The following is a 72,089-nucleotide window of genomic DNA, read 5'->3' as shown; positions in this document are numbered from 1 at the left end:
TAAATGTCGATCTAGAAATAAAAGCCAGGTGTGAATGACTAGTTTCCTGCACCCCTTAATCAGTGTCTGGATGCCCCCGCTTCACAATATCTAAAGCAGAACCCCCATTCACCTGCGCTCCGGCGTCATGACGTCACCTTGCCCTAGTAACGTGACGTCACATGACCTCACAGCGTCATTTTGATGCCGCGTTGCCATGGCGACGCAGGAAGGAAGCCGCCGGAGCCTAGGTAAGTGAAGGTTTACAGAGGCCCTGCAGCTCCCCCGGCACTTAATTTAAGTGCCTTCGGGAAGCGCGCGGGGCCTCTGTAAACCCCACGCCCCCCAGACGGCAGTCTTGCGCCCCGCGTGGGGGTCGCGCCCCCCAGTTTGCGCACCGCTGTTCTAGAAATCCAATCGGATAAGGCTCTTTCTGCACGCTTTTGCACAACTCCCAGCTACTAGAATATCCCCCTGTGTCTATCCAAGAGGAGGTTTTAGTGTACTGACAAAAAACATCCCAAAATAAATTGTAATTAAGGCTGCGAGGTGTCACTGTATATAGAACATACATCCAGTAGCACTCTCATTGTAAAAGACTCATCTCTATCCCCCCACAAATAAGCAGGGGGACCCATTCAAAGCCCATAATGTGTATGTCTGAAGCATTAAAGCAAAGTGCAGTGCTGTACCAAAGTAGTAGTTTAGTTTAGACTGCCCTTGAATGGAGTTGAACACTTCCCCAGTGCTGGAATTAGACATAAAAGGTCTATGCAGCAACATAGAGTAGTTGTGTTTAGACGCATGGCTCTATTTTTTGGAGCAGAGCCGCAGCATATATACTGTAAGAACAGTTTCTTACTTCTGACGCGGTATGTTAGACTTATGGCACTTCAGATATGGAGGATTGTTTTGGGCAAATAAAAGGTTAAAAAAAAGTATCAGAGAAATGCAACTTGTGACGCATCTCATTTTAATCTGTGCACCATGTAACTGCCCCCAACTCATCCTACTCACTCTCCCCAAGGTGCAAATTGGGGCAGAGACGCAGAATGTGATACATCTGATTATAATCTGTGCACCATGTAACTCCCCCCAACTCCTTCTACTGACTCTCCCCAAGGTGCAAGCTGGGGCAGAGACGCAGACTGTGATACATCTCATTATAATCTGTGTGCCATGTAACTCCTCCCCAACTCCTCCTACTGACTCTCCCCAAGGTGCATGCTGGGGCAGAGACGCAGACTGTGATACATCTCATTATAATCTGTGATACTTTATCTTGCCATGAAGTCAATGCATTTGAACCCAGTGATACAGTATGTTGATCCCACTGCTGTCAGTGGCACTGTCCATATGTGTACTTGTGTCACCCAATGTATGTAATACAATGTATCACAGTAGCTGTGATTTTTATGACTGCTACTCAAGTTAACCACTTCTCAACCACTTGAAATTAAATGTCAACAGTAGCTGATTTCTCTATTATGACATCACGAGACAGCATCATTGAGCCTCCTAGGAGATGCCAGCAGCCGTGTTCTGTAATGACATCATGGAATCGCCTTAGAGACTGAGATAAATACACAAATGTAAACTTGTTTGTGCGTGACTTGAATTAGTTCCCGAAGGAAACCGTTAGTTTTGTGGACATCTCAGAGATAGGAAAAGAGTGGCGCTGTACAGAGAGACTAATTATCTCCACCTTAACTCTGTATCATGGCAGGTAGGAAGCAACGTGACCTTTACATACCCAAAAAGAAATGGATAATATCTATATTTCTGAACTGTTTACTTTCACAATGTTTTATGGGGTACAGAACAGATAACATGACTCCTATCAATGGATGGGAGAAAGAAGACGGATGGGGTGGGGGGCGGGGGGGAGGGACGGAGGTAGACAACACCCAGGGGGGTTAGGTACCTGGCCTTAATTGGATAATATTTTTTTTTATAAATGTCAAAACTGATTTATTATAGATACATACACACATATTTGTTTTATTGTATTTACTTTTATATCTGGCTTGTAATTCAAAATCTTAAATGATTTGAACAGTAATGTATAGAAAAGAACACATGTACTGTATACATAAATGTCAAAGCGGCAAACGTCTATGGGATCTATGGGATAGTAAAAAAAGACACAGGAACCTTAGTGTATACAGTAGGATTAGTTATGTATAAGGCATGCTTTTTCCTTGCCCTAAGTTTAGGTCAATAACTATTGGACCAATTCTACACCGTGGGGTGTAATGTTCGACTACTTTCAGCCATATCCTTAAATTATTGTCTACAGCAGTGTTTTTCAACCACGGATCCTAGGAACCCTAGGATTCCCCGGGCATCCCTAAAGGGTTCGCTGTAATTTTTAGGTCATTTTAAAATTGTACTTAATACAGAAGAATTTACAGTACAATGCATCTTATCTCAAACGCGCTATTGGAGAGGGTTGGGGTTCCTTACAATGCATCTGATCTCAGACACGCTATTAGAGAGGGTTGGGGCTCCTTACAATGCATCTGATCTCAGAAGCGCTATTAGAGAGGATTGGGGTTCCTCACACTTCATCTGATCTCAGACGCACTATTAGATAGGGTTGGGGTATATTACAATGCATCTCATCTTAGACTCGTTGTTAGAGAGGGTTGGGGTCCCTCAGAATTTCACATATGGTTCCTTAACCAAAAAAAGGTTGGAAACCACTACTCTACAGTAATACAAAGGCCCCAAAAAAGACAAAGCCACAAAACGAGGGCAGAATCTGCCACTTGATTTACAGATATAGCTGACCTGAGTGCTCCTCCAGATACCTCAATATACCAGACGTCTCAGAATACCACACCATAATATTACCACAAAATACTACAGTAGGAACAGGCAATTTTTATGTTTTTATTTTTATTTTTAAAGATCCAGTTCCGAAAGCTATGGTACTGTACATCTATATTTGTCATTGTGTTCATAGGTGGACATGAAAGCAGGTGATGGACTGCACAAGTTTTATATGCCAGTTGCCACTTTGTGTTGAAAACTACCTAGAAATAGTTTTCTGTCTGTGTTACATCCCAACACATCATATATGTATATGTATATGTATAAATATATATCTATATATATATTTATAGATTAAACCCCATATATTGAGCTAAAATGTACGGGTGCTCTGGTGTTTCAATACATAGCAATGCTATAGAAGGCAATCATGGAGCTTGCTTAAAAATGTATTTAAATATTGAAACTTCTGACCACTATTGATCAGAGTAGTGGTATGTAACATTGATAATCAAATAAATGTGTTTTCCCAGCAAGCCATTATCCCTGTTAGTGCTTGCTATTCATAACAAAACAAAGACCACCAAAAACTTTATTCAAAACCAGAACCAAAACCCCAAATATTTTAAAGGCAAAATAAAAATACCAAGCCAAGTGAGCATCTCTATGTATTTCATATGTATTTGATATCAAGAATATCTTTTAGCAGGTCTGTTAAAGCAGTCCTAACCCCCCAAAGTCAGGCTTTCAGGATATCCCAGCTTCAGCGGAGGTGGCTCAATCCGTCCCTGCTTCAGCACAGCTCGCTCAATCAGTCCCTGCTTCAGCACAGGTGACTCAATCAGAGGCTGATTGAGTGATTGGGCCACCTGTGCTAAAGCTGGAATATCCTGAAAAGTTGACCTATTGTGGGGGGTTTGATGACTGGAGTTGAGTCCCCGTGTGTTAAAGAAATGTGCCTTGATTGTGCTTTTCTGGCCCTTCACTTTTACCTTTCTTCCTTACAGATCAGTTTTTAAATTCCTCTGCTGTGAACCCTCCACCGACCTGCAGTGCTCCTGCAGTCACCACTGCTTACCCTTCATGGAGCAACAGCTTCCACCCAGTAGGGAGGAATACAGAAGTCTACAGACATGGGGCCCAAGGCATGATTTTGCAACAAGGGTCTGCAGGAACACCAATGTATCTACAGCAGATCCCACAGGCAACACGCGCTTACCCTCGTGTATCGGACATGAACGGAGGATTCTACCACACTGCTACAGGAGGATACACAGGATTTGCAGGACAGGTTAGGGGAGAAGCCACAACGCAGCCTGTTACTTTCCGTCCCAACACACATTTGGAAAGACGTGCTACAATAGGGAATTGTATAATGGCCACCCAGTATGCACAACTTCAGCAGCCACCATTCATACCCCTTAGAGGAATGCAGACCTTACAAGGTGAGATATGGAGAATCTTTACTAATCATTGTTCAAAATCTTCTCCTTGACCGATACCATTACCTGTTATAAAGATCTTTAATTACGGTCATTCGCCACTGTAGTGTTACAAATATATAGAACTCTACAGTATGTAGTCCTCGCCAATACTGAAGGGATTAAGCATGTGTTTGCTTTTCTTCCTTTGTGTTATTATGTACAATGTGTTGGTATTTATGATAATTGATTATTTCTCCTTTTTGATTTTGTTACAGTGTGTCAGACCTCGCTTGGAGCCCAACATGTTTCCCAGGCCAGTTTAATTACACAAGGAGCAGTTCAGCTTGCTGCTAATGAAAAAAGTGAACCACCTCTAATGTACCCAACTCAACCAGCTCGGAAGCTGAGCCACCTCTCAAAGTTACATATTGATGTGCAAAGCAACAAAGAGTTATATGTGCCAGTGTGGAAAAGGGGTGGGTTAAAAGATATGGCGAAGAGATCTTCAGAGGTGAAGGCCCCCTCACATATTGCTCAGAAGGTTCGTAATAACGTGCTGAGTTCAGTGAAGACTGAGTGTCCGTCAAAGTCTGAGGGGGTACCAAAGTGCTCCACAGTGGAAACAAAGAAGAAAAAGATCCTTTATTCAGCTGCAAAGGATCAAGTCCCTCAAACTGCACTGCAAAAGAAGGTAAAACCAATGTCAAAGCCAGTAAATCATTCTTCTGCTCCTATACCAGGGAAGTCACCCCATGGCCCACAATCTGGTGACGAGGCTGTTCTGTTAAAAAAGATGAAACGTGTTTGTCTCTCAGGTGCCCACATTTCCAATAAGGTATCTGAAAAGATGCAGCAAAGCCGCGAAGGTACAATGGATGCAAAGACACCTGCTGTTACTCATATTAATCCTAAACTGAAGACACCTCAGGAGATGGGGATCAAACGTAAAAATGCAAAGACTCCTGCAGTTACTCATAGTCCTGAGCGGAAGACACCTCAGGAGATGGGGATCAAACGTAAATATGCAAAAACTCCTGCAGTTACTCATAGTCCTGAGCGGAAGACACCTCAGGAGATGGGGATCAAACGTAAATATGCAAAAACTCCTGCAGTTACTCATAGTCCTGAGCGGAAGACACCTCAGGAGATGGGGATCAAACTTAAAAATGCAAAGACTCCTGCAGTTACTCATAGTCCTGAGCGGAAGACACCTCAAGAGATGGGGATCAAACGTAAACAGAACAGCAATATTAAGCAGCTAGTGAAGAAAACAAAGAACCAGACCAGCGTTTTCAGTTTTGAGCAAGCGCTGGCTTGTGGTACTGATAATAACCCCAAAGCTCTCAAAAGAAAAAGTGCTAATCAGCCTGGAGTGAATTCAGAAGTTCTTGGGAAGGGCAAGAAGTCATTGGAACCTTCTGAACAAGGAAAGGTGAAAGCCCATCACAGCAACATCAGCCTCCAAATGATTAACTCTGTTCAAGTATTTCACCCATTGGGTAAAAAAGCAGGTCCCACAGGTCCAGGGGCACCCGCAGAATCCATTACACTTGGAAATAAGCTTGGACCAATGCAAGGACGCCAAAGCCAGACTTCTGCTTCTCATGTTCAGTGGTCTCTTACTGATGCGATTAAAAGGTTCATGGCCAAAAAACAGGACAGTATTTCTGGAATTAAAGGTGTCGGTATTAATGCCAGGCCTAGGCTATTTAAAATACATGAGTACACAAGACCTGACATTAAAACCAGTGAAATCAAACAACATGGGGAAACCAAAGCTTCAGTTATAGAGAATCCCAAACACTTCCCAGTGATATCCATAGAACAGGAAGCTGCAGTAAGATGCATTGAAAAGGTGAGCCAAACCACTATCCCCATTCCAGCTCCTGGCATTAAAACCAGTGAAATCAAACAACGTGGGGAAAACAAAGCTTCAGTTATAGAGAATCCCAAACACTTCCCAGTGATATCCATAGAACGGAAAGCTGCAGTGACATGCATTAAAAAGGTCAGCCAAACCACTATCCCCATTCAAGCTCCTTTCAACCAGAAGCACCAGCTTTCTAACCTGCAGCTTCCTATCAATGTACCCAGCAGAGTGGACAACTTCACTCCATCCTTCTGTCAACAGCCTCTCCAAGAGCTTGAGGTTTCCATACCTATTCCACCAGAACAGAGAGAGGAGAGAGAGGCTATGAAAAGGAAATCACAACTGGAGAGGGAGTAAGCCTGTCAACATACCTCCAAGGGGAGGCTACAGTGCTTTGTTCAGAGGCAGAAGGATCATAACATCTCTAAACGTTACGGATACCCACCATCCAGACTTATTTCCCCCATGAGATACTTAAGCCCTAAAAAAACAAAAAAAAACCCTGACTAATCTGTAACTGGTGCCAAGCTCTGTGACTATCTGTAAATAAGATTTATATTTATAAGTCAGTTTGTAACATATTTTACTAAGAATATATTTAAAACTCTTCAATAAAATGTATCTATTTTCAATTGAACTCTTTATTTACTAAAGAAACTATTTACAAATGCCAAGGGTTATTGAAATTCTGCAAATTAACTTTAGATTACCCTCTTGATGATACGAGAGAGAGAGAGAGAGAGAGAGAGAGAGAGAGAGAGAGAGAGAGAGAGAGAGAGAGAGAAGTAAGTCGGACCCCACTTATGAGAGAGAAACAGATAAATATTTAACTATATGCTTTGTCATGTTGTATGTTGTATGTATGTATGTATGTATGTACTGTATGTCTTTATTTATATAGCGCCATTTATGTAGAAAGCGCTTCACCGCAGTAATACACGTGACAATCATATAAATAATACAAATAACAGATCATGGGAATAAGTGCTTCAGACATAAAAGTAACATTTAGGAAAAGGAGTCCCTGCTCTGAAGAGCTTACAATCTAATTGGTAGGTAGAACATACAGAGACAGTAGGACGGCGTTCTGGTAAGTGCGTCTGCAATGGGCCAAGCTTTTTGTATGCGGTCTATAGTATCAGCCTCGGAGCTACTCACATGCTTCTTTAAGCAGATGTGTTAGAATGTGGGTCTTAAAGGTGGATAGAGAAGGTGCTAGTCGGGTATTGATGGGAAGGGCACTCCAGAGGTGAGGGCAGTCAGTGAGAAAGGTTTAAGGCGAGAGAGGGCTTTAGATACAAAAGGGGTAGATAGAAGACATCATTGGGCGGATCGCAAGAGTCGGGATGGTGCATAGCGAGAAATTAGAGCTGAGCTGTAAGGAGGGGCAGAAGAGTGTAAAGCTTTAAAAGTGAGGAGGAGAATTGAGTGTGAGATACGGGATTTGATAGGAAGCCAGGAGAGGGATTTCAGCAGGGGAGACGCTGAGACAGATTTAGGAAAGAGTAGAGTGATTCTGGCAGCAGCGTTTAGGATAGATTGTAGGGGAGACAGGTGAGAGGCAGTAAGACCGGACAGCAGAAGGTTCCAGTATTTGAGATGGTAGAGAATGAGGGTCTGTGTCAGAGTTTTAGCTGTCGAGCAACAGTGGAAGGGTGTATCTTGCGGAAGAAAAACCGACAGGTTTAGCTACCTTTTGAATGTGAGAGAGGAGTCTGTGACCCCCAGGGCAGCGTGCTTGGGCTACTGCATGTATAGTAGTTCTTCCAACAGTAATGTGGAAGGTGGTAGTAGGGCCAGGTTTGGCATGAAATATAAGGAGTTCTGTTTTTGACATGTTAAATTTAAGTCGGCGGAGGATCATGTTGCATTGGGCTTCTCTTCCTTGTGTTTATACTGTACAATGTCACATACCCAGTAGCACTCCTTAAGACAAATATATATGGTGAGGTGGGTCTGGGGTTGAGTTTACATGGGTTTGTGTGCGCAGATTTAAATTGTTTGGAGGTCTGTGACTCCTCCCCGTTTCCAAACTTACTCTGCCCACCTTTAAAGCAGCAGTCCAAGCTGTCGTTTAAAAAAAAAAAATCCCTTTGATATGTGCATCAATACAATCCACACATTGATAAGTAATTAGCTAAGTTGCGATTGATCGGTGAAGATTCGGCTCGGGGGTTGACTAAATGGTTGCCAGTGCAGCAGAAGAGGACCAAAAATGCAAAGTTCTCTGGGGTGATCATGTGACCAGGCAGTCACTGGATACAATTGAGTTTTGCACAGCTAGGGAGAGGGCAGTGTTCAAAAAAAGGGGGGGGGGGGTTGCCAGAGCCTGTTTCAAAATAGGAAGGGGATGTGACTTTGTAAATGGTTGCTATAGAAACAAAAAATGATTGTTACATTATGATACATTAAAATTTTAATTCAGAGTTGTTTAAAAAAAAGTACTACTACTAGTAGCATTATACTAAAAAATAATACAGATGCACAGTAATACCCTCTATAGATATACCAAGAATTGTTAAGTGTGAATGTGTGTGTGAGTTTATGACATGTGGAAGGAAGGTGGAGGGGTGAGAGTCATGGCGAGGGGAGGGGGGTGAAGGAGAGACATGGTGAGGGGAGGGGGGTGAAAGAGACATGGCGAGGGGAGGAGGGTGAAAGAGAGACATAGGTAGGGGGTGATATAGAGACATGGGAATGGGTTTAAAAGAGAGACATGGGGAGGGGTGAAAGAGACATGGGGAGGGGTGAAAGAGACATGGGGAGTGGGTGAAAGAGACATGGGGAGTGGGTGAAAGAGTCATGGGGAGCGGCGGTGAAGAGACATGGGAACAGGGGTAAAGAGACATGGGGAGCAGGGGTGAAGAGACATGGGAGCAGGGGTGAAGAGACATTGGGAGGGGAGGGTGAACGAGACATGGGGAGGTGATCGAGAGACATTTAGAGGGGGGGTGATAGAGAGACATTTGGAGGGGGGGGATGATAGAGAAACACGGGGAGGGGGTGCAAGAGACATAGAGAGGGGGTGGGGCGTGAAAAAGAGACATGGGGAGAGGGGTGAAAGAGACATGGGGAGGGAGGCGATAGAGAGACATGGGGGGATGAAAGAGACATGGGGAGGGGGGGTGAAAGAAAGCCATGGGGAGGGTGGGTCCATGATCCTCAGTTGCTGGAAGAGTGGGCCCGGGTGAGTAGTTTTTTCTTCTTCACAGGTCCGGGAGATGTTGATCAGACGGCTTCTTAGGGTCAAATAAGACATGACAGACCTTATATAAGGCCTGTGACATCACATTTGACTGACAAATGATATATCCACCAATCTAATTGGTGGATGTACCATGTGATGGCTTCCATTTTATTTTTTGGCAGAAATGACATCATCTTAAGTGATTGGATAATAAAGGAACTATTGGATCTCAATATAAATGTAGAAAATATGCAGGGCCAAAGCTATGACAATGCTGCAAATATGCGGGGAAAGCATAATGGAGTTCAAAGACATGTTGAACATGAACCCACGTGCGTTTTATGTACCATGTAGTTCTCATTATTTGAACCTAGTGGTTAACAACACTGCCAAACCCAATATAGGTGCCATTTAATTTTTGGGCTTAATTCAACCGTTGTATAATTTCTTCCCCAGGTCCACCAACAGATAAATCATTCTTTTAAAATCCTTACCCAATTTAACACTAAAGAGAGTCTGTGAAACACGTTGAGAGTCTCGTATTGATGCAGTTAGACCAATTCGATACCACCTGGGAGCGCTCTATGTTGCATTAGTGTATATTAAAGAAGATGTGACATTTAAAAGTGAACATCATGGCCCCCAGAGTAGAGCTGTTGCGTACACTCTCGCAAAATGTATTTGTGACTATAAATTCATATGTTGTGTAATATTTTGGTATGACATATTAAGTACAATCAATCCAGTGAACAAGCAGTCTATAAACTATGACAAAAACAAGTCCAAAGACCAAATCTGGGGCTCCAAAAAACAATCCCAACAGTAGATTTTGGGCCCTGTTTGTTTAAATCAAAAACACTACAGTAATGTCCAAGCCTTTGTCTCATAAATAGAGAGGTATCCTTACCAACTCCACTTATAAATGGTGTAAATGATCAGTCTAGGGGTTTACAGTATATACATGTAGAAAAGATGGCGCCTAGCTGGTTCTGCTCTGTTATTGAGCTATCACAAATCAGCTGTAAATGTTCACATGGAATGGCACCTAGTTAACTTTTTAAATCAATAACTGTAGACTTGCTAGTCGGCCAATATCATAGACTCTATCCTCAATAATAACAAAGTTCATTACAAGCGACTCTACGGAAAAACTCTTCGCCAGGCCATTTTGGATGACACCAAAGGAGATTATGAAACCAAAGGGTGCATCAGTTCAATCCTGCTCCTGTGGGTTGCTGCAGGGCACCTTTTGGTGTGTTGTTCGCTAGGGAGATAGTACAAAGTGAAAAATGTGCGATGCACAACCGGAACGAAAAAATAAATGAACTGGAGAGAGTGTACAGTAACTACACAATTTGCTTTTAATAACTCATCTAATCAAATGACCGGCAACAAAAGCGCGCGCACACAGAGGTTTTCAAACATCTCTATGGAGCTTGGTCCCACCCCCCGTTCGTGTCACGTGTCACTCACGCGCGGCGCGCTCACGGGACGATCGTGCACCACTCCCCAGCTGCGACACAACACCCGTAACAATGCCCACCTGTCTCCTGCGCTCTGCGTCCAATCACAGCTCCCGCGGGGCCACACCTCCGTTCCGCCTCTCACTTTCATTGCTCCAGTCCTCCTATTTAATCTCTGCTTGCTCAGTTACACATTGCTGAGCATAGAACATAGTAGCCTTGTGTTCCTACATTCCTGCTTTGCCTTGCCTTGTGCCTTGCCTCTCTTGCTTTCAGTTTGACCTCATGTGTACCGACACGGCTAGACTCTTGGACGCTCTCTGTATAACGACCCCAGCTTGCCCTCGACTACCTGCATCTCTCCATCCCTGACCACGGATATAGGACATTCTTTTAACCCACCAGCTCCAACCCTCGACCTCGGCACAACGGACATCTACCGTTACTGGCTCCTCCCCATGACCGCGGCAAGTATCTGGACTACCCTCTCTCTCCAACCCCGACCCGGCTACGCTGACAATCCAGGCGTGCCTCCACTGCTGTGGGTGCGCAGTTTCTACTTTCCCACCTCAGTACCGGGGGTCCGCCTTGTTCGTGGTGAGTGCAAGGGTCACAATTAGAGAGGGTTGGGGTTCCTTACAATGCATCTGATCTCAGACGCGCTATTAGAGAGGGTTGGGGCTCCTTTGAATGCATCTGATCTCAGACGCGCTATTAGAGAAAGTTGGGATTCCTTACAATGCAGATTTCAGACGCGCTGTTAGAGAGGGTTGGGGCTCCTTACAATGTATTTGATCAATGCATTGTAAGGAACCCCAACCCTCTCTAGTGTGTATTTGTGAACTGTAAGGTGCTTGACTAATACACTGGAAGAATATCATTGTTTTCGATTAAAAATATCAAAGAATGTGTTACTTTAACGAGCGCTTTCTCTTTTTTTGAATCTCCAATATACTATTTGCCAAGTGGGACTGATGAAATCACCAAAAACTACTGTAGCAGGTCCCCTTTGGTTGTCAATACGTTACTTTGAAGTGGAAGGGAGAGACCTACTGAGGCCAATATACTAAGCATCGCAAACTGAGCGGGGGGAGGGGTGGAGGGTTTCGGCGCATGTCAAACTTCAATTGCACTCGTGTACTAAGTTCAAATTTCTCCATCTGCGCCCAGCCCCAAAATACTGTTTAGCGCACAGAAATGGATTGCACTTGGTGTATAAAAGTCAATGGTACATACTAATATCTATATAAATATATACAGTGTTCGACAAATCACCCAAAAATCTACTCGCCCAACCAAAAAATCTACTCCCTAGTCCCGCCCCCAACCCCGCCCCTAGTCCCGCCCCCAACCCCGCCCCCAACCCCGCTTTAAAATAAAACATATGAATAAAATCCATTTAAATGACAAATATATTTATTGTATTACATTATACTACAATTAGCCCTTGTTACGTGTGTGTGTGTGTGTCTGTGTGTGTCTGTGTAAATGTCGATCTAGAAATAAAAGCCAGGTGTGAATGACTAGTTTCCTGCACCCCTTAATCAGTGTCTGGATGCCCCCGCTTCACAATATCTAAAGCAGAACCCCAATTCACCTGCGCTCCGGCGTCATGACGTCACGTTGCCCTAGTAACGTGACGTCACATGACCTCACAGCGTCATTTTGATGCCGCGTTGCCATGGCGACGCAGGAAGGAAGCCGCCGGAGCCTAGGTAAGTGAAGGTTTACAGAGGCCCTGCAGCTCCCCCGGCACTTAATTTAAGTGCCTTCGGGAAGCGCGCGGGGCCTCTGTAAACCCCACGCCCCCCAGACGGCAGTCTTGCGCCCCGCGTGGGGGTCGCGCCCCCCAGTTTGCGCACCGCTGTTCTAGAAATCCAATCGGATAAGGCTCTTTCTGCACGCTTTTGCACAACTCCCAGCTACTAGAATATCCCCCTGTGTCTATCCAAGAGGAGGTTTTAGTGTACTGACAAAAAACATCCCAAAATAAATTGTAATTAAGGCTGCGAGGTGTCACTGTATATAGAACATAGATCCAGTAGCACTCTCATTGTAAAAGACTCATCTCTATCCCCCCACAAATAAGCAGGGGGACCCATTCAAAGCCCATAATGTGTATGTCTGAAGCATTAAAGCAAAGTGCAGTGCTGTACCAAAGTAGTAGTTTAGTTTAGACTGCCCTTGAATGGAGTTGAACACTTCCCCAGTGCTGGAATTAGACATAAAAGGTCTATGCAGCAACATAGAGTAGTTGTGTTTAGACGCATGGCTCTATTTTTTGGAGCAGAGCCGCAGCATATATACTGTAAGAACAGTTTCTTACTTCTGACGCGGTATGTTAGATTTATGGCACTTCAGATATGGAGGATTGTTTTGGGCAAATAAAAGGTTAAAAAAAAGTATCAGAGAAATGCAACTTGTGACGCATCTCATTTTAATCTGTGCACCATGTAACTGCCCCCAACTCATCCTACTCACTCTCCCCAAGGTGCAAATTGGGGCAGAGACGCAGAATGTGATACATCTGATTATAATCTGTGCACCATGTAACTCCCCCCAACTCCTTCTACTGACTCTCCCCAAGGTGCATGCTGGGGCAGAGACGCAGACTGTGATACATCTCATTATAATCTGTGATACTTTATCTTGCCATGAAGTCAATGCATTTGAACCCAGTGATACAGTATGTTGATCCCACTGCTGTCAATGGCACTGTCCATATGTGTACTTGTGTCACCCAATGTATGTAATACAATGTATCAAAGTACAGTAGCTGTGATTTTTATGACTGCTACTCAAGTTAACCACTTCTCAACCACTTGAAATTAAATGTCAACAGTAGCTGATTTCTCTATTATGACATCACGAGACAGTATCATTGAGCCTCCTAGGAGATGCCAGCAGCAGTGTTCTGTAATGACATCATGGAATCGCCTTAGAGACTGAGATAAATACACAAATGTAAACTTGTTTGTGCGTGACTTGAATTAGTTCCCGAAGGAAACCGTTAGTTTTGTGGACATCTCAGAGATAGGAAAAGAGTGGCGCTGTACAGAGAGACTAATTATCTCCACCTTAACTCTGTATCATGGCAGGTAGGAAGCAACGTGACCTTTACATACCCAAAAAGAAATGGATAATATCTATATTTCTGAACTGTTTACTTTCACAATGTTTTATGGGGTACAGAACAGATAACATGACTCCTATCAATGGATGGGAGAAAGAAGACGGATGGGGTGGGGGGCGGGGGGGAGGGACGGAGGTAGACAACACCCAGGGGGGTTAGGTACCTGGCCTTAATTGGATAATATTTTTTTTTATAAATGTCAAAACTGATTTATTATAGATACATACACACATATTTGTTTTATTGTATTTACTTTTATATCTGGCTTGTAATTCAAAATCTTAAATGATTTGAACAGTAATGTATAGAAAAGAACACATGTACTGTATACATAAATGTCAAAGCGGCAAACGTCTATGGGATCTATGGGATAGTAAAAAAAGACACAGGAACCTTAGTGTATACAGTAGGATTAGTTACTGTATGTATAAGGCATGCTTTTTCCTTGCCCTAAGTTTAGGTCAATAACTATTGGACCAATTCTACACCGTGGGGTGTAATGTTCGACTACTTTCAGCCATATCCTTAAATTATTGTCTACAGCAGTGTTTTTCAACCACGGATCCTAGGAACCCTAGGATTCCCCGGGCATCCCTAAAGGGTTCGCTGTAATTTTTAGGTCATTTTAAAATTGTACTTAATACAGAAGAATTTACAGTACAATGCATCTTATCTCAAACGCGCTATTGGAGAGGGTTGGGGTTCCTTACAATGCATCTGATCTCAGACGCGCTATTAGAGAGGGTTGGGGCTCCTTACAATGCATCTGATCTCAGAAGCGCTATTAGAGAGGATTGGGGTTCCTCACACTTCATCTGATCTCAGACGCACTATTAGATAGGGTTGGGGTATATTACAATGCATCTCATCTTAGACTCGTTGTTAGAGAGGGTTGGGGTCCCTCAGAATTTCACATATGGTTCCTTAACCAAAAAAAGGTTGGAAACCACTACTCTACAGTAATACAAAGGCCCCAAAAAAGACAAAGCCACAAAACGAGGGCAGAATCTGCCACTTGATTTACAGATATAGCTGACCTGAGTGCTCCTCCAGATACCTCAATATACCAGACGTCTCAGAATACCACACCATAATATTACCACAAAATACTACAGTAGGAACAGGCAATTTTTATGTTTTTATTTTTATTTTTAAAGATCCAGTTCCGAAAGCTATGGTACATCTATATTTGTCATTGTGTTCATAGGTGGACATGAAAGCAGGTGATGGACTGCACAAGTTTTATATGCCAGTTGCCACTTTGTGTTGAAAACTACCTAGAAATAGTTTTCTGTCTGTGTTACATCCCAACACATCATATATGTATATGTATATGTATAAATATATATCTATATATATATTTATAGATTAAACCCCATATATTGAGCTAAAATGTACGGGTGCTCTGGTGTTTCAATACATAGCAATGCTATAGAAGGCAATCATGGAGCTTGCTTAAAAATGTATTTAAATATTGAAACTTCTGACCACTATTGATCAGAGTAGTGGTATGTAACATTGATAATCAAATAAATGTGTTTTCCCAGCAAGCCATTATCCCTGTTAGTGCTTGCTATTCATAACAAAACAAAGACCACCAAAAACTTTATTCAAAACCAGAACCAAAACCCCAAATATTTTAAAGGCAAAATAAAAATACCAAGCCAAGTGAGCATCTCTATGTATTTCATATGTATTTGATATCAAGAATATCTTTTAGCAGGTCTGTTAAAGCAGTCCTAACCCCCCAAAGTCAGGCTTTCAGGATATCCCAGCTTCAGCGGAGGTGGCTCAATCCGTCCCTGCTTCAGCACAGCTCGCTCAATCAGTCCCTGCTTCAGCACAGGTGACTCAATCAGAGGCTGATTGAGTGATTGGGCCACCTGTGCTAAAGCTGGAATATCCTGAAAAGTTGACCTATTGTGGGGGGTTTGATGACTGGAGTTGAGTCCCCGTGTGTTAAAGAAATGTGCCTTGATTGTGCTTTTCTGGCCCTTCACTTTTACCTTTCTTCCTTACAGATCAGTTTTTAAATTCCTCTGCTGTGAACCCTCCACCGACCTGCAGTGCTCCTGCAGTCACCACTGCTTACCCTTCATGGAGCAACAGCTTCCACCCAGTAGGGAGGAATACAGAAGTCTACAGACATGGGGCCCAAGGCATGATTTTGCAACAAGGGTTTGCAGGAACACCAATGTATCTACAGCAGATCCCACAGGCAACACGCGCTTACCCTCGTGTATCGGACATGAACGGAGGATTCTACCACACTGCTACAGGAGGATACACAGGATTTGCAGGACAGGTTAGGGGAGAAGCCACAACGCAGCCTGTTACTTTCCGTTCCAACACACATTTGGAAAGACGTGCTACAATAGGGCCTTGTATAATGGCCACCCAGTATGCACAACTTCAGCAGCCACCATTCATACCCCTTAGAGGAATGCAGACCTTACAAGGTGAGATATGGAGAATCTTTACTAATCATTGTTCAAAATCTTCTCCTTGACCGATACCATTACCTGTTATAAAGATCTTTAATTACGGTCATTCGCCACTGTAGTGTTACAAATATATAGAACTCTACAGTATGTAGTCCTCGCCAATACTGAAGGGATTAAGCATGTGTTTGCTTTTCTTCCTTTGTGTTATTATGTACAATGTGTTGGTATTTATGATAATTGATTATTTCTCCTTTTTGATTTTGTTACAGTGTGTCAGACCTCGCTTGGAGCCCAACATATTTCCCAGGCCAGTTTAATTACACAAGGAGCAGTTCAGCTTGCTGCTAATGAAAAAAGTGAACCACCTCTAATGTACCCAACTCAACCAGCTCGGAAGCTGAGCCACCTCTCAAAGTTACATATTGATGTGCAAAGCAACAAAGAGTTATATGTGCCAGTGTGGAAAAGGGGTGGGTTAAAAGATATGGCGAAGAGATCTTCAGAGGTGAAGGACCCCTCACATATTAGTAGTAATAACAATAAAAACTTACATATAAGGGTAAGTACATCCAGTATTAAGGTGCAGAGGAAACAGTCCTGGTGGTGTCCTGGGCATAAAGAGATGGTGCAGAGGCTTACAAGGTAGACCCACGTGCTGGGGCTGCCTGGCTCAGCACCATATAGTTCTTACTTCCGGGTTGCAGCTTCTCGCAGGACCCGTGAATAGTAGCCCACTTCAAATGCCGGTTTCCCAGAGAAACTCACTCCGGCGTGCCGAAGGGTCTCTGGTTGTTGATGGGACAGCTGGGGGTAGGTACACCTGTGGGCTGACTTCTAGCTATACCAGGGAAGTCACCCCATGGCCCACAATCTGGTGACGAGGCTGTTCTGTTAAAAAAGATGAAACGTGTTTGTCTCTCAGGTGCCCACATTTCCAATAAGGTATCTGAAAAGATGCAGCAAAGCCGTGAAGGTACAATGGATGCAAAGACACCTGCTGTTACTCATATTAATCCTAAACTGAAGAAAACTCAGGAGATAGGGATCAAACGTAAAGATGCAAAGACTCCTGCAGTTACTCATAGTCCTGAGCGGAAGACACCTCAGGAGATGGGGATCAAACGTAAATATGCAAAAACTCCTGCAGTTACTCATAGTCCTGAGCGGAAGACACCTCAGGAGATGGGGATCAAACTTAAAAATGCAAAGACTCCTGCAGTTACTCATTGTCCTGAGCGGAAGACACCTCAGGAGATCGGGATCAAACGTAAATATGCAAAAACACCTGCTGTTACTCATAGTCCTGAGCGGAAGACACCTCAGGAGATGGGGATCAAATGTAAAGATGCAAAGTCTCCTGCAGTTACTCATAGTCCTGAGCGGAAGACACCTCAAGAGATGGGGATCAAACGTAAACAGAACAGCAATATTAAGCAGCTAGTGAAGAAAACAAAGAACCAGACCAGCGTTTTCAGTTTTGAGCAAGCGCTGGCTTGTGGTACTGATAATAACCCCAAAGCTCTCAAAAGAAAAAGTGCTAATCAGCCTGGAGTGAATTCAGAAGTTCTTGGGAAGGGCAAGAAGTCATTGGAACCTTCTGAACAAGGAAAGGTGAAAGCCCATCACAGCAACCTCAGCCTCCAAATGATTAACTCTGTTCAAGTATTTCACCCATTGGGTAAAAAAACAGGTCCCACAGGTCCAGGGGCACCCGCAGGATCCATTACACTTGGAAATAAGCTTGGACCAATGCAAGGACGCCAAAGCCAGACTTCTGCTTCTCATGTTCAGTGGTCTCTTACTGATGCGATTAAAAGGTTCATGGCCAAAAAACAGGACAGTATTTCTGGAATTAAAGGTGTCGGTATTAATGCCAGGCCTAGGCTATTTAAAATACATGAGTACACAAGACCTGACATTAAAACCAGTGAAATCAAACAACATGGGGAAAACAAAGCTTCAGTTATAGAGAATCCCAAACACTTCCCAGTGATATCCATAGAACAGGAAGCTGCAGTAAGATGCATTGAAAAGGTGAGCCAAACCACTATCCCCATTCCAGCTCCTGGCATTAAAACCAGTGAAATCAAACAACGTGGGGAAAACAAAGCTTCAGTTATAGAGAATCCCAAACACTTCCCAGTGATATCCATAGAACGGAAAGCTGCAGTGACATGCATTAAAAAGGTCAGCCAAACCACTATCCCCATTCAAGCTCCTTTCAACCAGAAGCACCAGCTTTCTAACCTGCAGCTTCCTATCAATGTACCCAGCAGAGTGGACAACTTCACTCCATCCTTCTGTCAACAGCCTCTCCAAGAGCTTGAGGTTTCCATACCTATTCCACCAGAACAGAGAGAGGAGAGAGAGGCTATGAAAAGGAAATCACAACTGGAGAGGGAGTAAGCCTGTCAACATACCTCCAAGGGGAGGCTACAGTGCTTTGTTCAGAGGCAGAAGGATCATAACATCTCTAAACATTACGGATACCCACCATCCAGACTTATTTCCCCCATGAGATACTTAAGCCCTAAAAAAACAAAAAAAAACCCTGACTAATCTGTAACTGATGCCAAGCTCTGTGACTATCTGTAAATAAGATTTATATTTATAAGTCAGTTTGTAACATATTTTACTAAGAATATATTTAAAACTCTTCAATAAAATGTATCTATTTTCAATTGAACTCTTTATTTACTAAAGAAACTATTTACAAATGCCAAGGGTTATTGAAATTCTGCAAATTAACTTTAGATTACCCTCTTGATGATACGAGAGAGAGAGAGAGAGAGAGAGAGAGAGAGAGAGAGAGAGAGAGAGAGAGAGAGAGAGAGAGAGAGATAAGTAAGTCGGACCCCACTTATGAGAGAGAAACAGAAAAATATTTAACTATATGCTTTGTCATGTTGTATGTTGTATGTATGTAATGTATGTCTTTATTTATATAGCGCCATTTATGTAGAAAGCGCTTCACCGCAGTAATACACGTGACAATCATATAAATAATACAAATAACAGATCATGGGAATAAGTGCTTCAGACATAAAAGTAACATTTAGGAAAAGGAGTCCCTGCTCTGAAGAGCTTACAATCTAATTGGTAGGTAGAACATACAGAGACAGCAGGACGGCGTTCTGGTAAGTGCGTCTGCAATGGGCCAAGCTTTTTGTATGCGGTCTATAGTATCAGCCTCGGAGCTACTCACATGCTTCTTTAAGCAGATGTGTTAGAATGTGGGTCTTAAAGGTGGATAGAGAAGGTGCTAGTCGGGTATTGATGGGAAGGGCACTCCAGAGGTGAGGGCAGTCAGTGAGAAAGGTTTAAGGCGAGAGAGGGCTTTAGATACAAAAGGGGTAGATAGAAGACATCATTGGGCGGATCGCAAGAGTCGGGATGGTGCATAGCGAGAAATTAGAGCTGAGCTGTATGGAGAGGCAGAAGAGTGTAAAGCTTTAAAAGTGAGGAGGAGAATTGAGTGTGAGATACGGGATTTGATAGGAAGCCAGGAGAGGGATTTCAGCAGGGGAGACGCTGAGACAGATTTAGGAAAGAGTAGAGTGATTCTGGCAGCAGCGTTTAGGATAGATTGTAGGGGAGACAGGTGAGAGGCAGTAAGACCGGACAGCAGAAGGTTCCAGTATTTGAGATGGTAGAGAATGAGGGTCTGTGTCAGAGTTTTAGCTGTCGAGCAACAGTGGAAGGGCGTATCTTGCGGAAGAAAAAACGACAGGTTTAGCTACCTTTTGAATGTGAGAGAGGAGTCTGTGACCCCCAGGGCAGCGTGCTTGGGCTACTGCATGTATAGTAGTTCTTCCAACAGTAATGTGGAAGGTGGTAGTAGGGCCAGGTTTGGCATGAAATATAAGGAGTTCTGTTTTTGACATGTTAAATTTAAGTCGGCGGAGGATCATGTTGCATTGGGCTTCTCTTCCTTGTGTTTATACTGTACAATGTCACATACCCAGTAGCACTCCTTAAGACAAATATATATGGTGAGGTGGGTCTGGGGTTGAGTTTACATGGGTTTGTGTGCGCAGATTTAAATTGTTTGGAGGTCTGTGACTCCTCCCCGTTTCCAAACTTACTCTGCCCACCTTTAAAGCAGCAGTCCAAGCTGTCGTTTAAAAAAAAAAAATCCCTTTGATATGTGCATCAATACAATCCACACATTGATAAGTAATTAGCTAAGTTGCGATTGATCGGTGAAGATTCGGCTCGGGGGTTGACTAAATGGTTGCCAGTGCAGCAGAAGAGGACCAAAAATGCAAAGCTCTCTGGGGTGATCATGTGACCAGGCAGTCACTGGATACAATTGAGTTTTGCACAGCTAGGGAGAGGGCAGTGTTCAAAAAAAGGGGGGGGGGTTGCCAGAGCCTGTTTCAAAATAGGAAGGGGATGTGACTTTGTAAATGGTTGCTATAGAAACAAAAAATGATTGTTACATTATGATACATTAAAATTTTAATTCAGAGTTGTTTAAAAAAAGTACTACTACTAGTAGCATTATACTAAAAAATAATACAGATGCACAGTAATACCCTCTATAGATATACCAAGAATTGTTAAGTGTGAGTGTGTGTGTGAGTTTATGACATGTGGAAGGAAGGTGGAGGGGTGAGAGTCATGGCGAGGGGAGGGGGGTGAAGGAGAGACATGGTGAGGGGAGGGGGGTGAAAGAGACATGGCGAGGGGAGGAGGGTGAAAGAGAGACATAGGTAGGGGGTGATATAGAGACATGGGAATGGGTTTAAAAGAGAGACATGGGGAGGGGTGAAAGAGACATGGGGAGTGGGTGAAAGAGACATGGGGAGTGGGTGAAAGAGTCATGGGGAGCGGCGGTGAAGAGACATGGGAACAGGGGTAAAGAGACATGGGGAGCAGGGGTGAAGAGACATGGGAGCAGGGGTGAAGAGACATTGGGAGGGGAGGGTGAAAGAGACATGGGGAGGTGATCGAGAGACATTTAGAGGGGGGGTGATAGAGAGACATTTGGAGGGGGGGGATGATAGAGAAACACGGGGAGGGGGTGCAAGAGACATAGAGAGGGGGGTGAAAGAGAGCCATGGGGTGGGGCGTGAAAAAGAGACATGGGGAGAGGGGTGAAAGAGACATGGGGAGGGAGGCGATAGAGAGACATGGGGGGATGAAAGAGACATGGGGAGGGGGGGTGAAAGAAAGCCATGGGGAGGGTGGGTCCATGATCCTCAGTTGCTGGAAGAGTGGGCCCGGGTGAGTAGTTTTTTCTTCTTCACAGGTCCGGGAGATGTTGATCAGACGGCTTCTTAGGGTCAAATAAGACATGTCAGACCTTATATAAGGCCTGTGACATCACATTTGACTGAAAAATGATATATCCACCAATCTAATTGGTGGATGTACCATGTGATGGCTTCCATTTTATTTTTTGGCAGAAATGACATCATCTTAAGTGATTGGATAATAAAGGAACTATTGGATCTCAATATAAATGTAGAAAATATGCAGGGCCAAAGCTATGACAATGCTGCAAATATGCGGGGAAAGCATAATGGAGTTCAAAGACATGTTGAACATGAACCCACGTGCGTTTTATGTACCATGTAGTTCTCATTATTTGAACCTAGTGGTTAACAACACTGCCAAACCCAATATAGGTGCCATTTAATTTTTGGGCTTAATTCAACCGTTGTATAATTTCTTCCCCAGGTCCACCAACAGATAAATCATTCTTTTAAAATCCTTACCCAATTTAACACTAAAGAGAGTCTGTGAAACATGTTGGGAGCCTCGTATTGATGCAGTTAGACCAATTCGATACCACCTGGGAGCGCTCTATGTTGCAGTAGTGTATATTAAAGAAGATGTGACATTTAAAAGTGAACATCATGGCCCCCAGAGTTGAGCTGTTGCGTACACTCTCGCAAAATGTATTTGTGACTATAAATTCATATGTTGTGTAATATTTTGGTATGACATATTAAGTACAATCAATCCAGTGAACAAGCAGTCTATAAACTATGACAAAAACAAGTCCAAAGACCAAATCTGGGGCTCCAAAAAACAATCCCAACAGTAGATTTTGGGCCCTGTTTGTTTAAATCAAAAACACTACAGTAATGTCCAAGCCTTTGTCTCATAAATAGAGAGGTATCCTTACCAACTCCACTTATAAATGGTGTAAATGATCAGTCTAGGGGTTTACAGTATATACATGTAGAAAAGATGGCGCCTAGCTGGTTCTGCTCTGTTATTGAGCTATCACAAATCAGCTGTAAATGTTCACATGGAATGGCACCTAGTTAACTTTTTAAATCAATAACTGTAGACTTGCTAGTCGGCCAATATCATAGACTCTATCCTCAATAATAACAAAGTTCATTACAAGCGACTCTACGGAAAAACTCTTCGCCAGGCCATTTTGGATGACACCAAAGGAGATTATGAAACCAAAGGGTGCATCAGTTCAATCCTGCTCCTGTGGGTTGCTGCAGGGCACCTTTTGGTGTGTTGTTCGCTAGGGAGATAGTACAAAGTGAAAAATGTGCGATGCACAACCGGAACGAAAAAATAAATGAACTGGAGAGAGTGTACAGTAACTACACAATTTGCTTTTAATAACTCATCTAATCAAATGACCGGCAACAAAAGCGCGCGCACACAGAGGTTTTCAAACATCTCTATGGAGCTTGGTCCCACCCCCCGTTCGTGTCACGTGTCACTCACGCGCGGCGCGCTCACGGGACGATCGTGCACCACTCCCCAGCTGCGACACAACACCCGTAACAATGCCCACCTGTCTCCTGCGCTCTGCGTCCAATCACAGCTCCCGCGGGGGCCACACCTCCGTTCCGCCTCTCACTTTCATTGCTCCAGTCCTCCTATTTAATCTCTGCTTGCTCAGTTACACATTGCTGAGCATAGACCATAGTAGCCTTGTGTTCCTACATTCCTGCTTTGCCTTGCGCCTTGCCTCTCTTGCTTTCAGTTTGACCTCATGTGTACCGACCCGGCTAGACTCTTGGACGCTCTCTGTATAACGACCCCAGCTTGCCCTCGACTACCTGCATCTCTCCATCCCTGACCACGGATATAGGACATTCTTTTAACCCACCAGCTCCAACCCTCGACCTCGGCACAACGGACATCTACCGTTACTGGCTCCTCCCCATGACCGCGGCAAGTATCTGGACTACCCTCTCTCTCCAACCCCGACCCGGCTACGCTGACAATCCAGGCGTGCCTCCACTGCTGTGGGTGCGCAGTTTCTACTTTCCCACCTCAGTACCGGGGGTCCGCCTTGTTCGTGGTGAGTGCAAGGGTCACAATTAGAGAGGGTTGGGGTTCCTTACAATGCATCTGATCTCAGACGCGCTATTAGAGAGGGTTGGGGCTCCTTTGAATGCATCTGATCTCAGACGCGCTATTAGAGAAAGTTGGGATTCCTTACAATGCAGATTTCAGACGCGCTGTTAGAGAGGGTTGGGGCTCCTTACAATGTATTTGATCAATGCATTGTAAGGAACCCCAACCCTCTCTAGTGTGTATTTGTGAACTGTAAGGTGCTTGACTAATACACTGGAAGAATATCATTGTTTTCGATTAAAAATATCAAAGAATGTGTTACTTTAACGAGCGCTTTCTCTTTTTTTGAATCTCCAATATACTATTTGCCAAGTGGGACTGATGAAATCACCAAAAACTACTGTAGCAGGTCCCCTTTGGTTGTCAATACGTTACTTTGAAGTGGAAGGGAGAGACCTACTGAGGCCAATATACTAAGCATCGCAAACTGAGCGGGGGGAGGGGTGGAGGGTTTCGGCGCATGTCAAACTTCAATTGCACTCGTGTACTAAGTTCAAATTTCTCCATCTGCGCCCAGCCCCAAAATACTGTTTAGCGCACAGAAATGGATTGCACTTGGTGTATAAAAGTCAATGGTACATACTAATATCTATATAAATATATACAGTGTTCGACAAATCACCCAAAAATCTACTCGCCCAACCAAAAAATCTACTCGCCACCTAGTCCCGCCCCCAACCCCGCCCCTAGTCCCGCCCCCAACCCCGCCCCCAACCCCGCTTTAAAATAAAACATATGAATAAAATCCATTTAAATGACAAATATATTTATTGTATTACATTATACTACAATTAGCCCTTGTTACGTGTGTGTGTGTGTGTGTGTGTGTCTGTGTAAATGTCGATCTAGAAATAAAAGCCAGGTGTGAATGACTAGTTTCCTGCACCCCTTAATCAGTGTCTGGATGCCCCCGCTTCACAATATCTAAAGCAGAACCCCCATTCACCTGCGCTCCGGCGTCATGACGTCACGTTGCCCTAGTAACGTGACGTCACATGACCTCACAGCGTCATTTTGATGCCGCGTTGCCATGGCGACGCAGGAAGGAAGCCGCCGGAGCCTAGGTAAGTGAAGGTTTACAGAGGCCCTGCAGCTCCCCCGGCACTTAATTTAAGTGCCTTCGGGAAGCGCGCGGGGCCTCTGTAAACCCCACGCCCCCCAGACGGCAGTCTTGCGCCCCGCGTGGGGGTCGCGCCCCCCAGTTTGCGCACCGCTGTTCTAGAAATCCAATCGGATAAGGCTCTTTCTGCACGCTTTTGCACAACTCCCAGCTACTAGAATATCCCCCTGTGTCTATCCAAGAGGAGGTTTTAGTGTACTGACAAAAAACATCCCAAAATAAATTGTAATTAAGGCTGCGAGGTGTCACTGTATATAGAACATAGATCCAGTAGCACTCTCATTGTAAAAGACTCATCTCTATCCCCCCACAAATAAGCAGGGGGACCCATTCAAAGCCCATAATGTGTATGTCTGAAGCATTAAAGCAAAGTGCAGTGTTGTACCAAAGTAGTAGTTTAGTTTAAACTGCCCTTGAATGGAGTTGAACACTTCCCCAGTGCTGGAATTAGACATAAAAGGTCTATGCAGCAACATAGAGTAGTTGTGTTTAGACGCATGGCTCTATTTTTTGGAGCAGAGCCGCAGCATATATACTGTAAGAACAGTTTCTTACTTCTGACGCGGTATGTTAGACTTATGGCACTTCAGATATGGAGGATTGTTTTGGGCAAATAAAAGGTTAAAAAAAAGTATCAGAGAAATGCAACTTGTGACGCATCTCATTTTAATCTGTGCACCATGTAACTGCCCCCAACTCATCCTACTCACTCTCCCCAAGGTGCAAATTGGGGCAGAGACGCAGAATGTGATACATCTGATTATAATCTGTGCACCATGTAACTCCCCCCAACTCCTTCTACTGACTCTCCCCAAGGTGCAAGCTGGGGCAGAGACGCAGACTGTGATACATCTCATTATAATCTGTGTGCAATGTAACTCCTCCCCAACTCCTCCTACTGACTCTCCCCAAGGTGCATGCTGGGGCAGAGACGCAGACTGTGATACATCTCATTATAATCTGTGATACTTTATCTTGCCATGAAGTCAATGCATTTGAACCCAGTGATACAGTATGTTGATCCCACTGCTGTCAGTGGCACTGTCCATATGTGTACTTGTGTCACCCAATGTATGTAATACAATGTATCACAGTAGCTGTGATTTTTATGACTGCTACTCAAGTTAACCACTTCTCAACCACTTGAAATTAAATGTCAACAGTAGCTGATTTCTCTATTATGACATCACGAGACAGTATCATTGAGCCTCCTAGGAGATGCCAGCAGCAGTGTTCTGTAATGACATCATGGAATCGCCTTAGAGACTGAGATAAATACACAAATGTAAACTTGTTTGTGCGTGACTTGAATTAGTTCCCGAAGGAAACCGTTAGTTTTGTGGACATCTCAGAGATAGGAAAAGAGTGGCGCTGTACAGAGAGACTAATTATCTCCACCTTAACTCTGTATCATGGCAGGTAGGAAGCAACGTGACCTTTACATACCCAAAAAGAAATGGATAATATCTATATTTCTGAACTGTTTACTTTCACAATGTTTTATGGGGTACAGAACAGATAACATGACTCCTATCAATGGATGGGAGAAAGAAGACGGATGGGGTGGGGGGCGGGGGGGAGGGACGGAGGTAGACAACACCCAGGGGGGTTAGGTACCTGGCCTTAATTGGATAATATTTTTTTTTATAAATGTCAAAACTGATTTATTATAGATACATACACACATATTTGTTTTATTGTATTTACTTTTATATCTGGCTTGTAATTCAAAATCTTAAATGATTTGAACAGTAATGTATAGAAAAGAACACATGTACTGTATACATAAATGTCAAAGCGGCAAACGTCTATGGGATCTATGGGATAGTAAAAAAAGACACAGGAACCTTAGTGTATACAGTAGGATTAGTTATGTATAAGGCATGCTTTTTCCTTGCCCTAAGTTTAGGTCAATAACTATTGGACCAATTCTACACCGTGGGGTGTAATGTTCGACTACTTTCAGCCATATCCTTAAATTATTGTCTACAGCAGTGTTTTTCAACCACGGATCCTAGGAACCCTAGGATTCCCCGGGCATCCCTAAAGGGTTCGCTGTAATTTTTAGGTCATTTTAAAATTGTACTTAATACAGAAGAATTTACAGTACAATGCATCTTATCTCAAACGCGCTATTGGAGAGGGTTGGGGTTCCTTACAATGCATCTGATCTCAGACGCGCTATTAGAGAGGGTTGGGGCTCCTTACAATGCATCTGATCTCAGAAGCGCTATTAGAGAGGATTGGGGTTCCTCACACTTCATCTGATCTCAGACGCACTATTAGATAGGGTTGGGGTATATTACAATGCATCTCATCTTAGACTCGTTGTTAGAGAGGGTTGGGGTCCCTCAGAATTTCACATATGGTTCCTTAACCAAAAAAAGGTTGGAAACCACTACTCTACAGTAATACAAAGGCCCCAAAAAAGACAAAGCCACAAAACGAGGGCAGAATCTGCCACTTGATTTACAGATATAGCTGACCTGAGTGCTCCTCCAGATACCTCAATATACCAGACGTCTCAGAATACCACACCATAATATTACCACAAAATACTACAGTAGGAACAGGCAATTTTTATGTTTTTATTTTTATTTTTAAAGATCCAGTTCCGAAAGCTATGGTACATCTATATTTGTCATTGTGTTCATAGGTGGACATGAAAGCAGGTGATGGACTGCACAAGTTTTATATGCCAGTTGCCACTTTGTGTTGAAAACTACCTAGAAATAGTTTTCTGTCTGTGTTACATCCCAACACATCATATATGTATATGTATATGTATAAATATATATCTATATATATATTTATAGATTAAACCCCATATATTGAGCTAAAATGTACGGGTGCTCTGGTGTTTCAATACATAGCAATGCTATAGAAGGCAATCATGGAGCTTGCTTAAAAATGTATTTAAATATTGAAACTTCTGACCACTATTGATCAGAGTAGTGGTATGTAACATTGATAATCAAATAAATGTGTTTTCCCAGCAAGCCATTATCCCTGTTAGTGCTTGCTATTCATAACAAAACAAAGACCACCAAAAACTTTATTCAAAACCAGAACCAAAACCCCAAATATTTTAAAGGCAAAATAAAAATACCAAGCCAAGTGAGCATCTCTATGTATTTCATATGTATTTGATATCAAGAATATCTTTTAGCAGGTCTGTTAAAGCAGTCCTAACCCCCCAAAGTCAGGCTTTCAGGATATCCCAGCTTCAGCGGAGGTGGCTCAATCCGTCCCTGCTTCAGCACAGCTCGCTCAATCAGTCCCTGCTTCAGCACAGGTGACTCAATCAGAGGCTGATTGAGTGATTGGGCCACCTGTGCTAAAGCTGGAATATCCTGAAAAGTTGACCTATTGTGGGGGGTTTGATGACTGGAGTTGAGTCCCCGTGTGTTAAAGAAATGTGCCTTGATTGTGCTTTTCTGGCCCTTCACTTTTACCTTTCTTCCTTACAGATCAGTTTTTAAATTCCTCTGCTGTGAACCCTCCACCGACCTGCAGTGCTCCTGCAGTCACCACTGCTTACCCTTCATGGAGCAACAGCTTCCACCCAGTAGGGAGGAATACAGAAGTCTACAGACATGGGGCCCAAGGCATGATTTTGCAACAAGGGTCTGCAGGAACACCAATGTATCTACAGCAGATCCCACAGGCAACACGCGCTTACCCTCGTGTATCGGACATGAACGGAGGATTCTACCACACTGCTACAGGAGGATACACAGGATTTGCAGGACAGGTTAGGGGAGAAGCCACAACGCAGCCTGTTACTTTCCGTCCCAACACACATTTGGAAAGACGTGCTACAATAGGGCCTTGTATAATGGCCACCCAGTATGCACAACTTCAGCAGCCACCATTCATACCCCTTAGAGGAATGCAGACCTTACAAGGTGAGATATGGAGAATCTTTACTAATCATTGTTCAAAATCTTCTCCTTGACCGATACCATTACCTGTTATAAAGATCTTTAATTACGGTCATTCGCCACTGTAGTGTTACAAATATATAGAACTCTACAGTATGTAGTCCTCGCCAATACTGAAGGGATTAAGCATGTGTTTGCTTTTCTTCCTTTGTGTTATTATGTACAATGTGTTGGTATTTATGATAATTGATTATTTCTCCTTTTTGATTTTGTTACAGTGTGTCAGACCTCGCTTGGAGCCCAACATATTTCCCAGGCCAGTTTAATTACACAAGGAGCAGTTCAGCTTGCTGCTAATGAAAAAAGTGAACCACCTCTAATGTACCCAACTAAACCAGCTCGGAAGCTGAGCCACCTCTCAAAGTTACATATTGATGTGCAAAGCAACAAAGAGTTATATGTGCCAGTGTGGAAAAGGGGTGGGTTAAAAGATATGGAGAAGAGATCTTCAGAGGTGAAGGCCCCCTCACATATGGCTCAGAAGATTCGTAATAACGTGCTGAGTTCAGTGAAGACTGAGTGTCCGTCAAAGTCTGAGGGGGTACCAAAGTGCTCCAAAGTGGAAACAAAGAAGAAAAAGATCCTTTATTCAGCTGCAAAGGATCAAGTCCCTCAAACTGCACTGCAAAAGAAGGTAAAACCAATGTCAAAGCCAGTAAATCATTCTTCTGCTCCTATACCAGGGAAGTCACCCCATGGCCCACAATCTGGTGACGAGGCTGTTCTGTTAAAAAAGATGAAACGTGTTTGTCTCTCAGGTGCCCACATTTCCAATAAGGTATCTGAAAAGATGCAGCAAAGCCGTGAAGGTTCAATGGATGCAAAGACACCTGCTGTTACTCATATTAATCCTAAACTGAAGAAAACTCAGGAGATAGGGATCAAACGTAAAGATGCAAAGACTCCTGCAGTTACTCATAGTCCTGAGCGGAAGACACCTCAGGAGATGGGGATCAAACGTAAATATGCAAAAACTCCTGCAGTTACTCATAGTCCTGAGCAGAAGACACCTCAGGAGATGGGGATCAAACTTAAAAATGCAAAGACTCCTGCAGTTACTCATTGTCCTGAGCGGAAGACACCTCAGGAGATCGGGATCAAACGTAAATATGCAAAAACACCTGCTGTTACTCATAGTCCTGAGCGGAAGACACCTCAGGAGATGGGGATCAAATGTAAAGATGCAAAGTCTCCTGCAGTTACTCATAGTCCTGAGCGGAAGACACCTCAAGAGATGGGGATCAAACGTAAACAGAACAGCAATATTAAGCAGCTAGTGAAGAAAACAAAGAACCAGACCAGCGTTTTCAGTTTTGAGCAAGCGCTGGCTTGTGGTACTGATAATAACCCCAAAGCTCTCAAAAGAAAAAGTGCTAATCAGCCTGGAGTGAATTCAGAAGTTCTTGGGAAGGGCAAGAAGTCATTGGAACCTTCTGAACAAGGAAAGGTGAAAGCCCATCACAGCAACCTCAGCCTCCAAATGATTAACTCTGTTCAAGTATTTCACCCATTGGGTAAAAAAGCAGGTCCCACAGGTCCAGGGGCACCCGCAGAATCCATTACACTTGGAAATAAGCTTGGACCAATGCAAGGACGCCAAAGCCAGACTTCTGCTTCTCATGTTCAGTGGTCTCTTACTGATGCGATTAAAAGGTTCATGGCCAAAAAACAGGACAGTATTTCTGGAATTAAAGGTGTCGGTATTAATGCCAGGCCTAGGCTATTTAAAATACATGAGTACACAAGACCTGACATTAAAACCAGTGAAATCAAACAACATGGGGAAAACAAAGCTTCAGTTATAGAGAATCCCAAACACTTCCCAGTGATATCCATAGAACGGAAAGCTGCAGTGACATGCATTAAAAAGGTCAGCCAAACCACTATCCCCATTCAAGCTCCTTTCAACCAGAAGCACCAGCTTTCTAACCTGCAGCTTCCTATCAATGTACCCAGCAGAGTGGACAACTTCACTCCATCCTTCTGTCAACAGCCTCTCCAAGAGCTTGAGGTTTCCATACCTATTCCACCAGAACAGAGAGAGGAGAGAGAGGCTATGAAAAGGAAATCACAACTGGAGAGGGAGTAAGCCTGTCAACATACCTCCAAGGGGAGGCTACAGTGCTTTGTTCAGAGGCAGAAGGATCATAACATCTCTAAACGTTACGGATACCCACCATCCAGACTTATTTCCCCCATGAGATACTTAAGCCCTAAAAAAAAAAAAAAAAACCCTGACTAATCTGTAACTGATGCCAAGCTCTGTGACTATCTGTAAATAAGATTTATATTTATAAGTCAGTTTGTAACATATTTTACTAAGAATATATTTAAAACTCTTCAATAAAATGTATCTATTTTCAATTGAACTCTTTATTTACTAAAGAAACTATTTACAAATGCCAAGGGTTATTGAAATTCTGCAAATTAACTTTAGATTACCCTCTTGATGATACGAGAGAGAGAGAGAGAGAGAGAGAGAGAGAGAGAGAGAGAGAGAGAGAGAGAGAGAGAGAGAGAGAGAGAGATAAGTAAGTCGGACCCCACTTATGAGAGAGAAACAGATAAATATTTAACTATACAGTATGCTTTGTCATGTTGTATGTTGTATGTATGTATGTACTGTATGTCTTTATTTATATAGCGCCATTTATGTAGAAAGCGCTTCACCGCAGTAATACACGTGACAATCATATAAATAATACAAATAACAGATCATGGGAATAAGTGCTTCAGACATAAAAGTAACATTTAGGAAAAGGAGTCCCTGCTCTGAAGAGCTTACAATCTAATTGGTAGGTAGAACATACAGAGACAGTAGGACGGCGTTCTGGTAAGTGCGTCTGCAATGGGCCAAGCTTTTTGTATGCGGTCTATAGTATCAGCCTCGGAGCTACTCACATGCTTCTTTAAGCAGATGTGTTAGAATGTGGGTCTTAAAGGTGGATAGAGAAGGTGCTAGTCGGGTATTGATGGGAAGGGCACTCCAGAGGTGAGGGCAGTCAGTGAGAAAGGTTTAAGGCGAGAGAGGGCTTTAGATACAAAAGGGGTAGATAGAAGACATCATTGGGCGGATCGCAAGAGTCGGGATGGTGCATAGCGAGAAATTAGAGCTGAGCTGTAAGGAGGGGCAGAAGAGTGTAAAGCTTTAAAAGTAAGGAGGAGAATTGAGTGTGAGATACGGGATTTGATAGGAAGCCAGGAGAGGGATTTCAGCAGGGGAGACGCTGAGACAGATTTAGGAAAGAGTAGAGTGATTCTGGCAGCAGCGTTTAGGATAGATTGTAGGGGAGACAGGTGAGAGGCAGTAAGACCGGACAGCAGAAGGTTCCAGTATTTGAGATGGTAGAGAATGAGGGTCTGTGTCAGAGTTTTAGCTGTCGAGCAACAGTGGAAGGGTGTATCTTGCGGAAGAAAAAACGACAGGTTTAGCTACCTTTTGAATGTGAGAGAGGAGTCTGTGACCCCCAGGGCAGCGTGCTTGGGCTACTGCATGTATAGTAGTTCTTCCAACAGTAATGTGGAAGGTGGTAGTAGGGCCAGGTTTGGCATGAAATATAAGGAGTTCTGTTTTTGACATGTTAAATTTAAGTCGGCGGAGGATCATGTTGCATTGGGCTTCTCTTCCTTGTGTTTATACTGTACAATGTCACATACCCAGTAGCACTCCTTAAGACAAATATATATGGTGAGGTGGGTCTGGGGTTGAGTTTACATGGGTTTGTGTGCGCAGATTTAAATTGTTTGGAGGTCTGTGACTCCTCCCCGTTTCCAAACTTACTCTGCCCACCTTTAAAGCAGCAGTCCAAGCTGTCGTTTAAAAAAAAAAAATCCCTTTGATATGTGCATCAATACAATCCACACATTGATAAGTAATTAGCTAAGTTGCGATTGATCGGTGAAGATTCGGCTCGGGGGTTGACTAAATGGTTGCCAGTGCAGCAGAAGAGGACCAAAAATGCAAAGTTCTCTGGGGTGATCATGTGACCAGGCAGTCACTGGATACAATTGAGTTTTGCACAGCTAGGGAGAGGGCAGTGTTCAAAAAAAGGGGGGGGGGGGTTGCCAGAGCCTGTTTCAAAATAGGAAGGGGATGTGACTTTGTAAATGGTTGCTATAGAAACAAAAAATGATTGTTACATTATGATACATTAAAATTTTAATTCAGAGTTGTTTAAAAAAAAGTACTACTACTAGTAGCATTATACTAAAAAATAATACAGATGCACAGTAATACCCTCTATAGATATACCAAGAATTGTTAAGTGTGAGTGTGTGTGTGAGTTTATGACATGTGGAAGGAAGGTGGAGGGGTGAGAGTCATGGCGAGGGGAGGGGGGTGAAGGAGAGACATGGTGAGGGGAGGGGGGTGAAAGAGACATGGCGAGGGGAGGAGGGTGAAAGAGAGACATAGGTAGGGGGTGATATAGAGACATGGGAATGGGTTTAAAAGAGAGACATGGGGAGGGGTGAAAGAGACATGGGGAGTGGGTGAAAGAGACATGGGGAGTGGGTGAAAGAGACATGGGGAGTGGGTGAAAGAGTCATGGGGAGCGGCGGTGAAGAGACATGGGAACAGGGGTAAAGAGACATGGGGAGCAGGGGTGAAGAGACATGGGAGCAGGGGTGAAGAGACATTGGGAGGGGAGGGTGAAAGAGACATGGGGAGGTGATCGAGAGACATTTAGAGGGGGGGTGATAGAGAGACATTTGGAGGGGGGGGATGATAGAGAAACACGGGGAGGGGGTGCAAGAGACATAGAGAGGGGGGTGAAAGAGAGCCATGGGGTGGGGCGTGAAAAAGAGACATGGGGAGAGGGGTGAAAGAGACATGGGGAGGGAGGCGATAGAGAGACATGGGGGGATGAAAGAGACATGGGGAGGGGGGTGAAAGAAAGCCATGGGGAGGGTGGGTCCATGATCCTCAGTTGCTGGAAGAGTGGGCCCGGGTGAGTAGTTTTTTCTTCTTCACAGGTCCGGGAGATGTTGATCAGACGGCTTCTTAGGGTCAAATAAGACATGACAGACCTTATATAAGGCCTGTGACATCACATTTGACTGACAAATGATATATCCACCAATCTAATTGGTGGATGTACCATGTGATGGCTTCCATTTTATTTTTTGGCAGAAATGACATCATCTTAAGTGATTGGATAATAAAGGAACTATTGGATCTCAATATAAATGTAGAAAATATGCAGGGCCAAAGCTATGACAATGCTGCAAATATGCGGGGAAAGCATAATGGAGTTCAAAGACATGTTGAACATGAACCCACGTGCGTTTTATGTACCATGTAGTTCTCATTATTTGAACCTAGTGGTTAACAACACTGCCAAACCCAATATAGGTGCCATTTAATTTTTGGGCTTAATTCAACCGTTGTATAATTTCTTCCCCAGGTCCACCAACAGATAAATCATTCTTTTAAAATCCTTACCCAATTTAACACTAAAGAGAGTCTGTGAAACATGTTGGGAGTCTCGTATTGATGCAGTTAGACCAATTCGATACCACCTGGGAGCGCTCTATGTTGCATTAGTGTATATTAAAGAAGATGTGACATTTAAAAGTGAACATCATGGCCCCCAGAGTAGAGCTGTTGCGTACACTCTCGCAAAATGTATTTGTGACTATAAATTCATATGTTGTGTAATATTTTGGTATGACATATTAAGTACAATCAATCCAGTGAACAAGCAGTCTATAAACGATGACAAAAACAAGTCCAAAGACCAAATCTGGGGCTCCAAAAAACAATCCCAACAGTACATTTTGGGCCCTGTTTGTTTAAATCAAAAACACTACAGTAATGTCCAAGCCTTTGTCTCATAAATAGAGAGGTATCCTTACCAACTCCACTTATAAATGGTGTAAATGATCAGTCTAGGGGTTTACAGTATATACATGTAGAAAAGATGGCGCCTAGCTGGTTCTGCTCTGTTATTGAGCTATCACAAATCAGCTGTAAATGTTCACATGGAATGGCACCTAGTTAACTTTTTAAATCAATAACTGTAGACTTGCTAGTCGGCCAATATCATAGACTCTATCCTCAATAATAACAAAGTTCATTACAAGCGACTCTACGGAAAAACTCTTCGCCAGGCCATTTTGGATGACACCAAAGGAGATTATGAAACCAAAGGGTGCATCAGTTCAATCCTGCTCCTGTGGGTTGCTGCAGGGCACCTTTTGGTGTGTTGTTCGCTAGGGAGATAGTACAAAGTGAAAAATGTGCGATGCACAACCGGAACGAAAAAATAAATGAACTGGAGAGAGTGTACAGTAACTACACAATTTGCTTTTAATAACTCATCTAATCAAATGACCGGCAACAAAAGCGCGCGCACACAGAGGTTTTCAAACATCTCTATGGAGCTTGGTCCCACCCCCCGTTCGTGTCACGTGTCACTCACGCGCGGCGCGCTCACGGGACGATCGTGCACCACTCCCCAGCTGCGACACAACACCCGTAACAATGCCCACCTGTCTCCTGCGCTCTGCGTCCAATCACAGCTCCCGCGGGGCCACACCTCCGTTCCGCCTCTCACTTTCATTGCTCCAGTCCTCCTATTTAATCTCTGCTTGCTCAGTTACACATTGCTGAGCATAGACCATAGTAGCCTTGTGTTCCTACATTCCTGCTTTGCCTTGTGCCTTGCCTCTCTTGCTTTCAGTTTGACCTCATGTGTACCGACACGGCTAGACTCTTGGACGCTCTCTGTATAACGACCCCAGCTTGCCCTCGACTACCTGCATCTCTCCATCCCTGACCACGGATATAGGACATTCTTTTAACCCACCAGCTCCAACCCTCGACCTCGGCACAACGGACATCTACCGTTACTGGCTCCTCCCCATGACCGCGGCAAGTATCTGGACTACCCTCTCTCTCCAACCCCGACCCGGCTACGCTGACAATCCAGACGTGCCTCCACTGCTGTGGGTGCGCAGTTTCTAGTTTCCCACCTCAGTACCGGGGGTACGCCTTGTTCGTGGTGAGTGCAAGGGTCACAATTAGAGAGGGTTGGGGTTCCTTACAATGCATCTGATCTCAGACGCGCTATTAGAGAGGGTTGGGGCTCCTTTGAATGCATCTGATCTCAGACGCGCTATTAGAGAAAGTTGGGATTCCTTACAATGCAGATTTCAGACGCGCTGTTAGAGAGGGTTGGGGCTCCTTACAATGTATTTGATCAATGCATTGTAAGGAACCCCAACCCTCTCTAGTGTGTATTTGTGAACTGTAAGGTGCTTGACTAATACACTGGAAGAATATCATTGTTTTCGATTAAAAATATCAAAGAATGTGTTACTTTAACGAGCGCTTTCTCTTTTTTTGAATCTCCAATATACTATTTGCCAAGTGGGACTGATGAAATCACCAAAAACTACTGTAGCAGGTCCCCTTTGGTTGTCAATACGTTACTTTGAAGTGGAAGGGAGAGACCTACTGAGGCCAATATACTAAGCATCGCAAACTGAGCGGGGGGAGGGGTGGAGGGTTTCGGCGCATGTCAAACTTCAATTGCACTCGTGTACTAAGTTCAAATTTCTCCATCTGCGCCCAGCCCCAAAATACTGTTTAGCGCACAGAAATGGATTGCACTTGGTGTATAAAAGTCAATGGTACATACTAATATCTATATAAATATATACAGTGTTCGACAAATCACCCAAAAATCTACTCGCCCAACCAAAAAATCTACTCGCCACCTAGTCCCGCCCCCAACCCCGCCCCTAGTCCCGCCCCCAACCCTGCCCCCAACCCCGCCCCCAACCCCGCTTTAAAATAAAACATATGAATAAAATCCATTTAAATGACAAATATATTTATTGTATTACATTATACTACAATTAGCCCTTGTTACGTGTGTGTGTGTGTGTGTGTGTGTGTCTGTGTAAATGTCGATCTAGAAATAAAAGCCAGGTGTGAATGACTAGTTTCCTGCACCCCTTAATCAGTGTCTGGATGCCCCCGCTTCACAATATCTAAAGCAGAACCCCCATTCACCTGCGCTCCGGCGTCATGACGTCACGTTGCCCTAGTAACGTGACGTCACATGACCTCACAGCGTCATTTTGATGCCGCGTTGCCATGGCGACGCAGGAAGGAAGCCGCCGGAGCCTAGGTAAGTGAAGGTTTACAGAGGCCCTGCAGCTCCCCCGGCACTTAATTTAAGTGCCTTCGGGAAGCGCGCGGGGCCTCTGTAAACCCCACGCCCCCCAGACGGCAGTCTTGCGCCCCGCGTGGGGGTCGCGCCCCCCAGTTTGCGCACCGCTGTTCTAGAAATCCAATCGGATAAGGCTCTTTCTGCACGCTTTTGCACAACTCCCAGCTACTAGAATATCCCCCTGTGTCTATCCAAGAGGAGGTTTTAGTGTACTGACAAAAAACATCCCAAAATAAATTGTAATTAAGGCTGCGAGGTGTCACTGTATATAGAACATAGATCCAGTAGCACTCTCATTGTAAAAGACTCATCTCTATCCCCCCACAAATAAGCAGGGGGACCCATTCAAAGCCCATAATGTGTATGTCTGAAGCATTAAAGCAAAGTGCAGTGCTGTACCAAAGTAGTAGTTTAGTTTAGACTGCCCTTGAATGGAGTTGAACACTTCCCCAGTGCTGGAATTAGACATAAAAGGTCTATGCAGCAACATAGAGTAGTTGTGTTTAGACGCATGGCTCTATTTTTTGGAGCAGAGCCGCAGCATATATACTGTAAGAACAGTTTCTTACTTCTGACGCGGTATGTTAGACTTATGGCACTTCAGATATGGAGGATTGTTTTGGGCAAATAAAAGGTTAAAAAAAAGTATCAGAGAAATGCAACTTGTGACGCATCTCATTTTAATCTGTGCACCATGTAACTGCCCCCAACTCATCCTACTCACTCTCCCCAAGGTGCAAATTGGGGCAGAGACGCAGAATGTGATACATCTGATTATAATCTGTGCACCATGTAACTCCCCCCAACTCCTTCTACTGACTCTCCCCAAGGTGCAAGCTGGGGCAGAGACGCAGACTGTGATACATCTCATTATAATCTGTGTGCCATGTAACTCCTCCCCAACTCCTCCTACTGACTCTCCCCAAGGTGCATGCTGGGGCAGAGACGCAGACTGTGATACATCTCATTATAATCTGTGATACTTTATCTTGCCATGAAGTCAATGCATTTGAACCCAGTGATACAGTATGTTGATCCCACTGCTGTCAGTGGCACTGTCCATATGTGTACTTGTGTCACCCAATGTATGTAATACAATGTATCACAGTAGCTGTGATTTTTATGACTGCTACTCAAGTTAACCACTTCTCAACCACTTGAAATTAAATGTCAACAGTAGCTGATTTCTCTATTATGACATCACGAGACAGTATCATTGAGCCTCCTAGGAGATGCCAGCAGCAGTGTTCTGTAATGACATCATGGAATCGCCTTAGAGACTGAGATAAATACACAAATGTAAACTTGTTTGTGCGTGACTTGAATTAGTTCCCGAAGGAAACCGTTAGTTTTGTGGACATCTCAGAGATAGGAAAAGAGTGGCGCTGTACAGAGAGACTAATTATCTCCACCTTAACTCTGTATCATGGCAGGTAGGAAGCAACGTGACCTTTACATACCCAAAAAGAAATGGATAATATCTATATTTCTGAACTGTTTACTTTCACAATGTTTTATGGGGTACAGAACAGATAACATGACTCCTATCAATGGATGGGAGAAAGAAGACGGATGGGGTGGGGGGCGGGGGGGAGGGACGGAGGTAGACAACACCCAGGGGGGTTAGGTACCTGGCCTTAATTGGATAATATTTTTTTTTATAAATGTCAAAACTGATTTATTATAGATACATACACACATATTTGTTTTATTGTATTTACTTTTATATCTGGCTTGTAATTCAAAATCTTAAATGATTTGAACAGTAATGTATAGAAAAGAACACATGTACTGTATACATAAATGTCAAAGCGGCAAACGTCTATGGGATCTATGGGATAGTAAAAAAAGACACAGGAACCTTAGTGTATACAGTAGGATTAGTTATGTATAAGGCATGCTTTTTCCTTGCCCTAAGTTTAGGTCAATAACTATTGGACCAATTCTACACCGTGGGGTGTAATGTTCGACTACTTTCAGCCATATCCTTAAATTATTGTCTACAGCAGTGTTTTTCAACCACGGATCCTAGGAACCCTAGGATTCCCCGGGCATCCCTAAAGGGTTCGCTGTAATTTTTAGGTCATTTTAAAATTGTACTTAATACAGAAGAATTTACAGTACAATGCATCTTATCTCAAACGCGCTATTGGAGAGGGTTGGGGTTCCTTACAATGCATCTGATCTCAGACGCGCTATTAGAGAGGGTTGGGGCTCCTTACAATGCATCTGATCTCAGAAGCGCTATTAGAGAGGATTGGGGTTCCTCACACTTCATCTGATCTCAGACGCACTATTAGATAGGGTTGGGGTATATTACAATGCATCTCATCTTAGACTCGTTGTTAGAGAGGGTTGGGGTCCCTCAGAATTTCACATATGGTTCCTTAACCAAAAAAAGGTTGGAAACCACTACTCTACAGTAATACAAAGGCCCCAAAAAAGACAAAGCCACAAAACGAGGGCAGAATCTGCCACTTGATTTACAGATATAGCTGACCTGAGTGCTCCTCCAGATACCTCAATATACCAGACGTCTCAGAATACCACACCATAATATTACCACAAAATACTACAGTAGGAACAGGCAATTTTTATGTTTTTATTTTTATTTTTAAAGATCCAGTTCCGAAAGCTATGGTACATCTATATTTGTCATTGTGTTCATAGGTGGACATGAAAGCAGGTGATGGACTGCACAAGTTTTATATGCCAGTTGCCACTTTGTGTTGAAAACTACCTAGAAATAGTTTTCTGTCTGTGTTACATCCCAACACATCATATATGTATATGTATATGTATAAATATATATCTATATATATATTTATAGATTAAACCCCATATATTGAGCTAAAATGTACGGGTGCTCTGGTGTTTCAATACATAGCAATGCTATAGAAGGCAATCATGGAGCTTGCTTAAAAATGTATTTAAATATTGAAACTTCTGACCACTATTGATCAGAGTAGTGGTATGTAACATTGATAATCAAATAAATGTGTTTTCCCAGCAAGCCATTATCCCTGTTAGTGCTTGCTATTCATAACAAAACAAAGACCACCAAAAACTTTATTCAAAACCAGAACCAAAACCCCAAATATTTTAAAGGCAAAATAAAAATACCAAGCCAAGTGAGCATCTCTATGTATTTCATATGTATTTGATATCAAGAATATCTTTTAGCAGGTCTGTTAAAGCAGTCCTAACCCCCCAAAGTCAGGCTTTCAGGATATCCCAGCTTCAGCGGAGGTGGCTCAATCCGTCCCTGCTTCAGCACAGCTCGCTCAATCAGTCCCTGCTTCAGCACAGGTGACTCAATCAGAGGCTGATTGAGTGATTGGGCCACCTGTGCTAAAGCTGGAATATCCTGAAAAGTTGACCTATTGTGGGGGGTTTGATGACTGGAGTTGAGTCCCCGTGTGTTAAAGAAATGTGCCTTGAATGTGCTTTTCTGGCCCTTCACTTTTACCTTTCTTCCTTACAGATCAGTTTTTAAATTCCTCTGCTGTGAACCCTCCACCGACCTGCAGTGCTCCTGCAGTCACCACTGCTTACCCTTCATGGAGCAACAGCTTCCACCCAGTAGGGAGGAATACAGAAGTCTACAGACATGGGGCCCAAGGCATGATTTTGCAACAAGGGTCTGCAGGAACACCAATGTATCTACAGCAGATCCCACAGGCAACACGCGCTTACCCTCGTGTATCGGACATGAACGGAGGATTCTACCACACTGCTACAGGAGGATACACAGGATTTGCAGGACAGGTTAGGGGAGAAGCCACAACGCAGCCTGTTACTTTCCGTCCCAACACACATTTGGAAAGACGTGCTACAATAGGGCCTTGTATAATGGCCACCCAGTATGCACAACTTCAGCAGCCACCATTCATACCCCTTAGAGGAATGCAGACCTTACAAGGTGAGATATGGAGAATCTTTACTAATCATTGTTCAAAATCTTCTCCTTGACCGATACCATTACCTGTTATAAAGATCTTTAATTACGGTCATTCGCCACTGTAGTGTTACAAATATATAGAACTCTACAGTATGTAGTCCTCGCCAATACTGAAGGGATTAAGCATGTGTTTGCTTTTCTTCCTTTGTGTTATTATGTACAATGTGTTGGTATTTATGATAATTGATTATTTCTCCTTTTTGATTTTGTTACAGTGTGTCAGACCTCGCTTGGAGCCCAACATATTTCCCAGACCAGTTTAATTACACAAGGAGCAGTTCAGCTTGCTGCTAATGAAAAAAGTGAACCACCTCTAATGTACCCAACTCAACCAGCTCGGAAGCTGAGCCACCTCTCAAAGTTACATATTGATGTGCAAAGCAACAAAGAGTTATATGTGCCAGTGTGGAAAAGGGGTGGGTTAAAAGATATGGTGAAGAGATCTTCAGAGGTGAAGGCCCCCTCACATATTGCTCAGAAGGTTCGTAATAACGTGCTGAGTTCAGTGAAGACTGAGTGTCCGTCAAAGTCTGAGGGGGTACCAAAGTGCTCCAAAGTGGAAACAAAGAAGAAAAAGATCCTTTATTCAGCTGCAAAGGATCAAGTCCCTCAAACTGCACTGCAAAAGAAGGTAAAACCAATGTCAAAGCCAGTAAATCATTCTTCTGCTCCTATACCAGGGAAGTCACCCCATGGCCCACAATCTGGTGACGAGGCTGTTCTGTTAAAAAAGATGAAACGTGTTTGTCTCTCAGGTGCCCACATTTCCAATAAGGTATCTGAAAAGATGCAGCAAAGCCGTGAAGGTACAATGGATGCAAAGACACCTGCTGTTACTCATATTAATCCTAAACTGAAGAAAACTCAGGAGATAGGGATCAAACGTAAAGATGCAAAGACTCCTGCAGTTACTCATAGTCCTGAGCGGAAGACACCTCAGGAGATGGGGATCAAACGTAAATATGCAAAAACTCCTGCAGTTACTCATAGTCCTGAGCGGAAGACACCTCAGGAGATGGGGATCAAACTTAAAAATGCAAAGACTCCTGCAGTTACTCATTGTCCTGAGCGGAAGACACCTCAGGAGATCGGGATCAAACGTAAATATGCAAAAACACCTGCTGTTACTCATAGTCCTGAGCGGAAGACACCTCAGGAGATGGGGATCAAATGTAAAGATGCAAAGTCTCCTGCAGTTACTCATAGTCCTGAACGGAAGACACCTCAAGAGATGGGGATCAAATGTAAACAGAACAGCAATATTAAGCAGCTAGTGAAGAAAACAAAGAACCAGACCAGCGTTTTCAGTTTTGAGCAAGCGCTGGCTTGTGGTACTGATAATAACCCCAAAGCTCTCAAAAGAAAAAGTGCTAATCAGCCTGGAGTGAATTCAGAAGTTCTTGGGAAGGGCAAGAAGTCATTGGAACCTTCTGAACAAGGAAAGGTGAAAGCCCATCACAGCAACCTCAGCCTCCAAATGATTAACTCTGTTCAAGTATTTCACCCATTGGGTAAAAAAACAGGTCCCACAGGTCCAGGGGCACCCGCAGAATCCATTACACTTGGAAATAAGCTTGGACCAATGCAAGGACGCCAAAGCCAGACTTCTGCTTCTCATGTTCAGTGGTCTCTTACTGATGCGATTAAAAGGTTCATGGCCAAAAAACAGGACAGTATTTCTGGAATTAAAGGTGTCGGTATTAATGCCAGGCCTAGGCTATTTAAAATACATGAGTACACAAGACCTGACATTAAAACCAGTGAAATCAAACAACATGGGGAAAACAAAGCTTCAGTTATAGAGAATCCCAAACACTTCCCAGTGATATCCATAGAACAGGAAGCTGCAGTAAGATGCATTGAAAAGGTGAGCCAAACCACTATCCCCATTCCAGCTCCTGGCATTAAAACCAGTGAAATCAAACAACGTGGGGAAAACAAAGCTTCAGTTATAGAGAATCCCAAACACTTCCCAGTGATATCCATAGAACGGAAAGCTGCAGTGACATGCATTAAAAAGGTCAGCCAAACCACTATCCCCATTCAAGCTCCTTTCAACCAGAAGCACCAGCTTTCTAACCTGCAGCTTCCTATCAATGTACCCAGCAGAGTGGACAACTTCACTCCATCCTTCTGTCAACAGCCTCTCCAAGAGCTTGAGGTTTCCATACCTATTCCACCAGAACAGAGAGAGGAGAGAGAGGCTATGAAAAGGAAATCACAACTGGAGAGGGAGTAAGCCTGTCAACATACCTCCAAGGGGAGGCTACAGTGCTTTGTTCAGAGGCAGAAGGATCATAACATCTCTAAACGTTACGGATACCCACCATCCAGACTTATTTCCCCCATGAGATACTTAAGCCCTAAAAAAACAAAAAAAAACCCTGACTAATCTGTAACTGATGCCAAGCTCTGTGACTATCTGTAAATAAGATTTATATTTATAAGTCAGTTTGTAACATATTTTACTAAGAATATATTTAAAACTCTTCAATAAAATGTATCTATTTTCAATTGAACTCTTTATTTACTAAAGAAACTATTTACAAATGCCAAGGGTTATTGAAATTCTGCAAATTAACTTTAGATTACCCTCTTGATGATACGAGAGAGAGAGAGAGAGAGAGAGAGAGAGAGAGAGAGAGAGAGAGAGAGAGAGAGAGAGAGAGAGAGAGAGAGAGAGAGAGAGAGATAAGTAAGTCGGACCCCACTTATGAGAGAGAAACAGAAAAATATTTAACTATATGCTTTGTCATGTTGTATGTTGTATGTATGTATGTACTGTATGTCTTTATTTATATAGCGCCATTTATGTAGAAAGCGCTTCACCGCAGTAATACACGTGACAATCATATAAATAATACAAATAACAGATCATGGGAATAAGTGCTTCAGACATAAAAGTAACATTTAGGAAAAGGAGTCCCTGCTCTGAAGAGCTTACAATCTAATTGGTAGGTAGAACATACAGAGACAGTAGGACGGCGTTCTGGTAAGTGCGTCTGCAATGGGCCAAGCTTTTTGTATGCGGTCTATAGTATCAGCCTCGGAGCTACTCACATGCTTCTTTAAGCAGATGTGTTAGAATGTGGGTCTTAAAGGTGGATAGAGAAGGTGCTAGTCGGGTATTGATGGGAAGGGCACTCCAGAGGTGAGGGCAGTCAGTGAGAAAGGTTTAAGGCGAGAGAGGGCTTTAGATACAAAAGGGGTAGATAGAAGACATCATTGGGCGGATCGCAAGAGTCGGGATGGTGCATAGCGAGAAATTAGAGCTGAGCTGTAAGGAGGGGCAGAAGAGTGTAAAGCTTTAAAAGTGAGGAGGAGAATTGAGTGTGAGATACGGGATTTGATAGGAAGCCAGGAGAGGGATTTCAGCAGGGGAGACGCTGAGACAGATTTAGGAAAGAGTAGAGTGATTCTGGCAGCAGCGTTTAGGATAGATTGTAGGGGAGACAGGTGAGAGGCAGTAAGACCGGACAGCAGAAGGTTCCAGTATTTGAGATGGTAGAGAATGAGGGTCTGTGTCAGAGTTTTAGCTGTCGAGCAACAGTGGAAGGGTGTATCTTGCGGAAGAAAAAACGACAGGTTTAGCTACCTTTTGAATGTGAGAGAGGAGTCTGTGACCCCCAGGGCAGCGTGCTTGGGCTACTGCATGTATAGTAGTTCTTCCAACAGTAATGTGGAAGGTGGTAGTAGGGCCAGGTTTGGCATGAAATATAAGGAGTTCTGTTTTTGACATGTTAAATTTAAGTCGGCGGAGGATCATGTTGCATTGGGCTTCTCTTCCTTGTGTTTATACTGTACAATGTCACATACCCAGTAGCACTCCTTAAGACAAATATATATGGTGAGGTGGGTCTGGGGTTGAGTTTACATGGGTTTGTGTGCGCAGATTTAAATTGTTTGGAGGTCTGTGACTCCTCCCCGTTTCCAAACTTACTCTGCCCACCTTTAAAGCAGCAGTCCAAGCTGTCGTTTAAAAAAAAAAAATCCCTTTGATATGTGCATCAATACAATCCACACATTGATAAGTAATTAGCTAAGTTGCGATTGATCGGTGAAGATTCGGCTTGGGGGTTGACTAAATGGTTGCCAGTGCAGCAGAAGAGGACCAAAAATGCAAAGTTCTCTGGGGTGATCATGTGACCAGGCAGTCACTGGATACAATTGAGTTTTGCACAGCTAGGGAGAGGGCAGTGTTCAAAAAAAGGGGGGGGGGTTGCCAGATCCTGTTTCAAAATAGGAAGGGGATGTGACTTTGTAAATGGTTGCTATAGAAACAAAAAATGATTGTTACATTATGATACATTAAAATTTTAATTCAGAGTTGTTTAAAAAAAAGTACTACTACTAGTAGCATTATACTAAAAAATAATACAGATGCACAGTAATACCCTCTATAGATATACCAAGAATTGTTAAGTGTGAGTGTGTGTGAGTTTATGACATGTGGAAGGAAGGTGGAGGGGTGAGAGTCATGGCGAGGGGAGGGGGGTGAAGGAGAGACATGGTGAGGGGAGGGGGGTGAAAGAGACATGGCGAGGGGAGGAGGGTGAAAGAGAGACATAGGTAGGGGCTGATATAGAGACATGGGAATGGGTTTAAAAGAGAGACATGGGGAGGGGTGAAAGAGACATGGGGAGTGGGTGAAAGAGACATGGGGAGTGGGTGAAAGAGTCATGGGGAGCGGCGGTGAAGAGACATGGGAACAGGGGTAAAGAGACATGGGGAGCAGGGGTGAAGAGACATGGGAGCAGGGGTGAAGAGACATTGGGAGGGGAGGGTGAAAGAGACATGGGGAGGTGATCGAGAGACATTTAGAGGGGGGGTGATAGAGAGACATTTGGAGGAGGGGGATGATAGAGAAACACGGGGAGGGGGTGCAAGAGACATAGAGAGGGGGGTGAAAGAGAGCCATGGGGTGGGGCGTGAAAAAGAGACATGGGGAGAGGGGTGAAAGAGACATGGGGAGGGAGGCGATAGAGAGACATGGGGGGATGAAAGAGACATGGGGAGGGGGGGTGAAAGAAAGCCATGGGGAGGGTGGGTCCATGATCCTCAGTTGCTGGAAGAGTGGGCCCGGGTGAGTAGTTTTTTCTTCTTCACAGGTCCGGGAGATGTTGATCAGACGGCTTCTTAGGGTCAAATAAGACATGACAGACCTTATATAAGGCCTGTGACATCACATTTGACTGACAAATGATATATCCACCAATCTAATTGGTGGATGTACCATGTGATGGCTTCCATTTTATTTTTTGGCAGAAATGACATCATCTTAAGTGATTGGATAATAAAGGAACTATTGGATCTCAATATAAATGTAGAAAATATGCAGGGCCAAAGCTATGACAATGCTGCAAATATGCGGGGAAAGCATAATGGAGTTCAAAGACATGTTGAACATGAACCCACGTGCGTTTTATGTACCATGTAGTTCTCATTATTTGAACCTAGTGGTTAACAACACTGCCAAACCCAATATAGGTGCCATTTAATTTTTGGGCTTAATTCAACCGTTGTATAATTTCTTCCCCAGGTCCACCAACAGATAAATCATTCTTTTAAAATCCTTACCCAATTTAACACTAAAGAGAGTCTGTGAAACATGTTGGGAGCCTCGTATTGATGCAGTTAGACCAATTCGATACCACCTGGGAGCGCTCTATGTTGCATTAGTGTATATTAAAGAAGATGTGACATTTAAAAGTGAACATCATGGCCCCCAGAGTAGAGCTGTTGCGTACACTCTCGCAAAATGTATTTGTGACTATAAATTCATATGTTGTGTAATATTTTGGTATGACATATTAAGTACAATCAATCCAGTGAACAAGCAGTCTATAAACGATGACAAAAACAAGTCCAAAGACCAAATCTGGGGCTCCAAAAAACAATCCCAACAGTAGATTTTGGGCCCTGTTTGTTTAAATCAAAAACACTACAGTAATGTCCAAGCCTTTGTCTCATAAATAGAGAGGTATCCTTACCAACTCCACTTATAAATGGTGTAAATGATCAGTCTAGGGGTTTACAGTATATACATGTAGAAAAGATGGCGCCTAGCTGGTTCTGCTCTGTTATTGAGCTATCACAAATCAGCTGTAAATGTTCACATGGAATGGCACCTAGTTAACTTTTTAAATCAATAACTGTAGACTTGCTAGTCGGCCAATATCATAGACTCTATCCTCAATAATAACAAAGTTCATTACAAGCGACTCTACGGAAAAACTCTTCGCCAGGCCATTTTGGATGACACCAAAGGAGATTATGAAACCAAAGGGTGCATCAGTTCAATCCTGCTCCTGTGGGTTGCTGCAGGGCACCTTTTGGTGTGTTGTTCGCTAGGGAGATAGTACAAAGTGAAAAATGTGCGATGCACAACCGGAACGAAAAAATAAATGAACTGGAGAGAGTGTACAGTAACTACACAATTTGCTTTTAATAACTCATCTAATCAAATGACCGGCAACAAAAGCGCGCGCACACAGAGGTTTTCAAACATCTCTATGGAGCTTGGTCCCACCCCCCGTTCGTGTCACGTGTCACTCACGCGCGGCGCGCTCACGGGACGATCGTGCACCACTCCCCAGCTGCGACACAACACCCGTAACAATGCCCACCTGTCTCCTGCGCTCTGCGTCCAATCACAGCTCCCGCGGGGCCACACCTCCGTTCCGCCTCTCACTTTCATTGCTCCAGTCCTCCTATTTAATCTCTGCTTGCTCAGTTACACATTGCTGAGCATAGACCATAGTAGCCTTGTGTTCCTACATTCCTGCTTTGCCTTGCGCCTTGCCTCTCTTGCTTTCAGTTTGACCTCATGTGTACCGACACGGCTAGACTCTTGGACGCTCTCTGTATAACGACCCCAGCTTGCCCTCGACTACCTGCATCTCTCCATCCCTGACCACGGATATAGGACATTCTTTTAACCCACCAGCTCCAACCCTCGACCTCGGCACAACGGACATCTACCGTTACTGGCTCCTCCCCATGACCGCGGCAAGTATCTGGACTACCCTCTCTCTCCAACCCCGACCCGGCTACGCTGACAATCCAGGCGTGCCTCCACTGCTGTGGGTGCGCAGTTTCTACTTTCCCACCTCAGTACCGGGGGTCCGCCTTGTTCGTGGTGAGTGCAAGGGTCACAATTAGAGAGGGTTGGGGTTCCTTACAATGCATCTGATCTCAGACGCGATATTAGAGAGGGTTGGGGCTCCTTTGAATGCATCTGATCTCAGACGCGCTATTAGAGAAAGTTGGGATTCCTTACAATGCAGATTTCAGACGCGCTGTTAGAGAGGGTTGGGGCTCCTTACAATGTATTTGATCAATGCATTGTAAGGAACCCCAACCCTCTCTAGTGTGTATTTGTGAACTGTAAGGTGCTTGACTAATACACTGGAAGAATATCATTGTTTTCGATTAAAAATATCAAAGAATGTGTTACTTTAACGAGCGCTTTCTCTTTTTTTGAATCTCCAATATACTATTTGCCAAGTGGGACTGATGAAATCACCAAAAACTACTGTAGCAGGTCCCCTTTGGTTGTCAATACGTTACTTTGAAGTGGAAGGGAGAGACCTACTGAGGCCAATATACTAAGCATCGCAAACTGAGCGGGGGGAGGGGTGGAGGGTTTCGGCGCATGTCAAACTTCAATTGCACTCGTGTACTAAGTTCAAATTTCTCCATCTGCGCCCAGCCCCAAAATACTGTTTAGCGCACAGAAATGGATTGCACTTGGTGTATAAAAGTCAATGGTACATACTAATATCTATATAAATATATACAGTGTTCGACAAATCACCCAAAAATCTACTCGCCCAACCAAAAAATCTACTCGCCACCTAGTCCCGCCCCCAACCCCGCCCCTAGTCCCGCCCCCAACCCCGCCCCCAACCCCGCTTTAAAATAAAACATATGAATAAAATCCATTTAAATGACAAATATATTTATTGTATTACATTATACTACAATTAGCCCTTGTTACGTGTGTGTGTGTGTGTGTGTCTGTGTAAATGTCGATCTAGAAATAAAAGCCAGGTGTGAATGACTAGTTTCCTACACCCCTTAATCAGTGTCTGGATGCCCCCGCTTCACAATATCTAAAGCAGAACCCCCATTCACCTGCGCTCCGGCGTCATGACGTCACGTTGCCCTAGTAACGTGACGTCACATGACCTCACAGCGTCATTTTGATGCCGCGTTGCCACGGCGACGCAGGAAGGAAGCCGCCGGAGCCTAGGTAAGTGAAGGTTTACAGAGGCCCTGCAGCTCCCCCGGCACTTAATTTAAGTGCCTTCGGGAAGCGCGCGGGGCCTCTGTAAACCCCACGCCCCCCAGACGGCAGTCTTGCGCCCCGCGTGGGGGTCGCGCCCCCCAGTTTGCGCACCGCTGTTCTAGAAATCCAATCGGATAAGGCTCTTTCTGCACGCTTTTGCACAACTCCCAGCTACTAGAATATCCCCCTGTGTCTATCCAAGAGGAGGTTTTAGTGTACTGACAAAAAACATCCCAAAATAAATTGTAATTAAGGCTGCGAGGTGTCACTGTATATAGAACATAGATCCAGTAGCACTCTCATTGTAAAAGACTCATCTCTATCCCCCCACAAATAAGCAGGGGGACCCATTCAAAGCCCATAATGTGTATGTCTGAAGCATTAAAGCAAAGTGCAGTGCTGTACCAAAGTAGTAGTTTAGTTTAGACTGCCCTTGAATGGAGTTGAACACTTCCCCAGTGCTGGAATTAGACATAAAAGGTCTATGCAGCAACATAGAGTAGTTGTGTTTAGACACATGGCTCTATTTTTTGGAGCAGAGCCGCAGCATATATACTGTAAGAACAGTTTCTTACTTCTGACGCGGTATGTTAGACTTATGGCACTTCAGATATGGAGGATTGTTTTGGGCAAATAAAAGGTTAAAAAAAAGTATCAGAGAAATGCAACTTGTGACGCATCTCATTTTAATCTGTGCACCATGTAACTGCCCCCAACTCATCCTACTCACTCTCCCCAAGGTGCAAATTGGGGCAGAGACGCAGAATGTGATACATCTGATTATAATTTGTGCACCATGTAACTGCCCCCAACTCCTCCTACTGACTCTCCCCAAGGTGCAAGCTGGGGCAGAGACGCAGACTGTGATACATCTCATTATAATCTGTGTGCCATGTAACTCCCCCCAACTCCTTCTACTGACTCTCCCCAAGGTGCAAGCTGGGGCAGAGACGCAGAATGTGATACATCTGATTATAATCTGTGCACCATGTAACTCCCCCCAACTCCTTCTACTGACTCTCCCCAAGGTGCAAGCTGGGGCAGAGACGCAGACTGTGATACATCTCATTATAATCTGTGTGCCATGTAACTCCTCCCCAACTCCTCCTACTGACTCTCCCCAAGGTGCATGCTGGGGCAGAGACGCAGACTGTGATACATCTCATTATAATCTGTGATACTTTATCTTGCCATGAAGTCAATGCATTTGAACCCAGTGATACAGTATGTTGATCCCACTGCTGTCAGTGGCACTGTCCATATGTGTACTTGTGTCACCCAATGTATGTAATACAATGTATCACAGTAGCTGTGATTTTTATGACTGCTACTCAAGTTAACCACTTCTCAACCACTTGAAATTAAATGTCAACAGTAGCTGATTTCTCTATTATGACATCACGAGACAGTATCATTGAGCCTCCTAGGAGATGCCAGCAGCAGTGTTCTGTAATGACATCATGGAATCGCCTTAGAGACTGAGATAAATACACAAATGTAAACTTGTTTGTGCGTGACTTGAATTAGTTCCCGAAGGAAACCGTTAGTTTTGTGGACATCTCAGAGATAGGAAAAGAGTGGCGCTGTACAGAGAGACTAATTATCTCCACCTTAACTCTGTATCATGGCAGGTAGGAAGCAACGTGACCTTTACATACCCAAAAAGAAATGGATAATATCTATATTTCTGAACTGTTTACTTTCACAATGTTTTATGGGGTACAGAACAGATAACATGACTCCTATCAATGGATGGGAGAAAGAAGACGGATGGGGTGGGGGGCGGGGGGGAGGGACGGAGGTAGACAACACCCAGGGGGGTTAGGTACCTGGCCTTAATTGGATAATATTTTTTTTTATAAATGTCAAAACTGATTTATTATAGATACATACACACATATTTGTTTTATTGTATTTACTTTTATATCTGGCTTGTAATTCAAAATCTTAAATGATTTGAACAGTAATGTATAGAAAAGAACACATGTACTGTATACATAAATGTCAAAGCGGCAAACGTCTATGGGATCTATGGGATAGTAAAAAAAGACACAGGAACCTTAGTGTATACAGTAGGATTAGTTATGTATAAGGCATGCTTTTTCCTTGCCCTAAGTTTAGGTCAATAACTATTGGACCAATTCTACACCGTGGGGTGTAATGTTCGACTACTTTCAGCCATATCCTTAAATTATTGTCTACAGCAGTGTTTTTCAACCACGGATCCTAGGAACCCTAGGATTCCCCGGGCATCCCTAAAGGGTTCGCTGTAATTTTTAGGTCATTTTAAAATTGTACTTAATACAGAAGAATTTACAGTACAATGCATCTTATCTCAAACGCGCTATTGGAGAGGGTTGGGGTTCCTTACAATGCATCTGATCTCAGACGCGCTATTAGAGAGGGTTGGGGCTCCTTACAATGCATCTGATCTCAGAAGCGCTATTAGAGAGGATTGGGGTTCCTCACACTTCATCTGATCTCAGACGCACTATTAGATAGGGTTGGGGTATATTACAATGCATCTCATCTTAGACTCGTTGTTAGAGAGGGTTGGGGTCCCTCAGAATTTCACATATGGTTCCTTAACCAAAAAAAGGTTGGAAACCACTACTCTACAGTAATACAAAGGCCCCAAAAAAGACAAAGCCACAAAACGAGGGCAGAATCTGCCACTTGATTTACAGATATAGCTGACCTGAGTGCTCCTCCAGATACCTCAATATACCAGACGTCTCAGAATACCACACCATAATATTACCACAAAATACTACAGTAGGAACAGGCAATTTTTATGTTTTTATTTTTATTTTTAAAGATCCAGTTCCGAAAGCTATGGTACATCTATATTTGTCATTGTGTTCATAGGTGGACATGAAAGCAGGTGATGGACTGCACAAGTTTTATATGCCAGTTGCCACTTTGTGTTGAAAACTACCTAGAAATAGTTTTCTGTCTGTGTTACATCCCAACACATCATATATGTATATGTATATGTATAAATATATATCTATATATATATTTATAGATTAAACCCCATATATTGAGCTAAAATGTACGGGTGCTCTGGTGTTTCAATACATAGCAATGCTATAGAAGGCAATCATGGAGCTTGCTTAAAAATGTATTTAAATATTGAAACTTCTGACCACTATTGATCAGAGTAGTGGTATGTAACATTGATAATCAAATAAATGTGTTTTCCCAGCAAGCCATTATCCCTGTTAGTGCTTGCTATTCATAACAAAACAAAGACCACCAAAAACTTTATTCAAAACCAGAACCAAAACCCCAAATATTTTAAAGGCAAAATAAAAATACCAAGCCAAGTGAGCATCTCTATGTATTTCATATGTATTTGATATCAAGAATATCTTTTAGCAGGTCTGTTAAAGCAGTCCTAACCCCCCAAAGTCAGGCTTTCAGGATATCCCAGCTTCAGCGGAGGTGGCTCAATCCGTCCCTGCTTCAGCACAGCTCGCTCAATCAGTCCCTGCTTCAGCACAGGTGACTCAATCAGAGGCTGATTGAGTGATTGGGCCACCTGTGCTAAAGCTGGAATATCCTGAAAAGTTGACCTATTGTGGGGGGTTTGATGACTGGAGTTGAGTCCCCGTGTGTTAAAGAAATGTGCCTTGATTGTGCTTTTCTGGCCCTTCACTTTTACCTTTCTTCCTTACAGATCAGTTTTTAAATTCCTCTGCTGTGAACCCTCCACCGACCTGCAGTGCTCCTGCAGTCACCACTGCTTACCCTTCATGGAGCAACAGCTTCCACCCAGTAGGGAGGGATACAGAAGTCTACAGACATGGGGCCCAAGGCATGATTTTGCAACAAGGGTCTGCAGGAACACCAATGTATCTACAGCAGATCCCACAGGCAACACGCGCTTACCCTCGTGTATCGGACATGAACGGAGGATTCTACCACACTGCTACAGGAGGATACACAGGATTTGCAGGACAGGTTAGGGGAGAAGCCACAACGCAGCCTGTTACTTTCCGTCCCAACACACATTTGGAAAGACGTGCTACAATAGGGCCTTGTATAATGGCCACCCAGTATGCACAACTTCAGCAGCCACCATTCATACCCCTTAGAGGAATGCAGACCTTACAAGGTGAGATATGGAGAATCTTTACTAATCATTGTTCAAAATCTTCTCCTTGACCGATACCATTACCTGTTATAAAGATCTTTAATTACGGTCATTCGCCACTGTAGTGTTACAAATATATAGAACTCTACAGTATGTAGTCCTCGCCAATACTGAAGGGATTAAGCATGTGTTTGCTTTTCTTCCTTTGTGTTATTATGTACAATGTGTTGGTATTTATGATAATTGATTATTTCTCCTTTTTGATTTTGTTACAGTGTGTCAGACCTCGCTTGGAGCCCAACATATTTCCCAGGCCAGTTTAATTACACAAGGAGCAGTTCAGCTTGTTGCTAATGAAAAAAGTGAACCACCTCTAATGTACCCAACTCAACCAGCTCGGAAGCTGAGCCACCTCTCAAAGTTACATATTGATGTGCAAAGCAACAAAGAGTTATATGTGCCAGTGTGGAAAAGGGGTGGGTTAAAAGATATGGCGAAGAGATCTTCAGAGGTGAAGGCCCCCTCACATATTGCTCAGAAGGTTCGTAATAACGTGCTGAGTTCAGTGAAGACTGAGTGTCCGTCAAAGTCTGAGGGGGTACCAAAGTGCTCCAAAGTGGAAACAAAGAAGAAAAAGATCCGTTATTCAGCTGCAAAGGATCAAGTCCCTCAAACTGCACTGCAAAAGAAGGTAAAACCAATGTCAAAGCCAGTAAATCATTCTTCTGCTCCTATACCAGGGAAGTCACCCCATGGCCCACAATCTGGTGACGAGGCTGTTCTGTTAAAAAAGATGAAACGTGTTTGTCTCTCAGGTGCCCACATTTCCAATAAGGTATCTGAAAAGATGCAGCAAAGCCGTGAAGGTACAATGGATGCAAAGACACCTGCTGTTACTCATATTAATCCTAAACTGAAGAAAACTCAGGAGATAGGGATCAAACGTAAAGATGCAAAGACTCCTGCAGTTACTCATAGTCCTGAGCGGAAGACACCTCAGGAGATGGGGATCAAACGTAAATATGCAAAAACTCCTGCAGTTACTCATAGTCCTGAGCGGAAGACACCTCAGGAGATGGGGATCAAACTTAAAAATGCAAAGACTCCTGCAGTTACTCATTGTCCTGAGCGGAAGACACCTCAGGAGATCGGGATCAAACGTAAATATGCAAAAACACCTGCTGTTACTCATAGTCCTGAGCGGAAGACACCTCAGGAGATGGGGATCAAATGTAAAGATGCAAAGTCTCCTGCAGTTACTCATAGTCCTGAGCGGAAGACACCTCAAGAGATGGGGATCAAACGTAAACAGAACAGCAATATTAAGCAGCTAGTGAAGAAAACAAAGAACCAGACCAGCGTTTTCAGTTTTGAGCAAGCGCTGGCTTGTGGTACTGATAATAACCCCAAAGCTCTCAAAAGAAAAAGTGCTAATCAGCCTGGAGTGAATTCAGAAGTTCTTGGGAAGGGCAAGAAGTCATTGGAACCTTCTGAACAAGGAAAGGTGAAAGCCCATCACAGCAACCTCAGCCTCCAAATGATTAACTCTGTTCAAGTATTTCACCCATTGGGTAAAAAAGCAGGTCCCACAGGTCCAGGGGCACCCGCAGAATCCATTACACTTGGAAATAAGCTTGGACCAATGCAAGGACGCCAAAGCCAGACTTCTGCTTCTCATGTTCAGTGGTCTCTTACTGATGCGATTAAAAGGTTCATGGCCAAAAAACAGGACAGTATTTCTGGAATTAAAGGTGTCGGTATTAATGCCAGGCCTAGGCTATTTAAAATACATGAGTACACAAGACCTGACATTAAAACCAGTGAAAACAAACAACATGGGGAAAACAAAGCTTCAGTTATAGAGAATCCCAAATACTTCCCAGTGATATCCATAGAACAGGAAGCTGCAGTAAGATGCATTGAAAAGGTGAGCCAAACCACTATCCCCATTCCAGCTCCTGGCATTAAAACCAGTGAAATCAAACAACGTGGGGAAAACAAAGCTTCAGTTATAGAGAATCCCAAACACTTCCCAGTGATATCCATAGAACGGAAAGCTGCAGTGACATGCATTAAAAAGGTCAGCCAAACCACTATCCCCATTCAAGCTCCTTTCAACCAGAAGCACCAGCTTTCTAACCTGCAGCTTCCTATCAATGTACCCAGCAGAGTGGACAACTTCACTCCATCCTTCTGTCAACAGCCTCTCCAAGAGCTTGAGGTTTCCATACCTATTCCACCAGAACAGAGAGAGGAGAGAGAGGCTATGAAAAGGAAATCACAACTGGAGAGGGAGTAAGCCTGTCAACATACCTCCAAGGGGAGGCTACAGTGCTTTGTTCAGAGGCAGAAGGATCATAACATCTCTAAACGTTACGGATACCCACCATCCAGACTTATTTCCCCCATGAGATACTTAAGCCCTAAAAAAACAAAAAAAATCTGTAAATAAGATTTATATTTATAAGTCAGTTTGTAACATATTTTACTAAGAATATATTTAAAACTCTTCAATAAAATGTATCTATTTTCAATTGAACTCTTTATTTACTAAAGAAACTATTTACAAATGCCAAGGGTTATTGAAATTCTGCAAATTAACTTTAGATTACCCTCTTGATGATACGAGAGAGAGAGAGAGAGAGAGAGAGAGAGAGAGAGAGAGAGAGACAGAGAGAGAGAGAGATAAGTAAGTCGGACCCCACTTATGAGAGAGAAACAGATAAATATTTAACTATATGCTTTGTCATGTTGTATGTTGTATGTATGTATGTACTGTATGTCTTTATTTATATAGCGCCATTTATGTAGAAAGCGCTTCACCGCAGTAATACACGTGACAATCATATAAATAATACAAATAACAGATCATGGGAATAAGTGCTTCAGACATAAAAGTAACATTTAGGAAAAGGAGTCCCTGCTCTGAAGAGCTTACAATCTAATTGGTAGGTAGAACATACAGAGACAGTAGGACGGCGTTCTGGTAAGTGCGTCTGCAATGGGCCAAGCTTTTTGTATGCGGTCTATAGTATCAGCCTCGGAGCTACTCACATGCTTCTTTAAGCAGATGTGTTAGAATGTGGGTCTTAAAGGTGGATAGAGAAGGTGCTAGTCGGGTATTGATGGGAAGGGCACTCCAGAGGTGAGGGCAGTCAGTGAGAAAGGTTTAAGGCGAGAGAGGGCTTTAGATACAAAAGGGGTAGATAGAAGACATCATTGGGCGGATCGCAAGAGTCGGGATGGTGCATAGCGAGAAATTAGAGCTGAGCTGTAAGGAGGGGCAGAAGAGTGTAAAGCTTTAAAAGTGAGGAGGAGAATTGAGTGTGAGATACGGGATTTGATAGGAAGCCAGGAGAGGGATTTCAGCAGGGGAGACGCTGAGACAGATTTAGGAAAGAGTAGAGTGATTCTGGCAGCAGCGTTTAGGATAGATTGTAGGGGAGACAGGTGAGAGGCAGTAAGACCGGACAGCAGAAGGTTCCAGTATTTGAGATGGTAGAGAATGAGGGTCTGTGTCAGAGTTTTAGCTGTCGAGCAACAGTGGAAGGGTGTATCTTGCGGAAGAAAAAACGACAGGTTTAGCTACCTTTTGAATGTGAGAGAGGAGTCTGTGACCCCCAGGGCAGCGTGCTTGGGCTACTGCATGTATAGTAGTTCTTCCAACAGTAATGTGGAAGGTGGTAGTAGGGCCAGGTTTGGCATGAAATATAAGGAGTTCTGTTTTTGACATGTTAAATTTAAGTCGGCGGAGGATCATGTTGCATTGGGCTTCTCTTCCTTGTGTTTATACTGTACAATGTCACATACCCAGTAGCACTCCTTAAGACAAATATATATGGTGAGGTGGGTCTGGGGTTGAGTTTACATGGGTTTGTGTGCGCAGATTTAAATTGTTTGGAGGTCTGTGACTCCTCCCCGTTTCCAAACTTACTCTGCCCACCTTTAAAGCAGCAGTCCAAGCTGTCGTTTAAAAAAAAAAAATCCCTTTGATATGTGCATCAATACAATCCACACATTGATAAGTAATTAGCTAAGTTGCGATTGATCGGTGAAGATTCGGCTCGGGGGTTGACTAAATGGTTGCCAGTGCAGCAGAAGAGGACCAAAAATGCAAAGTTCTCTGGGGTGATCATGTGACCAGGCAGTCACTGGATACAATTGAGTTTTGCACAGCTAGGGAGAGGGCAGTGTTCAAAAAAAGGGGGGGGGGGGGTTGCCAGAGCCTGTTTCAAAATAGGAAGGGGATGTGACTTTGTAAATGGTTGCTATAGAAACAAAAAATGATTGTTACATTATGATACATTAAAATTTTAATTCAGAGTTGTTTAAAAAAAAGTACTACTACTAGTAGCATTATACTAAAAAATAATACAGATGCACAGTAATACCCTCTATAGATATACCAAGAATTGTTAAGTGTGAGTGTGTGTGTGAGTTTATGACATGTGGAAGGAAGGTGGAGGGGTGAGAGTCATGGCGAGGGGAGGGGGGTGAAGGAGAGACATGGTGAGGGGAGGGGGGTGAAAGAGACATGGCGAGGGGAGGAGGGTGAAAGAGAGACATAGGTAGGGGGTGATATAGAGACATGGGAATGGGTTTAAAAGAGAGACATGGGGAGGGGTGAAAGAGACATGGGGAGTGGGTGAAAGAGACATGGGGAGTGGGTGAAAGAGTCATGGGGAGCGGCGGTGAAGAGACATGGGAACAGGGGTAAAGAGACATGGGGAGCAGGGGTGAAGAGACATGGGAGCAGGGGTGAAGAGACATTGGGAGGGGAGGGTGAAAGAGACATGGGGAGGTGATCGAGAGACATTTAGAGGGGGGGTGATAGAGAGACATTTGGAGGGGGGGGATGATAGAGAAACACGGGGAGGGGGTGCAAGAGACATAGAGAGGGGGGTGAAAGAGAGCCATGGGGTGGGGCGTGAAAAAGAGACATGGGGAGAGGGGTGAAAGAGACATGGGGAGGGAGGCGATAGAGAGACATGGGGGGATGAAAGAGACATGGGGAGGGGGGGTGAAAGAAAGCCATGGGGAGGGTGGGTCCATGATCCTCAGTTGCTGGAAGAGTGGGCCCGGGTGAGTAGTTTTTTCTTCTTCACAGGTCCGGGAGATGTTGATCAGACGGCTTCTTAGGGTCAAATAAGACATGACAGACCTTATATAAGGCCTGTGACATCACATTTGACTGACAAATGATATATCCACCAATCTAATTGGTGGATGTACCATGTGATGGCTTCCATTTTATTTTTTGGCAGAAATGACATCATCTTAAGTGATTGGATAATAAAGGAACTATTGGATCTCAATATAAATGTAGAAAATATGCAGGGCCAAAGCTATGACAATGCTGCAAATATGCGGGGAAAGCATAATGGAGTTCAAAGACATGTTGAACATGAACCCACGTGCGTTTTATGTACCATGTAGTTCTCATTATTTGAACCTAGTGGTTAACAACACTGCCAAACCCAATATAGGTGCCATTTAATTTTTGGGCTTAATTCAACCGTTGTATAATTTCTTCCCCAGGTCCACCAACAGATAAATCATTCTTTTAAAATCCTTACCCAATTTAACACTAAAGAGAGTCTGTGAAACATGTTGGGAGCCTCGTATTGATGCAGTTAGACCAATTCGATACCACCTGGGAGCGCTCTATGTTGCATTAGTGTATATTAAAGAAGATGTGACATTTAAAAGTGAACATCATGGCCCCCAGAGTAGAGCTGTTGCGTACACTCTCGCAAAATGTATTTGTGACTATAAATTCATATGTTGTGTAATATTTTGGTATGACATATTAAGTACAATCAATCCAGTGAACAAGCAGTCTATAAACTATGACAAAAACAAGTCCAAAGACCAAATCTGGGGCTCCAAAAAACAATCCCAACAGTAGATTTTGGGCCCTGTTTGTTTAAATCAAAAACACTACAGTAATGTCCAAGCCTTTGTCTCATAAATAGAGAGGTATCCTTACCAACTCCACTTATAAATGGTGTAAATGATCAGTCTAGGGGTTTACAGTATATACATGTAGAAAAGATGGCGCCTAGCTGGTTCTGCTCTGTTATTGAGCTATCACAAATCAGCTGTAAATGTTCACATGGAATGGCACCTAGTTAACTTTTTAAATCAATAACTGTAGACTTGCTAGTCGGCCAATATCATAGACTCTATCCTCAATAATAACAAAGTTCATTACAAGCGACTCTACGGAAAAACTCTTCGCCAGGCCATTTTGGATGACACCAAAGGAGATTATGAAACCAAAGGGTGCATCAGTTCAATCCTGCTCCTGTGGGTTGCTGCAGGGCACCTTTTGGTTTGTTGTTCGCTAGGGAGATAGTACAAAGTGAAAAATGTGCGATGCACAACCGGAACGAAAAAATAAATGAACTGGAGAGAGTGTACAGTAACTACACAATTTGCTTTTAATAACTCATCTAATCAAATGACCGGCAACAAAAGCGCGCGCACACAGAGGTTTTCAAACATCTCTATGGAGCTTGGTCCCACCCCCCGTTCGCGTCACGTGTCACTCACGCGCGGCGCGCTCACGGGACGATCGTGCACCACTCCCCAGCTGCGACACAACACCCGTAACAATGCCCACCTGTCTCCTGCGCTCTGCGTCCAATCACAGCTCCCGCGGGGCCACACCTCCGTTCCGCCTCTCACTTTCATTGCTCCAGTCCTCCTATTTAATCTCTGCTTGCTCAGTTACACATTGCTGAGCATAGACCATAGTAGCCTTGTGTTCCTACATTCCTGCTGTGCCTTGCGCCTTGCCTCTCTTGCTTTCAGTTTGACCTCATGTGTACCGACACGGCTAGACTCTTGGACGCTCTCTGTATAACGACCCCAGCTTGCCCTCGACTACCTGCAACTCTCCATCCCTGACCACGGATATAGGACATTCTTTTAAGCCACCAGCTCCAACCCTCGACCTCGGCACAACGGACATCTACCGTTACTGGCTCCTCCCCATGACCGCGGCAAGTATCTGGACTACCCTCTCTCTCCAACCCCGACCCGGCTACGCTGACAATCCAGGCGTGCCTCCACTGCTGTGGGTGCGCAGTTTCTACTTTCCCACCTCAGTACCGGGGGTCCGCCTTGTTCGTGGTGAGTGCAAGGGTCACAATTAGAGAGGGTTGGGGTTCCTTACAATGCATCTGATCTCAGACGCGCTATTAGAGAGGGTTGGGGCTCCTTTGAATGCATCTGATCTCAGACGCGCTATTAGAGAAAGTTGGGATTCCTTACAATGCAGATTTCAGACGCGCTGTTAGAGAGGGTTGGGGCTCCTTACAATGTATTTGATCAATGCATTGTAAGGAACCCCAACCCTCTCTAGTGTGTATTTGTGAACTGTAAGGTGCTTGACTAATACACTGGAAGAATATCATTGTTTTCAATTAAAAATATCAAAGAATGTGTTACTTTAACGAGCGCTTTCTCTTTTTTTGAATCTCCAATATACTATTTGCCAAGTGGGACTGATGAAATCACCAAAAACTACTGTAGCAGGTCCCCTTTGGTTGTCAATACGTTACTTTGAAGTGGAAGGGAGAGACCTACTGAGGCCAATATACTAAGCATCGCAAACTGAGCGGGGGGAGGGGTGGAGGGTTTCGGCGCATGTCAAACTTCAATTGCACTCGTGTACTAAGTTCAAATTTCTCCATCTGCGCCCAGCCCCAAAATACTGTTTAGCGCACAGAAATGGATTGCACTTGGTGTATAAAAGTCAATGGTACATACTAATATCTATATAAATATATACAGTGTTCGACAAATCACCCAAAAATCTACTCGCCCAACCAAAAAATCTACTCGCCACCTAGTCCCGCCCCCAACCCCGCCCCTAGTCCCGCCCCCAACCCCGCCCCCAACCCCGCTTTAAAATAAAACATATGAATAAAATCCATTTAAATGACAAATATATTTATTGTATTACATTATACTACAATTAGCCCTTGTTACGTGTGTGTGTGTGTGTGTGTCTGTGTAAATGTCGATCTAGAAATAAAAGCCAGGTGTGAATGACTAGTTTCCTGCACCCCTTAATAAGTGTCTGGATGCCCCCGCTTCACAATATCTAAGGCAGAACCCCCATTCACCTGCGCTCCGGCGTCATGACGTCACGTTGCCCTAGTAACGTGACGTCACATGACCTCACAGCGTCATTTTGATGCCGCGTTGCCATGGCGACGCAGGAAGGAAGCCGCCGGAGCCTAGGTAAGTGAAGGTTTACAGAGGCCCTGCAGCTCCCCCGGCACTTAATTTAAGTGCCTTCGGGAAGCGCGCGGGGCCTCTGTAAACCCCACGCCCCCCAGACGGCAGTCTTGCGCCCCGCGTGGGGGTCGCGCCCCCCAGTTTGCGCACCGCTGTTCTAGAAATCCAATCGGATAAGGCTCTTTCTGCACGCTTTTGCACAACTCCCAGCTACTAGAATATCCCCCTGTGTCTATCCAAGAGGAGGTTTTAGTGTACTGACAAAAAACATCCCAAAATAAATTGTAATTAAGGCTGCGAGGTGTCACTGTATATAGAACATAGATCCAGTAGCACTCTCATTGTAAAAGACTCATCTCTATCCCCCCACAAATAAGCAGGGGGACCCATTCAAAGCCCATAATGTGTATGTCTGAAGCATTAAAGCAAAGTGCAGTGCTGTACCAAAGTAGTAGTTTAGTTTAGACTGCCCTTGAATGGAGTTGAACACTTCCCCAGTGCTGGAATTAGACATAAAAGGTCTATGCAGCAACATAGAGTAGTTGTGTTTAGACGCATGGCTCTATTTTTTGGAGCAGAGCCGCAGCATATATACTGTAAGAACAGTTTCTTACTTCTGACGCGGTATGTTAGACTTATGGCACTTCAGATATGGAGGATTGTTTTGGGCAAATAAAAGGTTAAAAAAAAGTATCAGAGAAATGCAACTTGTGACGCATCTCATTTTAATCTGTGCACCATGTAACTGCCCCCAACTCATCCTACTCACTCTCCCCAAGGTGCAAATTGGGGCAGAGACGCAGAATGTGATACATCTGATTATAATCTGTGCACCATGTAACTCCCCCCAACTCCTTCTACTGACTCTCCCCAAGGTGCAAGCTGGGGCAGAGACGCAGACTGTGATACATCTCATTATAATCTGTGTGCCATGTAACTCCTCCCCAACTCCTCCTACTGACTCTCCCCAAGGTGCATGCTGGGGCAGAGACGCAGACTGTGATACATCTCATTATAATCTGTGATACTTTATCTTGCCATGAAGTCAATGCATTTGAACCCAGTGATACAGTATGTTGATCCCACTGCTGTCAGTGGCACTGTCCATATGTGTACTTGTGTCACCCAATGTATGTAATACAATGTATCACAGTAGCTGTGATTTTTATGACTGCTACTCAAGTTAACCACTTCTCAACCACTTGAAATTAAATGTCAACAGTAGCTGATTTCTCTATTATGACATCACGAGACAGTATCATTGAGCCTCCTAGGAGATGCCAGCAGCAGTGTTCTGTAATGACATCATGGAATCGCCTTAGAGACTGAGATAAATACACAAATGTAAACTTGTTTGTGCGTGACTTGAATTAGTTCCCGAAGGAAACCGTTAGTTTTGTGGACATCTCAGAGATAGGAAAAGAGTGGCGCTGTACAGAGAGACTAATTATCTCCACCTTAACTCTGTATCATGGCAGGTAGGAAGCAACGTGACCTTTACATACCCAAAAAGAAATGGATAATATCTATATTTCTGAACTGTTTACTTTCACAATGTTTTATGGGGTACAGAACAGATAACATGACTCCTATCAATGGATGGGAGAAAGAAGACGGATGGGGTGGGGGGCGGGGGGGAGGGACGGAGGTAGACAACACCCAGGGGGGTTAGGTACCTGGCCTTAATTGGATAATATTTTTTTTTATAAATGTCAAAACTGATTTATTATAGATACATACACACATATTTGTTTTATTGTATTTACTTTTATATCTGGCTTGTAATTCAAAATCTTAAATGATTTGAACAGTAATGTATAGAAAAGAACACATGTACTGTATACATAAATGTCAAAGCGGCAAACGTCTATGGGATCTATGGGATAGTAAAAAAAGACACAGGAACCTTAGTGTATACAGTAGGATTAGTTATGTATAAGGCATGCTTTTTCCTTGCCCTAAGTTTAGGTCAATAACTATTGGACCAATTCTACACCGTGGGGTGTAATGTTCGACTACTTTCAGCCATATCCTTAAATTATTGTCTACAGCAGTGTTTTTCAACCACGGATCCTAGGAACCCTAGGATTCCCCGGGCATCCCTAAAGGGTTCGCTGTAATTTTTAGGTCATTTTAAAATTGTACTTAATACAGAAGAATTTACAGTACAATGCATCTTATCTCAAACGCGCTATTGGAGAGGGTTGGGGTTCCTTACAATGCATCTGATCTCAGACGCGCTATTAGAGAGGGTTGGGGCTCCTTACAATGCATCTGATCTCAGAAGCGCTATTAGAGAGGATTGGGGTTCCTCACACTTCATCTGATCTCAGACGCACTATTAGATAGGGTTGGGGTATATTACAATGCATCTCATCTTAGACTCGTTGTTAGAGAGGGTTGGGGTCCCTCAGAATTTCACATATGGTTCCTTAACCAAAAAAAGGTTGGAAACCACTACTCTACAGTAATACAAAGGCCCCAAAAAAGACAAAGCCACAAAACGAGGGCAGAATCTGCCACTTGATTTACAGATATAGCTGACCTGAGTGCTCCTCCAGATACCTCAATATACCAGACGTCTCAGAATACCACACCATAATATTACCACAAAATACTACAGTAGGAACAGGCAATTTTTATGTTTTTATTTTTATTTTTAAAGATCCAGTTCCGAAAGCTATGGTACATCTATATTTGTCATTGTGTTCATACAGTAGGTGGACATGAAAGCAGGTGATGGACTGCACAAGTTTTATATGCCAGTTGCCACTTTGTGTTGAAAACTACCTAGAAATAGTTTTCTGTCTGTGTTACATCCCAACACATCATATATGTATATGTATATGTATAAATATATATCTATATATATATTTATAGATTAAACCCCATATATTGAGCTAAAATGTACGGGTGCTCTGGTGTTTCAATACATAGCAATGCTATAGAAGGCAATCATGGAGCTTGCTTAAAAATGTATTTAAATATTGAAACTTCTGACCACTATTGATCAGAGTAGTGGTATGTAACATTGATAATCAAATAAATGTGTTTTCCCAGCAAGCCATTATCCCTGTTAGTGCTTGCTATTCATAACAAAACAAAGACCACCAAAAACTTTATTCAAAACCAGAACCAAAACCCCAAATATTTTAAAGGCAAAATAAAAATACCAAGCCAAGTGAGCATCTCTATGTATTTCATATGTATTTGATATCAAGAATATCTTTTAGCAGGTCTGTTAAAGCAGTCCTAACCCCCCAAAGTCAGGCTTTCAGGATATCCCAGCTTCAGCGGAGGTGGCTCAATCCGTCCCTGCTTCAGCACAGCTCGCTCAATCAGTCCCTGCTTCAGCACAGGTGACTCAATCAGAGGCTGATTGAGTGATTGGGCCACCTGTGCTAAAGCTGGAATATCCTGAAAAGTTGACCTATTGTGGGGGGTTTGATGACTGGAGTTGAGTCCCCGTGTGTTAAAGAAATGTGCCTTGATTGTGCTTTTCTGGCCCTTCACTTTTACCTTTCTTCCTTACAGATCAGTTTTTAAATTCCTCTGCTGTGAACCGTCCACCGACCTGCAGTGCTCCTGCAGTCACCACTGCTTACCCTTCATGGAGCAACAGCTTCCACCCAGTAGGGAGGAATACAGAAGTCTACAGACATGGGGCCCAAGGCATGATTTTGCAACAAGGGTCTGCAGGAACACCAATGTATCTACAGCAGATCCCACAGGCAACACGCGCTTACCCTCGTGTATCGGACATGAACGGAGGATTCTACCACACTGCTACAGGAGGATACACAGGATTTGCAGGACAGGTTAGGGGAGAAGCCACAACGCAGCCTGTTACTTTCCGTCCCAACACACATTTGGAAAGACGTGCTACAATAGGGCCTTGTATAATGGCCACCCAGTATGCACAACTTCAGCAGCCACCATTCATACCCCTTAGAGGAATGCAGACCTTACAAGGTGAGATATGGAGAATCTTTACTAATCATTGTTCAAAATCTTCTCCTTGACCGATACCATTACCTGTTATAAAGATCTTTAATTACGGTCATTCGCCACTGTAGTGTTACAAATATATAGAACTCTACAGTATGTAGTCCTCGCCAATACTGAAGGGATTAAGCATGTGTTTGCTTTTCTTCCTTTGTGTTATTATGTACAATGTGTTGGTATTTATGATAATTGATTATTTCTCCTTTTTGATTTTGTTACAGTGTGTCAGACCTCGCTTGGAGCCCAACATATTTCCCAGGCCAGTTTAATTACACAAGGAGCAGTTCAGCTTGCTGCTAATGAAAAAAGTGAACCACCTCTAATGTACCCAACTCAACCAGCTCGGAAGCTGAGCCACCTCTCAAAGTTACATATTGATGTGCAAAGCAACAAAGAGTTATATGTGCCAGTGTGGAAAAGGGGTGGGTTAAAAGATATGGCGAAGAGATCTTCAGAGGTGAAGGCCCCCTCACATATTGCTCAGAAGGTTCGTAATAACGTGCTGAGTTCAGTGAAGACTGAGTGTCCGTCAAAGTCTGAGGGGGTACCAAAGTGCTCCAAAGTGGAAACAAAGAAGAAAAAGATCCTTTATTCAGCTGCAAAGGATCAAGTCCCTCAAACTGCACTGCAAAAGAAGGTAAAACCAATGTCAAAGCCAGTAAATCATTCTTCTGCTCCTATACCAGGGAAGTCACCCCATGGCCCACAATCTGGTGACGAGGCTGTTCTGTTAAAAAAGATGAAACGTGTTTGTCTCTCAGGTGCCCACATTTCCAATAAGGTATCTGAAAAGATGCAGCAAAGCCGTGAAGGTACAATGGATGCAAAGACACCTGCTGTTACTCATATTAATCCTAAACTGAAGAAAACTCAGGAGATAGGGATCAAACGTAAAGATGCAAAGACTCCTGCAGTTACTCATAGTCCTGAGCGGAAGACACCTCAGGAGATGGGGATCAAACGTAAATATGCAAAAACTCCTGCAGTTACTCATTGTCCTGAGCGGAAGACACCTCAGGAGATGGGGATCAAACTTAAAAATGCAAAGACTCCTGCAGTTACTCATTGTCCTGAGCGGAAGACACCTCAGGAGATCGGGATCAAACGTAAATATGCAAAAACACCTGCTGTTACTCATAGTCCTGAGCGGAAGACACCTCAGGAGATGGGGATCAAATGTAAAGATGCAAAGTCTCCTGCAGTTACTCATAGTCCTGAGCGGAAGACACCTCAAGAGATGGGGATCAAACGTAAACAGAACAGCAATATTAAGCAGCTAGTGAAGAAAACAAAGAACCAGACCAGCGTTTTCAGTTTTGAGCAAGCGCTGGCTTGTGGTACTGATAATAACCCCAAAGCTCTCAAAAGAAAAAGTGCTAATCAGCCTGGAGTGAATTCAGAAGTTCTTGGGAAGGGCAAGAAGTCATTGGAACCTTCTGAACAAGGAAAGGTGAAAGCCCATCACAGCAACATCAGCCTCCAAATGATTAACTCTGTTCAAGTATTTCACCCATTGGGTAAAAAAGCAGGTCCCACAGGTCCAGGGGCACCCGCAGAATCCATTACACTTGGAAATAAGCTTGGACCAATGCAAGGACGCCAAAGCCAGACTTCTGCTTCTCATGTTCAGTGGTCTCTTACTGATGCGATTAAAAGGTTCATGGCCAAAAAACAGGACAGTATTTCTGGAATTAAAGGTGTCGGTATTAATGCCAGGCCTAGGCTATTTAAAATACATGAGTACACAAGACCTGACATTAAAACCAGTGAAATCAAACAACATGGGGAAAACAAAGCTTCAGTTATAGAGAATCCCAAACACTTCCCAGTGATATCCATAGAACAGGAAGCTGCAGTAAGATGCATTGAAAAGGTGAGCCAAACCACTATCCCCATTCCAGCTCCTGGCATTAAAACCAGTGAAATCAAACAACGTGGGGAAAACAAAGCTTCAGTTATAGAGAATCCCAAACATTTCCCAGTGATATCCATAGAACGGAAAGCTGCAGTGACATGCATTAAAAAGGTCAGCCAAACCACTATCCCCATTCAAGCTCCTTTCAACCAGAAGCACCAGCTTTCTAACCTGCAGCTTCCTATCAATGTACCCAGCAGAGTGGACAACTTCACTCCATCCTTCTGTCAACAGCCTCTCCAAGAGCTTGAGGTTTCCATACCTATTCCACCAGAACAGAGAGAGGAGAGAGAGGCTATGAAAAGGAAATCACAACTGGAGAGGGAGTAAGCCTGTCAACATACCTCCAAGGGGAGGCTACAGTGCTTTGTTCAGAGGCAGAAGGATCATAACATCTCTAAACGTTACGGATACCCACCATCCAGACTTATTTCCCCCATGAGATACTTAAGCCCTAAAAAAACAAAAAAAAACCCTGACTAATCTGTAACTGATGCCAAGCTCTGTGACTATCTGTAAATAAGATTTATATTTATAAGTCAGTTTGTAACATATTTTACTAAGAATATATTTAAAACTCTTCAATAAAATGTATCTATTTTCAATTGAACTCTTTATTTACTAAAGAAACTATTTACAAATGCCAAGGGTTATTGAAATTCTGCAAATTAACTTTAGATTACCCTCTTGATGATACGAGAGAGAGAGAGAGAGAGAGAGAGAGAGAGAGAGAGAGAGAGAGAGAGAGAGAGAGAGAGAGAGAGAGAGAGAGAGATAAGTAAGTCGGACCCCACTTATGAGAGAGAAACAGATAAATATTTAACTATATGCTTTGTCATGTTGTATGTTGTATGTATGTATGTACTGTATGTCTTTATTTATATAGCGCCATTTATGTAGAAAGCGCTTCACCGCAGTAATACACGTGACAATCATATAAATAATACAAATAACAGATCATGGGAATAAGTGCTTCAGACATAAAAGTAACATTTAGGAAAAGGAGTCCCTGCTCTGAAGAGCTTACAATCTAATTGGTAGGTAGAACATACAGAGACAGTAGGACGGCGTTCTGGTAAGTGCGTCTGCAATGGGCCAAGCTTTTTGTATGCGGTCTATAGTATCAGCCTCGGAGCTACTCACATGCTTCTTTAAGCAGATGTGTTAGAATGTGGGTCTTAAAGGTGGATAGAGAAGGTGCTAGTCGGGTATTGATGGGAAGGGCACTCCAGAGGTGAGGGCAGTCAGTGAGAAAGGTTTAAGGCGAGAGAGGGCTTTAGATACAAAAGGGGTAGATAGAAGACATCATTGGGCGGATCGCAAGAGTCGGGATGGTGCATAGCGAGAAATTAGAGCTGAGCTGTAAGGAGGGGCAGAAGAGTGTAAAGCTTTAAAAGTGAGGAGGAGAATTGAGTGTGAGATACGGGATTTGATAGGAAGCCAGGAGAGGGATTTCAGCAGGGGAGACGCTGAGACAGATTTAGGAAAGAGTAGAGTGATTCTGGCAGCAGCGTTTAGGATAGATTGTAGGGGAGACAGGTGAGAGGCAGTAAGACCGGACAGCAGAAGGTTCCAGTATTTGAGATGGTAGAGAATGAGGGTCTGTGTCAGAGTTTTAGCTGTCGAGCAACAGTGGAAGGGTGTATCTTGCGGAAGAAAAAACGACAGGTTTAGCTACCTTTTGAATGTGAGAGAGGAGTCTGTGACCCCCAGGGCAGCGTGCTTGGGCTACTGCATGTATAGTAGTTCTTCCAACAGTAATGTGGAAGGTGGTAGTAGGGCCAGGTTTGGCATGAAATATAAGGAGTTCTGTTTTTGACATGTTAAATTTAAGTCGGCGGAGGATCATGTTGCATTGGGCTTCTCTTCCTTGTGTTTATACTGTACAATGTCACATACCCAGTAGCACTCCTTAAGACAAATATATATGGTGAGGTGGGTCTGGGGTTGAGTTTACATGGGTTTGTGTGCGCAGATTTAAATTGTTTGGAGGTCTGTGACTCCTCCCCGTTTCCAAACTTACTCTGCCCACCTTTAAAGCAGCAGTCCAAGCTGTCGTTTAAAAAAAAAAAATCCCTTTGATATGTGCATCAATACAATCCACACATTGATAAGTAATTAGCTAAGTTGCGATTGATCGGTGAAGATTCGGCTTGGGGGTTGACTAAATGGTTGCCAGTGCAGCAGAAGAGGACCAAAAATGCAAAGTTCTCTGGGGTGATCATGTGACCAGGCAGTCACTGGATACAATTGAGTTTTGCACAGCTAGGGAGAGGGCAGTGTTCAAAAAAAGGGGGGGGGGTTGCCAGATCCTGTTTCAAAATAGGAAGGGGATGTGACTTTGTAAATGGTTGCTATAGAAACAAAAAATGATTGTTACATTATGATACATTAAAATTTTAATTCAGAGTTGTTTAAAAAAAAGTACTACTACTAGTAGCATTATACTAAAAAATAATACAGATGCACAGTAATACCCTCTATAGATATACCAAGAATTGTTAAGTGTGAGTGTGTGTGAGTTTATGACATGTGGAAGGAAGGTGGAGGGGTGAGAGTCATGGCGAGGGGAGGGGGGTGAAGGAGAGACATGGTGAGGGGAGGGGGGTGAAAGAGACATGGCGAGGGGAGGAGGGTGAAAGAGAGACATAGGTAGGGGCTGATATAGAGACATGGGAATGGGTTTAAAAGAGAGACATGGGGAGGGGTGAAAGAGACATGGGGAGTGGGTGAAAGAGACATGGGGAGTGGGTGAAAGAGTCATGGGGAGCGGCGGTGAAGAGACATGGGAACAGGGATAAAGAGACATGGGGAGCAGGGGTGAAGAGACATGGGAGCAGGGGTGAAGAGACATTGGGAGGGGAGGGTGAAAGAGACATGGGGAGGTGATCGAGAGACATTTAGAGGGGGGGTGATAGAGAGACATTTGGAGGGGGGGGATGATAGAGAAACACGGGGAGGGGGTGCAAGAGACATAGAGAGGGGGGTGAAAGAGAGCCATGGGGTGGGGCGTGAAAAAGAGACATGGGGAGAGGGGTGAAAGAGACATGGGGAGGGAGGCGATAGAGAGACATGGGGGGATGAAAGAGACATGGGGAGGGGGGGTGAAAGAAAGCCATGGGGAGGGTGGGTCCATGATCCTCAGTTGCTGGAAGAGTGGGCCCGGGTGAGTAGTTTTTTCTTCTTCACAGGTCCGGGAGATGTTGATCAGACGGCTTCTTAGGGTCAAATAAGACATGACAGACCTTATATAAGGCCTGTGACATCACATTTGACTGACAAATGATATATCCACCAATCTAATTGGTGGATGTACCATGTGATGGCTTCCATTTTATTTTTTGGCAGAAATGACATCATCTTAAGTGATTGGATAATAAAGGAACTATTGGATCTCAATATAAATGTAGAAAATATGCAGGGCCAAAGCTATGACAATGCTGCAAATATGCGGGGAAAGCATAATGGAGTTCAAAGACATGTTGAACATGAACCCACGTGCGTTTTATGTACCATGTAGTTCTCATTATTTGAACCTAGTGGTTAACAACACTGCCAAACCCAATATAGGTGCCATTTAATTTTTGGGCTTAATTCAACCGTTGTATAATTTCTTCCCCAGGTCCACCAACAGATAAATCATTCTTTTAAAATCCTTACCCAATTTAACACTAAAGAGAGTCTGTGAAACATGTTGGGAGCCTCGTATTGATGCAGTTAGACCAATTCGATACCACCTGGGAGCGCTCTATGTTGCATTAGTGTATATTAAAGAAGATGTGACATTTAAAAGTGAACATCATGGCCCCCAGAGTAGAGCTGTTGCGTACACTCTCGCAAAATGTATTTGTGACTATAAATTCATATGTTGTGTAATATTTTGGTATGACATATTAAGTACAATCAATCCAGTGAACAAGCAGTCTATAAACGATGACAAAAACAAGTCCAAAGACCAAATCTGGGGCTCCAAAAAACAATCCCAACAGTAGATTTTGGGCCCTGTTTGTTTAAATCAAAAACACTACAGTAATGTCCAAGCCTTTGTCTCATAAATAGAGAGGTATCCTTACCAACTCCACTTATAAATGGTGTAAATGATCAGTCTAGGGGTTTACAGTATATACATGTAGAAAAGATGGCGCCTAGCTGGTTCTGCTCTGTTATTGAGCTATCACAAATCAGCTGTAAATGTTCACATGGAATGGCACCTAGTTAACTTTTTAAATCAATAACTGTAGACTTGCTAGTCGGCCAATATCATAGACTCTATCCTCAATAATAACAAAGTTCATTACAAGCGACTCTACGGAAAAACTCTTCGCCAGGCCATTTTGGATGACACCAAAGGAGATTATGAAACCAAAGGGTGCATCAGTTCAATCCTGCTCCTGTGGGTTGCTGCAGGGCACCTTTTGGTGTGTTGTTCGCTAGGGAGATAGTACAAAGTGAAAAATGTGCGATGCACAACCGGAACGAAAAAATAAATGAACTGGAGAGAGTGTACAGTAACTACACAATTTGCTTTTAATAACTCATCTAATCAAATGACCGGCAACAAAAGCGCGCGCACACAGAGGTTTTCAAACATCTCTATGGAGCTTGGTCCCACCCCCCGTTCGTGTCACGTGTCACTCACGCGCGGCGCGCTCACGGGACGATCGTGCACCACTCCCCAGCTGCGACACAACACCCGTAACAATGCCCAC

The sequence above is a fragment of the Ascaphus truei genome (genome assembly GCF_040206685.1).
Source record: "Ascaphus truei isolate aAscTru1 chromosome 13 unlocalized genomic scaffold, aAscTru1.hap1 SUPER_13_unloc_9, whole genome shotgun sequence".
Taxonomy (NCBI): Eukaryota; Metazoa; Chordata; class Amphibia; order Anura; family Ascaphidae; genus Ascaphus; species Ascaphus truei.
This window is presented reverse-complemented; position numbering follows the sequence as displayed.